This window comes from Papaver somniferum, unplaced genomic scaffold (assembly GCF_003573695.1).
Source record: "Papaver somniferum cultivar HN1 unplaced genomic scaffold, ASM357369v1 unplaced-scaffold_132, whole genome shotgun sequence".
Classification (NCBI taxonomy): Eukaryota; Viridiplantae; Streptophyta; class Magnoliopsida; order Ranunculales; family Papaveraceae; genus Papaver; species Papaver somniferum.
The window spans coordinates 20152905-20217858 of NW_020622381.1; the positions used below are offsets into that span (position 1 = coordinate 20152905).

General features: G+C 37.5%; 2 protein-coding genes across 2 annotated transcripts; both read right to left on the reverse strand.

Moving 5' to 3' along the window:
• Positions 1 to 21642: 21642 nt before the first annotated feature.
• On the reverse strand, positions 21643 to 22209 carry LOC113332892 (protein FAM50A-like). Its single transcript, XM_026579393.1, has one exon. The coding sequence runs from the start codon at positions 22207 to 22209 to the stop codon at positions 21643 to 21645; it is 567 nt and encodes a 188-aa protein (XP_026435178.1).
• Positions 22210 to 29668: 7459 nt separating this feature from the next.
• LOC113332893 (pentatricopeptide repeat-containing protein At3g62890-like) lies at positions 29669 to 45415 on the reverse strand. The gene is made up of 3 exons (XM_026579394.1): positions 45236 to 45415; positions 30798 to 32878; positions 29669 to 30161 (listed from the first exon to the last, which is right to left on the reverse strand). Exons 1-2 carry the CDS (start codon positions 45413 to 45415, stop codon positions 31010 to 31012), a joined length of 2049 nt encoding a protein of 682 aa, XP_026435179.1. The 3' UTR covers positions 29669 to 30161; positions 30798 to 31009.
• Positions 45416 to 64954: the final 19539 nt, after the last annotated feature.

Here is a 64954-nt window from a genome sequence, read left to right on the forward strand (position 1 = left end):
TCTTTGATTTACAGGTTCGAAGTGGAATACTAAGGACTTGGGAACAAAAAGCTTAAAGCTAAAAGCTAAAAGCTAAAAGAGAAGAAAAAAAAGACATAATTTTTTTTTTAGGATTTGTAAATTGGCTTTATTTTTCATAATTTTTGTAATTTTTGGACTTTTTATTTGGACTTTATTCTGGACAATTGGACTTTATTCTTTTTTTTTACCCTACGGAAGGGTATTATTAAAAAAAATAAAAAAATTTATATAAACTGTGTGCAGGGAAGGACGACGATTACTATATCGTCTCGGCCCTCGGGTTCGTACATGACATAGGAGTCGTGGCCCGAGTCGACTTCAACGGTTCATCCCCCGTATGGTACGGGAGGTAAGTCCATCGAAACACTCGCGAATCTCCTGTCAGCGGGTTTACTGTATTCCTTAAGGTGATTCATTGATTGAGGACGAATTTGGACTGTTTTTAAATTCCTAGTAAAGGGCAAGGCCTGGCCAATACAAGATAAGGGTTCGGATTTCATCACCGCTCCCTTCTTGCCCGCCTTAGGAAAACGAAACCTAACGCGAACCCAAGCTTTAAAATTTGGAATAGAACGAGATCGATAGGGTAACGAGCCTAATAGGAAACTCGTTCGAAAAATATTGGTTGCTATTTAAGCACACTTCAAAGTTCATGATGGTTTCTGTGAGTTGAATGCGTGACTGCGCCGCCTTCTAATGCGGTGAGGCCTTGGGTATCAAAGCTCTACTAAGCTTCCCTCGCCTCGATTCAACTTACATTAGCTCGTATTGATTCCAGAGGGGTGTGCTCAAATTGTAACGAATTCCTTTTCGAAGGAATAAAAGCTGGTCTAGAAAACAATCTAAGTGGAGCCATCATGCTTTTTGTTTGCTAGAAATCTTTAGGTTTGTTTTGGTGGAGTCGAGTCGGCCTTGTTTGTGGTTGTGTAGAATTCCCTTGCAATTAAGAATGTCGAGCTGGTATGATAGAAGCCAATACAATGAATATCGACCTGAATTTGAATATGGACATCATCAGTTTTATTACCATGGTGGGAATAGTGGTTGGGAACGCCAAACTTTTCAAGGTTATGGTTCATACCATGATGAGCCCAATCACTATCCTCACAACCATCAGTCATACGAGAAAAATTCTGCTAATTCCTCTTTACTTGAGTCGACACGTAAGTTAGCTGAGACAACACGTAAGTTCGCCGAAATGAATAACTTAGTTATGGACGAAAATAATGCAATGAGTGAACTTTCTTTACCTGATTTCCTAGATTATGTTAGGAATTCATGTGAGTCGGCCCAAAAGATTTTGTTAGAGACCCAGAATAGAACTTCTCAAAAAGATCTAAATTTCCAAAATAATGTTTCCAATTTTACCCTTGATGTAAATAGTGAATATTTGCCTAATCTAGAGGACGAGGTTAGAATAAAAGACACTACTTATTTAGATAAGGTTCAATCATCTTCGTACTATGATGATGAGGATAGCAGTAATGAAGAATCTGAAATATGTAGGCATAGTGATCAGGAGTCTAGTAATCCAATTGAGCTGTATAGTGATTATATTATTTCTAGTTCAAATCCAAATAATTTATATGATTATTCACCTATTCAAAAGGACGAGGATTTGATTAGGGATACCACCGTTTTAGACGATGTAGTTTTTCCTTTTGATTACGAAGCCGATAGTGGTTTAGAGGAACAGGTTCATTTCGAAAATACTGTTTTAGAGTCTAGCGACTTAGAAACAATAGTCTTGGAAGAAGAAGATAGACCCGTAGAGATGAGTAAAGATGCACTACCTGATAATAACTTAGAAGAATCTCTTGAATATTTTAAGGAATCTGAAGATACGGAAATTCAATAAATAATTAGAGGTCTATCTAGAGACACTGAAAACTCTAAGTTTGGGGGTGATTATCACTTTCCTAGTGCCTTACCTTTAACTCTCAGAAAGTCCCCACACTTAGGACATGATATCTCTGCCTCGACCATTTTGCAAGATTACCTTCATACTCGTTTTCCCAAACCTAATGATGTCCAGGAAGAAGTTCAGTCGTTAGAAACCCATCCTCTGGTTGATGTGGTTTTCCCAGGCTATGATACCCAGATTGACTTTGTTTTCCCACCAAATAGTTTTCTTCCAAATGTGGGAACGTTTATATTTCAAATGTGTCGAATATTAAGTTGTGAGACTAAACCTAAATGCTTTAGGAAATTAGAATCGACACATTTGCTTAAGAGTGACCACTACTCTCATTGTGGTAAAATTTGTAAGTCAAATCTTATTGACTTAGAGGATCCTCAGTTATTTAGGTTATTATTGTGCGCTTCTAAGATCATATTTGAGTTTTTCCAGACTCTAGGACCTAATGATTCGGATCCCACCTATGAAGAAACGCAACCAATGAAAATATTTTATTTAGACCCTTTCTTAGAACCTGAACCTGAACCACAATTAGATATAAATATCTTAATCAGGAAACTAGGTAAGGGCATGCTATTCTTGTCCATTTTCTTGGTTCACTGCAGTTTCCTATGGTCAACTCTATTTGGTTTTGAAGACCCACAGTTATTTCGACTGTTACTTTATGGTTCGAGTTGACCAATCCTTTTCTAAGTCTGGCTGAAGACTTTAAACTTAGCACTTCTTGGGAGGTAACCCAATCTCATGCAACACGGTAATATCCTTCTTTAACTCTTTTGCTTCAAATAGTAACCGTTTCTCCTTGTTCATGCTTTTAATTTCATCTTTAGAACATTGAGGACAATGTTAGATTTAAATTTGGGGGTATGGGAGAAACTTTTTAATTGCAATTATTAAACTCCAGAGCCTAGAAATTTATGCCTATTAAGGTTTGCACTAACCAATCTAAGTGGATGGGAACATCTTGGTTGTAGGAGTTGAGGAACCAACCTGATTAGATGGAAACATCTATAGAGTCTATTCATAAAAGCACATAGCTCAGGTGTTAGAAATAACATGATAGTTGCACCATATCTCGTTGAGTCCTTTTCATTTCTTTTTTTTTTATTTTTTTTATTTTATTTTAAACTATGTTTCTCTAAGTGATTAGGTGGGGCACACGATTCAAGTTGTTACCACTGCTAGGATGAATTAGAGTGACTGAGTTACTAAAAAAAAAAAGAAAAAAAAAAGAGACCGGACCAGTTAGACCAATCGGAATAAGTATTAACACTTGGATAGCAATATGCGTGTGTTCTCCCTGTTTCCGTCGCCTAAGCAAGCGTAGAATGCAGGACCCGTGGGAACTTTCGTGTAAACTGCTGACAAGAAGCATGCGCTTGGATAAAAAAGATCTATTCATGTCGTTAAGTTAAAAAAAAATGGTTATTGTTCTGTGTAGTCAACTGCTGGTTCCCTTGTATTTGCCAGTTTGTTGATCTAGATTTAAGTTATTGACCACTGGTTCCCTTGTATATGCCAGTTGTGTTGATATTAGTCAGACCGTTATCTCAGTCCATTAGGATAGGTTCAATCTGGCAGTGGCCTTCAGACAGATATGTGAAACATCTATCATTTGGTTAACATCAAAACCATCTACATTTTTCTATTTCCATCTCCTTTTTCTATCCATATGATTAGTTTGACTCCGAATATGATGTCCATAGTGCAACTATCTGAGTAGAGCTCTGTCACTTTATATGAATTTTAGTATGCTTGAGTGTAAACTCGTGTACAACAATTGGAATTTCGCATCATGGTACTTCCTCTTGTAGTCAGTGATTGTAAGCCAACCAAGGAGATTCTTTAGTGCCTTCCAAGGTTCGTTATAGATAGCTAGGGTCTGGAGTAAAGGTTTTGTGGGTACACCTCTGGTAAACCCTCCCGAGATTAACTCGGTCACTAGGGACACCTAGTGAGTTAGGATTTTATTTTTGCTCGAGGACTAGCAAATAATAAGTTTGGGGGTATTTGATAGACGCATTTATGTGTCTATTTTGTTCTCAATATTCTGTATTGTTAGACTCGATTAAGTACTTATTGTGTTATTTTGTGTTTTTGTAGATGTTTTTAGAGAAATAAGCCTTTGCGGCGAAATGAGCTCGAAAAGTAGTGTTTTACACCCCAGGATAATGTACCGGAGGCACCTCAGAAATGCACCGGAAGTGTCCCAGAAATGTACCGGAGGAACCCAGAAAAATTACTATTTCCACCCCAAAATTACTATTTCCACCCCAATTGCTAAAGGGACACCCGTACAGGATTAGGGGGAGGACACTTTTCTTCTCATAATTCAAATTTTGGAAAAAGGCGGGGAATTTCTAAACAGTTCTGGAAGAATTTCGATCGTCAAAATGAAGGGGTTATGGGTCGATTCAATGGCTGAAATTTGGTATAGAGATGTGATATAGGTTAAGGAACATAGTATGGGTGACATGATCGATCAAATTTGGCTGGAATTTGCGGTATGATTCACACACCCAAAATAGAGCACGTGTACTGTAACACGAGCAAAATTGAAGTTCTTGTGTGCATGGGGGAGTTCGGCTGGCGTTGGAAGAGTGTTGAGGCGTGAATAAGTCGAATGGGAGCGTGCAGGATCAAAGTTAACGCGTGCATGGGATTAAAAATGGAAATTTTCGTTATTATTGGCAGCCGAGAATATTTTGATTAAATGGAGAATATATGCAATCAAAGGTCGGATTTTTGGCTCCAATTCACTATAAATACAAGGAAAAACAGTTTGGGAGAGAGTCTTTGGGAGAGTTTAGGAGCCGAGAAGAATCGAAAGAAAGTCACGCAGAAGAAAAGCTTGCTGCTGGTGCAAGGAAGAACACGAAGAACATAATACCCTCAGGGACAATCGTTGATTAGTGTCTCTTAATTGCGACAATACTCAATTCCTTTCCCCGACTTCGGAACAACAGCACCTATGTTGTATCGTTCTTTTTGAATGCTCTATATGTGTCGCAAACATTGTTGTAAACAGTTTTTCTCCATTTTCTCTTGATTGTAAACAACTTTTGAGTATCAATGAATCAATTTGAGAGGTTTTTCATCATAAGTAGCTAAACCCAATCCCAGGGGTGACGGAGGAAGCCATTCTTCCAAAAGTTATGTGGTAAAATTTATTTAAATTTATTTATGCAACCCTTTTATGATTAATTGCACCGAATAAAAATGGAGTAAATGGTTTTTATTAATAAATTGTGTTTTCTCTTGATGGAGTATGCTTAGTAAATTGCTTTTGATACTTTATGCTCGCGATTAACAGTGGATGTTTTCAAAATCTAATTTAGGCAATGATTAGAATCACAATTTCCTTGGATTGGAGTTATATTGTCTAGAATTGCATGATAAGAATTGTTATTGAATCACATAAATTTTGGTGAATGGTGGAATCCTGATCCCCGGTAAAAATTCTCTCCCATATTTTGTTAATATTGTGCATATAAAATTATTTATTTATTTTTATTAAGTCAAAAAAAAATTTATCCTTCACAAATCCGAGAGTTTGAACCTTCACTACTACAACCACGAAAAATCTCATAATCAGTAGGTGTTTTGTAAATTCATCACAGGAAAGCTCTGAATGATTTAATTTTACTCAATTGAGAGTGATTGCTCAGACGATGAGTTCGTGTAGACGAAAGATTGTCTGTATGAACTTGTCGAGAAATTCTTGTCCTTTTCAATCCTGATTCAGAGGTCTTTTATATTTCTAAATTGAAAACACCATAATCCCATGAAGTGTGACAGTTGCTGGAGTCAGAGAGTGGGGAAGTGGGAAATCATGTCAAAACTAGTTGCTCATCGTGCAGAGACTTGGTTAATTTTCCACCCACTACTTTGCTGACTCTTCCAACTGACTGCACGACTTGCTCACATTCTCGTCGTGTGTTTAGACACACGTGCCGTAGACCGCCAGACCAAAACCCTAGTTAATATCCCCCATGTGACACAATTGATGTCTCGTGATTGTGGAGTCAGTTGCTGACTTTATGGGACGATGAGTCCTTGTATTGTTGAGTTGAACATAATTTGCAAATTTTCTGAGACTCATGGATCGAACATGGATCGAACATGCCTGCTGAGACTCAGAAATCTTTGAAAATATACTCTCGCTTCAAAGACATATTCCCGCGCGAGGGAGCAAATATATATATATATATATATATGTTCAAACTTACGTGAGTTTCACGTTAAATATATATATTTTGTAAAACCAATGTTTTGATTTTGGACAACTGTTGAAAGTAGACAATTATACATGGTGAAATAATGTCTGTATGTAAGTTTTCACAATTGTAGAATGGACGTCTGTCCAATTTTTGAAAAGCCAGTGGATGTTAAAATTCACGTGAGTTTTTCACGGTTTTATGAACATCAAGTCATGATTTTGAATAATGAATTTTGCTCGTCTTTGCAGGTTTGAAGGAACGAGCAAGTTTTCGAAATTCTGACGTTATAAACTACAACTAGTGAAATCGTAAATAGGTAAGAGTTGGATTGTTACCATTTTGTTACGCATTTGTTATTGGTATATCCATGACTCCATGTCTTTCGCCTCAGATATTGGTGACTTCTGGTTACAACCACTCTTCTGGCCCTTCCGGGGAACGCTCCAGAAATATCAAGTCAAAGATGAAGACTTCTGTAGATGTTCATGTCGAGGTGAATCAACCTTTCAGAAACACTGGAAAGATGATGAATTGTATGTCTTTCGATCATCTGGGAGTCGTCCATGGTGGAATCAACGCTTTCTTAGCCTTAGCGGATGCAGAAGAGAAGCAGGGACGAGAAGAGTTATTACTCAAAAGTAAAACTGAAGATGAAAGGCTTCCAGCTTATCAGAAAAACGCCGTCGGCTTCAGCAAATGAGACTAGCGGCTGAAGATGAAGTCTGATCCTGCCAGCAAATGAGGCAAAAATTTCTTTGTCAAATAAATATTGATAACCTGAACAAACCGTGTTGCTGAATTGTTGAATATTGATAGTTGAACCAATATTCTTTAATCTGAGAAAATATTGCTAGTTCGAGCAAATAATATTGTCGGTTTGAGCAAATATTGCTAGTCTGAGCAAATATTACCGGTTTGAGCAAATATTGCTAGTCTGAGCAAATATTGTTCGTTTGATGAAGTGTTGGTAGCAGGACCAAATAAAATACTAATTTAAGATACTGACAGCTGGGTCGAGTATAATAAATAAAAGTGTTGATCACGGGATCAACATAAAATTATCAGTATTTGAATCTGTTTAGAATTATGTTTTGCAGAACTCTGGATTCAAAACCCTAATTTTAATGAATTGATGATTTATTGAAAATCAACCGCGGAGCGAAGCAGGGACCGACTACATGGGATGATGAGTCTACCATGTAACACCGAGATTCTCAAATGAGCAAAATACCAAAGTCTCTTGAGGACCAGTTGGTGAAAGAATGATTAAATGCTGGTTTAATCATTTATTAAAATAATGCTCGTGTGAGCGACATGTGGTGAAACCTGGCCATGAAAATATGAGAAACCGACCAAGAGGTCATGAGACCGACCTTTGGTGATCGTGGGACCAGTTGATGGTCGTTTGAGCAAACCCTCAATTGTTTGAAAAGAGTTTGGACCTAATAGGGTAATTGAGCAAATTAGGTCAAAATAATTAAAATATGTGGGACCGGTTATTTGCAAGCCTCAAGGCCACCCTTGGTCGGTCAAGCGGATGTGCCCGTGCCACTATAATGTCTGTGTCTCAATCCTGAGAGTTTCGATATTTTCCGGTGCGCATTTGAGCAACATTTTGAGAAAATATGAAGGACTTAGGGTTTTGCTGAAAATAGGAAAAATTTCATGAAATGATGAAAATAATTAATAAAATAGGGGATTGCAAAGTGTGGGACCGACCATGGCTAGGGCATGACCGGCCAGCTAGCAATCTCGGTCCCGCAACACTTTTCCCAATTTTATGTATTTTCTTTGAATTGAGGGAAATTCCATGAAACTGAAGAGTTTTATGAAATTAAGGAACTTCCATGGGATTAGAGAAATAAAATAATAATAAAATAGGGAATGATGGAGTGTGGGACCGGCAATGGCCAGGGCGTGGCCGGCCAGCCAACGAGCACGGTCCCAGGGCACTCTTCCCAATTTTATGTGATTTTCATGATTTTAGAGAATTTTCATAAAATCAAAGAGATTTGTTGAAACCAAGGTATTTAGTTGAAATCAGGGAGTTTTCATGGAATGAGGAAAACAAAACAAATAATAATAACAAAATAAGGGGCGTGTGGGACCGGCTAGGGCATGATCGGCCGGCTAGGGCCCGGTCCCACGGTTTCTCCAATTTTATAATATATTTTCATGAGTTTAGGGAAAATCATGAAATCAGGGAATTTTCACGGGATGAGGGAAATAATAAAATAATAAGGAACCATGAGGTGTGGGACCGGCCACGGCCAAGGCATGGCCTGCCGGCTAGTGGGCTTGGTCCCACGACACCTTTTCCTAATTTTTATTATTTCCTTGATGTGTAGAAACACAATGGGACTGGGAGTTTCCTTGAAATGAAGGAGATTTGCTCAAATGAGAGAATTTTCATGAGATCAGAGAAAAATAATAAAATATGATAAAATATAAAATTGGGCGTGGGACTGGTCACGGCGTGACTGGCCGGTTGGTGAGCCCAGTCCCCTGGCGCCTTTGCTAATATTTTTTTTTATTATTTTTCTTCCTATTTTGCCTAGGTTCATCGTTCCTTCGTATTCTGAAATGCTCATGTGTGCATTCAGATGCTGGTTTGTGCATTATTGCTAAGTACACTTGCACCATTTTAGTCAGGGCTTAGTCGACGCTCAGATGCATGTACATTGAATATTTATCACTAACCTGTAGAATTCTGCTGAGAAGAACCATGGATTGAAGTGACGAAATAAAACGAAGAATCGTAGAATATTGCTGGATATTCAGACGATTAGAGATAATTAATTGATGACTCTATACTAGCAGAAATGTTGTCTAGGAGCATTAATTATCTGAGAGTTGAGCAATATGAACTTGTTGGAGTGTCATATTTCTCCCATGTAGTCAGGGAAAACCTGGTTGCATCCTGAAAACGTCGTTGCTCTATGCTAGCAGGCATGTTGTCTAGGAGCCGTCCAATCTTTCAATTCTATACATAATTAATTACTGAAATTGCTCAGTATTCATGAAATGTGCAGTGGCCTCAGCTGGGAGACTACACATCTATATATACTCTGAGAGACAGCCTTCTCAGTCATAAAATTATGGCATGAGCTTTCACGCTTTAATGAGAGACACGAGTCTCAATGTTCGTCCGATTGCCGGATCGGGAGCATGTATAATTAGGGTTTTAAAACTTTAACCCTTGTCGAAAATCCACCATCTACAACATGATACTCAGGAGACCGTGGCTTCATGATAATAAAGTTGTTCCTTCGACGTACCATCAATGTATGAAATCTTTGGTCAACAACAAAATTTTCCACATCCCAGCCTCAGTGTCTCCTTATGCTCCGGTTTATGATGCTGAGTTCTTGGACCTCCAAAGAGCATCCCCGAAACTCCAAGCAAGATCTGCGGTACTCCACTCTCAAGTTGGAAATCTATTGAGAAAGCTGACAACCACCATCAACAGATGCTAAATCCATCAAACCGCCTACCACACCACTCAAGCGTCGTCATGGTCAAGGTACAACTCATAAGAAGTCCAATTTTATTACTGATTATGATGCAGAAGGGAGAGTCATTTATCTCCGTCGAAAAGATTAGCAATTAACAGGGGAGGTCGATGAAAAGTCTCTCCCCCCCTGAAGAATCATGCCAGAGTGGGCAATCACCCGACGAAGAAATTCGAGACTCACCACGACAGCTGCAAGATGGCACAGATTCCACAACTGACGATCTTGAGACTATCAACATCGGAACGGACGAAAACCCAGTGACGATTTTAATCAGTTCTGCTCTCTCATCTGAGGAACGAGAAGGATTGGTAGGTCTGTTGAAAGAGAATCAAGATATCTTCGCCTGTACATACGAAGAGATGCCCGGTCTAGATGACAAAATGGTCACTCATCATCTCCACATCACTCCGGCATCCAAACCTTTCAAGAAACCTCCCAGGAAGTTCAGACACGAGGTTGAGGAACAAATCAAAGTGGAGATCCAGAAATTACTAACAACAGGATTCATCAAACCCATTCAACATCCAACATGGCTGGCGAACATTGTCCTAGTTAAGAATAAGAATGGTCAAATCCGATGATGTGTGGACTTCAGGAACCTGAACAAATGTTGCCCGAAGGGTGATTTTCCTTTACCCAATATTGATATGCTCGTTGATGCAACCAGTGGTCATGACATGTTCTCATTCATGGACGGTTACAACGAATACAACCAAATCAAGATGTATGAACATGATGCTAACAAGACCGCGTTTCGAACTCCCATCGGAAACTTTCATTACACAGTGATGCCTTTCGGCTTAAAGAATGCAGGAGCCACTTATCAATGAGCCATGACCGCGATATTGCATGATATGATGCACAAGCAAGTGGAAGATTATGTCGACGATGTGGTGGTGAAGTCGAAAACTCGGTCATCTCACCTGGAAATTCTGAGACAGGTTTTTGAAAGATGCAGGGAGTATAAGTTAAAGATGAATCCTCTGAAGTGTGCTTTTGGTGTATCATCCGAAAAGTTTCTAGAATTCCTGGTCACTGCAGAAGGAATCTAGGTCGATCCAGACAAGACAAAATCCATTACTACCATGCTTCCTCCACGCACCGTGAAATAACTCCAGAGTTTTATGGGCAAGGTAAATTATATTCGACATTTCATTCGTGGGTTGGCTCAACTCATCGCTTCGTTCACTCCTCTGCTGAAGAAAGGAGCAAGTTTTACATGGACGACTGTTCAACAGGAGGCATTTCAGAAAATACAGGAAATACTATAATCACCTGTTGTCATGAAATCTCCAGTGCAAGGACGGCCATTAATACTTTACACAACATCCAGTGACGTCGCTATCAGAGCACTTCTCGCTCAGGAAGATGAAGAAGGCATTGAACACCCAATATACTACTTCAGTTGTACCATGAGGGATGCTCAACTACGATACCCAAAAGCTGAGTGTGTCTTGCATTGGTTCATGCGATACAGAAGTTCAGGCATTATCTACTATCAAACAGGGTTGCTGGTGGCCAAAGCCGATCCCATAAAAATTTTACTGTCAAAGCCTGCACTGATTGGGAGACCGGCAAAATGGCTACTTCAGATGTCAGATTTTGATATATCATGTGTTCTGCCTCGAGAAATCAAGGGACAAGCAGTTGCAGATCTACTTGCCGCTTTCTCGGGAGAAGACATCACGATGCTGCATGAAGAAGTACCCGGTGAATTTCCAGAGATCTCAATCATTCAGGAGGAAACATGGCTATTGTACTTTGATGGATCCGCCACTCCGTGAAATTTTACTGGCGGTGCAGGCATTGTGCTAGTATCTCCATCTGGTGAAGTATTCTCATATTCATTCAAGCTGGATTTCCATTGCACCAACAATTCGGCAGAATATGAAGCTTTCCTCCAGGGGTTATCTTTGGCCAAGCAAGCAGGAGCAATGCATCTGGAGATAAGAGGAGACTCAAAGTTGCTGGCCAATCAAATGAATGGTGTGTACTCTCTCAAAGAAGTAACACTCGCTCCATTCAGAGCCGAAGCACAAAGACTATTAGCTCATTTCTATGATGTGACAATTGTGCATATTGGCCGCTCCAACAACAGACACGCTGTCTGCTTAGCGACTCTTGCATCTAAGCTGCAGTTTGAAGGGTCAGAGAAATTCATCATTGTGCAAAGACGTTCTGTATCTTCCACCTGGCTCACTCAAGTTGAAGATGCTCAATCGAGCGACTGGCGGGCACTGATAGACACATTTTTGTGTCTAAGTTGTCCTCTATTTTCTATATTGTTAGCACTCAATTTTGTACTAATTTTGGTATTTTATGTGTTTGTAGGCACTTTTGGGAAATAAACATTTTTGAAAAATTCGGCTCGAAAAATTGATTTTGGTACCCGGAGGGCGCATGTTATTCGGACTCTCACTTTTGGATAAGGGCAACTCAATTACTAAGGGGCATCTTAGTTGGGCACCTGCTAATCGCACCCCGTCACTGGTTAAGGGGACTCCATCTTCTTCCTTGATTTGAAAAGAAAACTGGCGGGAAAATCTGGCAGCAACGAACTAGAATTAGGGTTGAGTTTTTAGTCGTGATTTAAAGAGACTCAATCACTGGAATTTACTGTGGTTATTCTATTTGGACAAATAGGGTTGGTAAGAGTGATAGAAACGATTAAAATTGGCTGGATATTCAGATAAATATAAACAGAGGAGTACGAGATATAATGGTTCAAATTTCCGTGATATTCTATGGAAGATTTGTTGGTGATTCCGTGAGAATTTCTCGAGGATTTTAATTGGAGATATCCTGTTATGCTGAAACAGGATCGGTAAGACAGTTGAATTCAAGGAAAGAAGAATATTTTCACGGTTGGAGGAAAACAGGACACGAGGATATCTCGAGTCTTCCATGAGTCAGTTGAGATACGTTTGGAGGATTTTGTGTGCTGAGGAGACTTATACTGGATAAACATACGTGCAAAATCTTGTTTGGAGTGTGCTAAGCTGTAGAAGACGCGTGAAGATCAGAGAAAAAGAAAATTATTCCCATGAAGTAGCATAAAAGGAAAGAAGATCAGATAGAGTTATTACGCGTGATCTCTCAGCCCTGTTGAGTATAAATAAAGTGTTGAGGTTCAGAGGAAGGGGATCGAGAGTTTGGGGCAAAGAATAGAGAGTTGCATAGCAACTTCTCTGCTGCTGCAGAGAAGAAGAAGATGAAGAACACAAACGACTCAGTAGGTCTGTCGTTTTAGAACTGTCACATTTTCTGGTCTTAGTGACAGTTTTTCTACGACAGTTTCCGAATATTGTTTACTGTAACAAGTGCTTAAGTTGTGACGGGGCTTTTGTAACGGCTGACGACCGTTGCAAACTCCCTATTTATAGTCTTTTCTATTCTTTTCTTCATTGTAAGCACCAATTGAGCTATAACAATATCTTTTGAGAGTGTCTACAATATGAGGAGTTAAACCCCTACACTGGGTCGACGGAGGAATCCGAATTTCATACATGGGTGAATTTATTTTATTCTCTATATGACTTTTGCACTAATTAAAATAGAATTATGATTTTGATTAATTAGTTATCATTTTATTAGATGGGTCATGCTTGCTTAAATGTTTGATGTCCCATGCTTACGATTTATAACTAATGTTTTGACGATCTACTTTGGCAAAACAAGAGTCGATGTTTTATTTATTTATTGAGCGATAATTGTTGAGAATGAATAATTGAGCCCTATAATATGAATGCGGTGGAATCCTAGACCCAGTAACTCTCCCTTTATTATTAAATCTTTAAATTCAGTCTTCACAAGTCTTAGAGTTCGAATCTTAATTACTACGACAACAAATTAAAAATCACATCAATTTTTGGCGCCGCCGACGCGGACTTGTGTATAGATTTGTTTTTAGGTTTTATTTTTATTTTTATTTATTTTTGTTCTTTTTTACGCGTTTCGGCATTTCTGTTTGCTTTCAGATTTGGAGCGGAGCGAAGGAAAAAGAGAAAGTGCTGAAAAGAAAAGCAAAGCCAAAATAGGAAAGAAAAGAGAGATCCGAACGGAGTGAAGAAGAAAATTTTGTATATAGTGTTATTTATTTTTATTCTTTTAGAAACTGTAATTGGGATTTTATTTGTTGTAATTTTTCTTTTTATTTTTGGACACTTTTTGGACTTCATTTTTGGACATTGGACATTATTATTTTTAAAACCCTGAGGAAGGGTTCGTTTAAATAAAACTGCTGCAGGGAAGGACGACGGTTACGATACCGTCTCGGCCCCTCGGTTTCGTACATGACATTGGAGTCGTGGCCCGAGTCGACTTCAACGGTTCATCCCCCGTCTGGAACGGGAGGTAAGTTTTTCTGAACACCCGCGAATCCCCTGTCAGTGGGTTTATTTTGTGTTGAGAATGTCGAACTGGTATTACAATAGCCCATACAACGAATATAAGATTGATTTTCAAAATGGACATTACTTTGACCATAGTGTGGATAGTGGTTGGGAACGCCAATCTTTTGAAGGTTATGGTCCATACCAGGGTGAGCCCAATTACTATCCACACGCCAACCGGTCATACGAGGAAATTTCCTCTCTACTAGAGTCAACTCGTAAGTTAGCTGAGTCGACACGTAAGTTAGCAGAAATGAATAACTTAGTTATGGACAAAAGCAATGCAACGAGTGAACTTTCTTTCCTAGATTCAATCAGGAAGTCATGTGAGTCGACTCAAAAACTTTTGTTAGAGGCCTAGAACAGAACTGCTCGAAATAATCTTAATTTCCAATATAGTGTTTCCAATAATACCTTTGAAAATGAGGATAGTTATTTGCATAATCAAGATGACGAGGTTAGAATTGGTAACACTACTTTTTAGATGAGGTTCGACCATTTTCATGTTATTATAATGATTATGATGAGGACAGTGTTGATGAAGAATCAGACACATATAGGCATAGTGATTAGGAATTTGTTACTCCAATTGAGTTGTACAATGATAATATTATTTCTAGTTCAAATCCAAATAATTTTAATAATTATTCACCTATTCAAAAGGACGAGGATTTGACTAGAGATACCACCGTTTTAGACGATGTAGTAGTCCCTTATGATTACGAAGCCGATGATAGTTTTGAGGAACGAGTTTCTTTTGAGAATAGTGTTTTAGAGTCTAGAGATTTAGAAACATTAGTCTTAGACAAAGAATACAGGCTCATAGAGAGTTCAAATATGAGTGAGGATGTACCTCTCGATTATAACTTAGAAGAATCAATTGACCATTTTCAGGAATCTGATGACCTAGAAATTAGGGAAATTGTGACTAGTCTATCTAGAGACACTGAACACTCTAAGTTTGGGGGTGATTATCATTCTCCATTTTCTTCACCTTTGACTCTTGTAGAGATCCCTTACTTGGGACTTGATATATGTGCCTCAACCATTGTGCCAGATTACCTTCATACTAGTTCTCCAGAACCTAGTGATGTCCATAAGGAAGTTCAGTTATTAGAAACCCATCCTAGTGATGTGGTTAACCCAGGCTATGATACCAAGATTGACTTTGTATTCCCACCAAATATTTTTCAACCAAATGTGGGAACATATGGGTTACAGATGTGTCAGATATTGAGTTTTGATACTAAACCTAATTACTTTAGGAGATTAGGGTCGACACATTTGCTTAAGGAAGACCACCACGTTCATTATGGTCAGCTGTGTAAGTCAAATTTGATTGACTTAGAGTATCCCCAGTTATTCAGGTTACTTTTATGTGCTTCTAAATTCTTAGTTGAGTATTTCCAGACTCTACAACCTGACCTTCAGGATCCTGCCTTTGAGGAAGTCCACCCGATGAAAACCTTTTATCTAGACCCAGTTATAGAACCTGAACCTGAACCACAACTAGATATTGTTGTCTTAAAGTTAAATAATGGTATGTTCGGTATCTTCATGGTCTGTTGTGATTATCTCTTCTTTTGGGTAACACTTTTTGATTCAGATGACCCGCAATTATTCCGGCTGTTACTATATGATTCTTCGTGGTGACTAATCCTTGCTTAGTCTGGCTGAAGAATTTAAACTTAGCACTTCGTGGGAGGTAACCCAATATTCATGTGACACGGTAATATCTTTCCTTATCTCTTTTGCTTCAATTGGTAACAGTTTCTCCTTGTTCATGCTTTTAATTTCATCTTTAGAACATTGAGGACAATGTTAGATTTAAGTTTGGGGGTATGGGAGAAACTTCTTAGTTGCAATAAATAAACTCCAGAGACTAGAAATTTATGCTTATTAAGGTTGGCACTAACTAATCTAAGTGGATGGGAACATCTTGGTTGTAGGAGTTGAGGAACCAATATGATTAGATGGAAACATCTAGAAGAGTCTATTCATAAAAGCACAGAGCTCGGGTGTTAGAAAAGAAAACATGGTAGTTTCGCCATATCCTCGTGATGGAAATATCGAAAGAATCCTGATCACTTATTTATTTTTCTTTTTACTATTGCTAGGGTGAAATAGGGTGAACGAGATAAAAAAAAATTTGAGACCAGACCAACCGGAATAAATACAATAAAGTCGACCACTGGTACCCTTGTATATGCCAGCTGAGTTGACCTAGAGTTAGGATTATCGACCACTGGTTCCCTTGTATATGCCAGTGTGTTGATATTAGTCCAGACCAGTATCTCAGTCCATTAGGATAGGTTCACCTTAGTCAACATCATCTACGTTTTTTCTCTACATCCATCTTCTTAATCTATCCATGTGATTGGTTGACTCCGGTTTATGATGTCCAGAAACTATCTGAGTAGAGCTCTGTCACTTTATATGAATATTAGTATGCTTGAGAGAAAACTCGTGTACAACAATTGGAATTTCGCATTAGGGTACTTCCTCCTGTAGTCAATGAGAGTATGTCAACCAAGGAGATTCTTTAGTGCCGTCCAAGGTTCTGCGTAGATAGCTAGGGTATGCAGTAAAGGTTTTGTGGGCATACCTATGGTAAACCCTCTGGAGACAACACTCCGCCACTAGGGCCACCTAGGGGTTCAAATGATTTTTATTTTCTAGAATAAATTTGCTCGAGGACTAGCAAATAATAAGTTTGGGGGTATTTGATAGACACATTTTTGTGTCTAAGTTGTCCTCAATTTTCTATATTGTTAGCACTCAATTTTGTACTAATTTTGGTATTTTATGTGTTTGTAGGCATTTTTGGGAAATAAACATTTTTCGAAAATTCGGCTTGAAAAGTTGATTTTGGCACCCGGAGGGCGCATGTTATTCGGACTCTCACTTTTGGATAAGGGCAACTCAATTACTAAGGGGCACCTTAGTTGGGCACCTGCTAATCGCACCCCGTCACTGGTTAAGGGGACTCCATCTTCTTCCTTGATTTGAAAAGAAAACTGGCGGGAAAATCTGGCAGTAACGAACCAGAATTAGGGTTGAGTTTTTAGTCGTGATTTAAAGAGATTCAATCACTGGAATTTACTGTGGTTATTCTATTCGGACAAACAAGGTTGGTAAGAGTGATAAAAACGGTTAAAATTGGCTGGATATTCAGATAAATATAAACAGAGGAGTACGAGATATAATGGTTCAAATTTCCGTGATTTTCTATAGAAGATTTGTTGGTGATTCTGTGAGATTTTCTCGAGGATTTTAATTGGAGATATCCTGTTATGCTGAAACAGGATCGGTAAGTCAGCTGGATTCAAGGAAAGAAGAATATTTCCACGGTTGGAGAAAACATGACACGAGGATATCTCGAGTCTTCCATGAGTCGTTTGAGATATGTTTGGAGGATTTTGTGTGCTGAGGCGACTTATACTGGATAAACATACGTGCAGAATCTTGTTTGGAGTGTGCTGAGCTGTAGAAGACGCGTGAAGATCAAAGAAAAAGAAAATTATTCCCATGCAGCAGCAGAAAAGGAAAGAAGATCAGATAGAGTTATTACGCGTGATCTCTCAGCCCTGTTGAGTATAAACAAAGTGTTGTGGTTCAGAGGAAGGGGATCGAGAGTTTGGGGCGAAGAATAGAGAGTTGCAGAGAAACTTCTCTGCTGCTGCAGAGAAGAAGAAGACGAAGAACACAAACGACTCAGTAGGTCTGTCGTTTTAGAACTGTCACATTTTCTGGTCTTAGTGACAGTTTTTCTACGACAATTTCCGAATATTGTTTACTGTAACAAGTGCTTAAGTTGTGACGGGGCTTTTGTAACGGCTGACGACCGTTGCAAACTCCCTATTTATAGTCTTTTCTATTCTTTTCTTCATTGTAAGCACCAATTGAGCTATAAATATATCTTTTGAGAGTGTCTACAATATGAGGAGTTAAACCCCTACACTGGGTTGACGGAGGAATCTGAATTTCATACATGGGTGAATTTATTTTATTCTCTATATGACTTTTGCACTAATTAAAATAGAATTATGATTTTGATTAATTAGTTATCATTTTATTAGATGAGTCATGCTTGCTTAAATGTTTGATGTCCCATGCTTACGATTTATAACTAATCTTTTGACGATCTACTTTGGCAAAACAAGAGTCGATGTTTTATTTATTTATTGAGCAATAATTGTTGAGAATGAATAATTGAGCCATATAATATGAATGCGGTGGAATCCTAGACCCAGTAACTCTCCCTTTATTATTAAATCTTTAAATTCAGTATTCACAAGTCTTAGAGTTCGAATCTTAATTACTACGACAACAAATTAAAAATCACATCAGGCACCCATTATTCATGAATTGAGCAGTTCTTTTACAGAACGGAAAATCAGCCTCAAGGAATTAAAGAACTTCTTTCTGCTGCATGGAGCATTGTATTATCGCAATCCTGATGGAACCTTGTCACGATGCCTTAGAGATGAGGAAGAAAGCGAACAACTCAAACGCATACATGAGAAAATATGCGGACAAACCCTGGTAGCCACACTTTACAGAAGGCTTCAAAGACTCGGATACTATTGGCCCTCCATGGAGGCTCAGTCAAGGATGCTACAAGGGTCGTGTCCCAATTGCCAGACACCACCTCATCATTTAGAGGTTCTAACGATCCTTCACACTGGGGACTGGAGAGAACCTTACATAAAGTATCTTCGTGACAACGATCTGCCATCAGAGAAGAAAGGAGCGATCAAACTCGTTCAGAGGGCCAAGCGTTTTGTCTATTTGGAAGGGATTTTGTATCGCAAAAGCTTTGGTGGGAATCTCCTGAGATGCTTGGCTGAATGCAAAATTCCTACAATCTTGAAAGAGATGCACAAAGGATAACACCAAGGAAAGAAGAAATTATTTTTTCCAAATTCATGAGAAATACTATTGGCCAACCATGGAAGATGATGTAGCTGCCTATGTTCGGAGATGTCACCAATGCCAAGTTCATGGTAACCTCATTCACACTCATTGCCTTTCATTACATTTTGTGAGCAGTCCATGGCCCTTCTATAGCTGGGGACTGGATATCATTGGAAAAATCAATCCAGCATCTTCGAAGCAGCATGAATACATCATCACAGCAACGGAGTACTTCACCAAATGAGTTGAGGCTATTCCTCTTCGAAGCACCACTGGATCACAATTGCAACTTTCATAAAAGAGCACATCATATGTAGATTCGGCGTTCCTAAACATATCATCACGAATAATGGAACTCCTTTTGCCAACAAACATGTTGCAGAATTGCTCGATGAATATGGAATCAAACAGATTTTCTCCACACCATACTATCCCCAAGGAAACGGACAAGCGGAGAGCACCAACAAAACCTTGATCCGGATTCTTAGTCGAACAGTTCATAACAATCCACGAACGTGGCATGAGGAATTGCCAATGGCTTTGTGGGCCTACCGCACCGCACCAATAAGCTCAATTGGGACTTCACCGTATTCTCTTGTCTATGGAGCCGATGCCATTCTCCCAGATGAAATCAAGATTCTTTCTGCAAGGATTGCAGTGGCCAGTGGAGTGCAATGGGATGAAGCTGAAGTGTCTAATTCAAGGATTGCTGAATTGGACATGCTCGATTCAAGAAGGGCCAAGGTGGAGAAATACGTAGAAACCTACAGACAAATGGTTTCCAAGGCATACAACAAAATTGTAAGACATCGAACATTTCAAGTAGGAGATTTGGTTTTGAAAACAACAAAGCATATTCAACAAGACATGTCCGCTCCCAAGTTCTCTCCGAAATGGGAAGGGCCTTCTGTAATCATCAAGGCAGTATCCAGTGGATATTACAAAATCTTAGCTGTTAATGGAGGAGTGGAAGGGAACATCATCAATGGCAAGTGTCTCAAGGCATATTATGCCTAAGTAATCAATGAACAATTATATATTAATTTTCAAAATGTAATTTATATTCCTTCAAAAAGTATGCAATATGCTCATTCATTCAAAGTTCAAGATTTTCATGAATCTCACAAAATTCTTCCAATCATCTACTTTATTCAAAACAAAGTCTCAACCCACATAAAAATAAAATATCCCCCTCTAACGCTCCCTCAGAGAAAACCACCCAATAACAAATAATCCTTGCTGAAGGTTGTGTCAAGCATCTTTTGAAAGTTTTCATTCTTCACTCTCAAATCCTGGACAACTTTCTCAACTCTTGCCGATTCCAGAGCAAGTGCCTTCTCCTATTCTATGATAGCAGATGTAGTAGAAATCATGTTTGCAGCAGCTGCCGCCCTGTCAACCTTGATGATCTCGAGTCGATGACGAAGCCGACTTATGTTGAATTGCAAGACCTCACAATTTGAGATCATATCATCCCATCTGTGCAACTCTTCATTCTTGACATCTCGCAAGTTTATCTTGTTCATTTCATCGATAACATGCAATAATCCAGCAATTGTGGTTAATAAAGTTGGTAGAAAACCTCTCCATACTTCGGTAGTAGAAATATGCCCGTACCTCTTCCAGATCTTGGTGTAAAGAGATGCATAACATTTAGGGACGATGAAACCACCAACCATTTGATTGTCTGGGCAAACATTAACCACGTGAGTATCGAACGGGAGTCCGGCCGCTGGATACTCACGAACATAGACCCTGGAATCGGCGGCTACATAATCCTCTGAGTTCTCACGGTTACCACGGACTTCCCATCTTTCCTATTCCTAGCTTCGACAACAACATGCACGTCGACCTGGAACTATGAAATATTCAACTTCAGAAAATTTATATAAACACTCGATCAGAGGGAAGTTTCGGTCCGTGACTTATCGATGTCCCAGCTTCGGCACGAGCAGGCATATAACGAGCGGGAGCTCTAACGGTCCGCTTAGGTCTTGAACATATTTGATTCCCGTGATTGTCCTCCAACAAATCACTTTATCTGATTAAAATTTCTGATTACATGGAAATAAGGAAAGCATGTTACCTACCAAGATGGACGTCCCAACTCCGTGCTTCGCCAAGGATTCATTTCGAGAAGAAGCACTGCTACCAGACATGATGATGAGAGGTATGATTATGATCAAAATTTCTTCTAATAATGTACAACCGAAGAATATGTGTTGTATAAGTATGAAACCCTAAGTTTTCGAAGTCAAAACTTAAGACGATGGATATTTATCTTCTACGAATGGTCAAATCAGTTGCGGTTTCTACTGAGAGGATCTCAAATGGGATTATGTGATAAACTAGAAGAACGACAATACTGGGGACTAACAGTTCAACTAGTCGATACTTTGACTAAGAACTGGTTTTTTGAAAATCACGTTTCCTTAATTTGCTCGTACAATCATACTTCCGAAGATCACGACTAATTTTCATACACGAGGATATGGATTCGTTCAATTGAAGGCATGAAGAGAACTGGATAGAGAATGTGATAAGGGATTGTTCAACAAATAAATAAATAATATTCTCCAAATATCTCGACGGTCAAACTATTCAATTAAGGAGATAATGTCAACTTCAACATAAAATAAATAATCTCAGAAAATTCGCGACTAATCGTCGGATTCGTCATCACCATCATCATCTTCCGTGGAATCCTCTTCAAGCTCTTCCTCAGAATCACTGCTAGAATCGTCACTGAAGTCCTCTCTTTCATCAGGGTCGCTGTACATTGCATCCCAGTACTCTTCTTTTTTGCGTTCAGCTTCAAGATCAGCCTCAACTAATCGCTCAATCTCCCTGGTGAGACGGTGTAGCTTAATTTTGCGTTCCCTTGGCTTCCATACGGGTTCTTCTTCTCCAACGTCTGAATTCGAGGCTACACCATCAGGACGAGAGCGAAGCTTCTCCTCGACAACTAACCGTCTGCGCTGAATTCGAAGCCTCTTCTCCCGGTACTCAGCTAGAATCTCATCCTCGACTATCCTCTTCGAGAATCTATCACGGGCAGTCTTCAGCTGATCAAGAGACATGTCGTTTATGGCTTCCTTAGCCTTCTTCAATGATTGGTCCATCTTGGCGCGAGATTCTTCTACAGAAATCTTCGTCTCTGAAACCTTGGAATCCTCGTCAGAAGATATAGAGGAATAATCATAATCACTGCTGCTGGAAGTCACCATTATCTGGAACCGAAAGCACACAGTTACAGATATATCGAATTCATAACAAAAAAGGTAATCATTGACTCTTACCTTTTTACAGTTTCACGAACTTAGTGAATAACAATGCAAAACTTCGAAAACTTGCTCGTCCTTTCAAACCTGCAAAGCCGAGCAAAACTCGTCATTTAAAAGTCAACACTTGACTTTTCACGAAACTATGAACAAATCACATAAACTCTTCATGTCAACGTTCCATGATTCTATGCCACAAACACATATCATAAAATCATAAAATACAATTATTTATCCTTAACAATTACTTGAAAATTGTTGTTTGATTTTTTATTAAAAAAAAAACTCAAAAAACTCATGTACGTTTTCAAAAAAAAAAAATTACGCGAGTTAATAACAAAAAACTTATTTTGCTCAAACAAGCATTCGTCTTCGAAACGAGGGTCTTTTCTATTTTTGCAAGGGTCCACATATTCCAAATAAAATTTTGAAAGTTCACAAATAAATTTTGTCATGGACTACAGGTCTTTTCAAAAATTCCTCTAACTCTAAGGATCATTATTTATTACTTCTATTACGAACGAGCCTACGTTCCTAAAAGTATTTGCGAAAGTTCATGCTTTGAAAATAAATTTTGGTTTTCATGAAATCTTATAAATAAAATTTTCTCTACTGCAACTAAATCGTGTCTATTCAAGGATTCATGTATCTTTTTCATGTTAGGGATTATTGCTTGTTTCTTAAACTAACGAACAAACGAGCATACGTTTTCTAAAATAATTTCTTCATGAAACCTACACATGCATGCATACATAATTTTTTTTTTGAACAACTCATGGAAAACTCATGAACTCACAACAAAAACAAAAAAAAAATAATCTGGGCGTACCTGTTGGTGTTGGCCGGAATTTGGCCGGACGGTTGTCGTCGGCGACTGTTTTCCCGGCGTGAAATTTTTCTCCTCCTGCTGCTCGGACGTGCGAGTGTTGAAGAGAGTTGGTCGATCAAATCAAAGAGAATTAAAATTTTTAGGGTTACTTACCTTTTATATCAATTTTATTTCCAAAACCTAATAAAACATGGATTTCCTTTTTGGGCCTTGGGCCCGCGAACGCTAAACCGACCGAAACTGGACTTTTAACCGACCAAATCAGCAGTGCCTCATCTCTCCATGTTCACGAGATGACACTCTATCATACTATCAGGGTCTTCACCTGAACATTTTCTCGTACATGATACCGTTGGAGCAAATCGGGATTCTGAAAATACCTTTGTACAATTGAGTTCAACCACTAATCTCGTCGACTGAAAATCACCATTTAATGCTTACTGCGGAACATGATTGTCCCTCACTAAGCAGGGGACTTAATGTAGATGGTGGATTTTCAACAAAGGTCAAAACCGTAAAATCATGATACTGCATGTTTCTGACACGGCTTTCAGGCATGTGACGATTCATATTTTACGAGCCATGATGAATATGTTTTTCGAAAAGCCTCCACTAGTTGAGCGTTCGATACCTTGCACTTCATCATGACCTCTATGTAGAATAACATAATTGGGTGGTTCTCCATATGATTGAGGACTTAACGCCTTCAGGACGTCGGTGATACTCACTGTTCCCTGACTACATGAGAGAGACCCCCCTCTACATAGAAGAACAATTGGGCGGTTCTCCATAAGATTCAGAGCAATAACGCCTTCAGGACGTCGGTGATACTCATTGTTCCCTGACTTTGTAGAGAGACCGTGTATAGATCCAGGCGGTTCTCCGTAAGATTGAGAGCATTAACGTCTTCAGGACTTCGGCAACACTCGCTGTTTCCTGACTATGCACCTTCAGAACGTGTATGACGCTTTAACTGGCTAATATCCCTTCTGCAATAGATTAATTCTACCATGACATTCACCACTGAATTCCTAGAAGATAATCTATTTTATCTCAATACTCCGATTTCATGATCGAATCCACACTGATCTCATGGAATGGTAATAGATAATCTCATTACTCTGATTTCATGATCGAATCCACGACTGATCTCATGGAATGGTAATAGTTAATTACTCTGATTCTATGGTCGAATCCACGATCCCATAGGATGGTAATGCTCATTTTATTATTCTGAATCCATGGTCGAAGTCACGACTGGTCCTATGGATTGATAATAAACAACTACTCATTTTTATTACTCAGTTTCATGAATCATTCTCCACTGAATTTCATAAATTAGTAATAAATAATCAACAATCGGGCATCTGTAATAAATTAGTAAGCCCCATAAAATGGTGCAAGTGTACTCAAGAATGATGCACGAACGAGCACCCAAATGTATGAACGAGCATTCGAAAATATGGACAAACGATGAAATCCTACACAAAACATGAGAGAGAAAATAATAACATTAAAATAATAAAGAGGCGCCCATGGCCGGTCCCACCGGCTGGACGGCCGTGCCCTAGTTGTGGCCGGTCCCATGCCTCTTCCATTATTTTTCCTTATTTTTTTATTTTCATGAACTCATGAAAAACTCCTTCATTCTAGCAACTTTCCTTGTTTGAGCAAAACTCACGGTTTCTCTATTTTCATAGTTTCATGAAAAATAATAATATAAAATAGGGAAAGGTGTTGCAGGACCGGACAACCTAGCCGTCCAGCCATGCCCTAGCCGTGGCCGGTCCCACACCTTACAATCCCTAATTTTTCATAATTATTATTTCTCTCATCTCATGAAACTCCTCAGTTTGAGCAAAAATCATGGTTTCCTCATATTTTCTCAAATATTGCTCAAACCATGAAAAAGAAAAAAAATCAAATGGTCACATGAATGACTAGGTTACTCACGCCAAATATTAAAATATTATTATTTTAATATTTTCCGAATTTTTGATCAAACGAGCGAAGTTCTACTTGCTCATTCGAGCAAAATCAAGAATTTCAGTCAAAGATCGAACTCTTCTGAAAATCCGAGTTATTGCTCAAACGTACATCAGAAAATGCCGAAACTATCAAGACTGAGACATGTACATTATGGTGACACGGGTATGTTTCCTTGACCGACCAAGGCCGGCCCTAAGGCTTGCAAGGAGCCGGTCCCACACTTTTTCATAATTTTGGCTTAAGTTGCTCAATTGCTCATATTGGGTCCAAACTCTTTCCAACCGACTTGGAATTTGCTCAAACGACCATCTGCTGGTCCCACGACCACCAAGGGCCGGTTTTATGTCCTCTTGGTCGGTCCTCACTTTTCCATAATTAGGTTTTATCACCTAATGCTCAATCGAGCACTATTTCAATAAATGATGAAACTGGCATTTAATCATCATTCTTTCACCAACTGGTCAACTCAGGACCCTGGTGCATGCTCACTTGAGCACTTGGACACCACATGGACGTCCATCATCCCATGTGGTCTGTCCCTCTATCACTCATGAACTGTTTTCAGCAATTCATCAATTGACGAACAATTGATCAAAAATTAGGGTTTCGAACAAACTCTCAACAAATCATCATTCTGAACAAGTTCAAACACTAAATAAATTTATGTTGATCCAGTAAACAACACGCGGATTAATCATATAATATTTGGTAATCTACTAATACTTTAATTAATATTTTGTTGGGTCACGCCACCAATAAATAATTCGTCGAATTGAGCAATACTTTCTCAGTTGCTCGAATATTATCCAACTATCAATATTTAGTAATTTATTCGTCGAATTGAGCAATATTTGATCAATTGCTCGAATATTGATCCATATCAATATCCAGTAATTCGTCGAGCAATGCTCAGTTGCTCGAATTTACAATATTCTATCATTGTTTAACATGTTTCATTGAGCATTCGCTCACTCATGCTCGATTCAACAAAACCTAGACTCATTTTCTAAACACTCAACAACTGACTAATTAAATACATGTCTGTCACACAGACTCCACGATTCGTGAGACCTCAATCACGTCTCATGGGGGATATCAATTAGGGTTTTGGTTCAGTGGCCTATGGCACGTTGATTCATCCACGATGAGAAATGTGATTAAGTCGTGCAACGGTTGAAGGAGTTAGCAAAGTAGTGGGTGGACGATCAACCAAGTCTCCGCACGAGACGGAATTGGTTTTACCATGATCTCCCACTTTCCCACTCTTCCACTCATGAAACCGTCGCACTTACTGGGACCAATGTGTTCGCTATTCTGACAATATAAATAAGTCTCTGGATCCACGATTGAAAACAACAATTTTTTCGAGCAATCACTCTCAAAAATTCCATCAATCGCCCAGAACTTATTCGAACTTCACAGTTCATCAATTTGCAGAAACCTTCAACACATCCACAATCCTTGATCATCATTGATCCTACACAATTCTCAGCTTCCTACTACAGATCAACCCATCTTCCTCTTTGTTACCGAATTGACTCTGGAACGGCCATTGACTTGGTTTAGGACGGAGCCCTACAGATTGATCTATCGAATATAAGCACTCCCTTTGCAGCGCATCTGTGTGAGGTTAAGTAGTTTGCTCGGTTGAGGAGTCTCGTCTGCACGTTTGACTCTCCACTTTCCTAAAAAATCAGCAAATCGTTTTTCCCCATCTACAAGAACGCGTTACCATCGCGAACCTAAGCCTAAAACTTTGGTTAGAAAGAGATTGATAGTATAATGAGCTTATAGGAAAGTCGTTCAAAAATATTGTACTGGGTACTTTGTTAGCTTAATTCAAGGTTTAGGAAGATTATTTTAAGTCGATTAGAGCCGCATTTTAACCCAAGGAAACGTTGCCACAAAGGTAGGGTTAATTAAGCTCCTTAGAGATTATCCTGCTGTTTAAGGGTGAAAACTATTTCTGCCGGTATTGGTAATTTGGGGTGTGTGGATGGGAAATGAATCTAAACCCTAAACAAATGCACTGCACGGGAGTGCTTTTGATTCGAGAAATCAATCTGTACAATTCTGGCCTAAACCAAGAAATGGCCGTTCCAGACTTGCTTCGGTCACAAAGTGAAGGAGATGGGGTTGATCTTAGGGAGGGAAGCGAAGAAGGTGTTGAGATTGTGAAGTGTTGGCTGTGTATGACTTGTATCAGAAAGCTTAACTGGCTTGCAGAGTGTAAGCTATCAGTTCTGGTGTTTGAATACGATTGTATCAACACTAGGTTTTTTGGAAATAGGGAGGAGAACCTATTTATACAAGTCATTGAGTCTAACCCACGTCTCTCATGGGAAGTGGAGGAAGTGGAGTGATGGAGTAGTGGAGTTGTGTGTTAGTGTCACACGACCAGTCTTGCCCACTTCTCCCATCATCACTAACCGTCCATGTCTTCCTGACACGTTCTTGTGATGGCGCGTTACACGCTGCACGCTGTAAACCGTCAGACCAATACCCCAGTATGTATCCCCCAGTCTGTGACATGCTTGATGTCTCGAATGTGTGGATGTGGGACCCACAGAAAGTAGCATGTGATGCTAGATTAAATAACTAAGTTATTTAGGAAGTCGATATTTATGAAATATCGTGTGTATTCTATGCAGGTAATGCATCGAATATATTCAGCTTGGAGGCTATAAAGGCAAGCCCTGATTTGGCCGATCACCCCATGTGGAAGAGTGGTGGACGGTGATCGCGGTGATGCCTCACTGGTTGCCTAACTCCTGTCTTAGGCTGTCCGTCCAAGCTAGCGAAGTTGGACGGACGAGATGACTTGCGACCCACATTTGCGATCGTCAGATTAGGGTTTAGGAGGTGCGCAAGTACCTTCTTTCAGCTTGGTCGAATCCATGCATGGGAGATGTTTTTGGATAGACCGACCGGGCATGCGTGTAGACGGCTTGCCGGTGTACACGTCCGTGCCTCACGGTCCCATGGAGATGTGATCTAAGCCACTCGATTTTTCCGACAAAGTTGAGTGGTCGAGATCGGTTTGCAATTAGAACCGTGCGAACATGCCTAGTTTGGGCGCACAAATCGAGGCATCTAGCCATGGTCGGCCTTGGCCGATTAGTCACGCATGTAGACGGGCCCACGATGATTGTGTTGACATGCTTGGGACCCTTTGAGTCTATATCTACACCCTCCATCTATGCCTGCGAAGATGGATGGTCGCGACTGATTTGCGACACATGTGATATGCCACGAACCCTAATTAGGGTTTCATGTCCACGCTACTTTGGATGGACGAATTGGCAAGCTACGCTCCTCTTTTGGGGAGGCCGACCATGTGGGGTCCACATTGGGCCAGTGGTGAACATGCCAATACCTGCCTGACGACTATGGGTATGATCTAAGCCATCCAAACATGCTGGTGAGATTGGATGGTCGTGATCAATTTAAGACCTTTAGTGAAATTTCCTGCGACCCTTAAAGCATCACGTCGGCCGAACTTTGGGCGAGCGTTTGCTTCTCCCTGGATAGGTCATGAGGTGGTCGATTATGCAGGCGTGAAGGGGCCCGCCGGTGTGCAGGACAACGCTTGTCCAACCGGCCATGGGACGATCTATGCCGTCCAACCATGCCGGTGTAGTTGGACGGCCGCGATCTGTTTGAGACCGACATTGGTAGTCTTGTGCGTACATGTTTTCCAAGCTGCTCCATACCAGCCCAACCATCCTACTCTAGCTGGTGTTCGGTGGTTGTTTGGGAGGCGTGGTATGTATTCGACCGACCAGGGCATAAACGGGCCCGCTGGTGGTCATTAAGATGGTAGCCTGCTCCTGCTGAGGATCGTCTAGGCTGGTTAAATCATGCGGCCAACTTGCGTGGTCGTGATTGTTTCTGAGACTGTTAGTCCAGATTCAAATATGCTCAATCGGGCTAGTATAACACAGCGAGAAATGTATGCTCAATCGGACTAGTATAACACACCGAGAGAGGTGGGCTCAATCAAGCCTTGAGACACTCTCTCGAAAGTATGTTCATGAGGACATCTCACTCTCGAAAGAGTGTTCCTGAATCGATAACTAGTCCCCGGCTAGATGCCTGAAAACTTATGGTGTTTATGCTAAAGATTGAAATTGTAATAGATATTGAAGCTTATTTGGTAATTTCTAATCCTAAGAAAGCCAAAAGGGAGTTGATTCATAAACAGTTGACTAGCAGTTGCGCAAGTAGGATTTACCAGTTGCTTATAAAATGACCTATGAACCCACATATAAATTGTTTTCTACTCTCTTCTTTATATCCAAAAAGCCATAGAAATAGGTTTTGATCAGAGAATATTGAATTTAAGAAAAGTATACTGTATTATATAAGATTGAGCAAATCATTCCCTTTACTAACAAACAAACAAATTTGATCTACAATAACTACCAGAATTTTCAGCTTTCAAAGTTGTGTGTCAAAACTGCAGTCTTTCAAAGTTTTGGAAAGTTCAGTGAATATTAGCAATGAAGGAATGGAACACCTTTTTATGTATTATTATAACCTTAGATCACATCATCACAATACTTCAAAACAAGCAAAGGGCCACTCTAGTCTAGTGATCTAGTGCCTGCGCATATGAGACTTCAAAATTCAATTTTAAATGTGAAGTAGGTCATGAAGATCATTACATAAACACAAGTTGGGCACTTGCTCTTCACATGTTGGCTTTAGCATTTGAAAATTATTATCTGGCTAAAACTTAATTGCATATCAAGTAAAACCCAACCCTGTCTAAGCTCCAATACATTGTCATAGGTATGCACCATTGCTTTTGTACTGTTAATGGAGACCGAGCATGTTCCTGATATTTTGAGTAGACACCCAGAAAAAATTGGCCGGTAGGTGACAAGTTAGGGTAAACAAATTCTACAAATTGCTGAAACTTTGGACAAAATCTGGACAGGTTTCAGGAGCTTTTAATCCATATAAGGTGCAGGTTTTGAAAAGTTCCGCTAGTGCCCATGACATCTTCAAAGTAACTATCAATAATCCAACAGTCTGTTTAAATTTGAAGTTGTGTAGAGAATAAGCATGCAGTGACCTTGCAAAATTAAAGGCAGTATGAGAATAATTTAAAGCCTCTATACGTCACCAAAGACCAGTTTTGAATGTTAAAGCCTACATGTTAGAGTGAAGACTTATGATATGAAGGAAATTTTAATTTCATGGAGTAAACTGAAGAGTTAGGAAACATATATGAGAGCGAATCATAGTAACACAACTTGAGCACTATACGAACCAAAGCATCCGGAGATCAATCTAACTGAAGTAGTATGGATCTAAAAAGGCAAACTGATAGAAAAATTACACTTGAGCGATCTGCGTATCACTCATTCAAATGCCCTACTGTTTGTAAATGCAATATGTATGACTTTCATTTACTTGTTTGTTTCTATAAGTAGACTCTAAGAAAATAATTAGGAAATAGGTGCAAAGAATGACATGAACAGAGCACGTAAGGCCAAGACTGTACGACAAAGATAAACTCTGTTCGTCTTAGCCAAAGATATGAGATGATGACAGTTCAATGATAGCCAGCTAAAATACTTCGATGAAGTGTATATGATGATAGTGGTGAGCCCATGTTTTGTGCAATGCTAAGCCAGTGCAATAGGATGGCGTCAACCGCATTGAGAAATCAAAAACCCAATGAAGACAGAGGTGGGTAGGTGATTACCTGTTGTTGTGCTTGGAGGAGGATGCTGTCCATATGATGATGAAGATAAGTTGCCAGTTCTTTCTGATAGGTAACACAAGTTTAACTTAAAGTTGAACACTTCAACAGCAGGAGACCATAATATCCTATAAATGCCTATACTCCATCTCAAATAGTCAAACCCAAGAAATAAGTGTTAAAACTAAAATTGAATCCATTTTACAACAGATTCATTACCAATAGTCATGGCAAGAACAATTACCCACTTTAAAATGATGAAATCGGCTTCCATCCCTTACAATAATCTCCCGCTCAAAAACCTTCGAGATCATCTTGCAAACCAAATGACAATCCTCACAAACTCTCAAGTTTTTCACAATTCGAATACAATCACCAACTTGTGTTACCAACAAACCAAAAGCAATAGCTAACCTCTCACTGTGCACTCTAATTGCATTCTCTTTCTCCTCCTTTCCTATATCATGTAAAACAGGTGAAACATCTGGGGAGTATCCGGCTTCTGCCAGATGCCTATCAATCACATTGAGCATTTTGTATATCTCCAAAGAGTGTTTATGCTCTCTATCCCCTACGATAAACCGATGAACCTCTCCCTGTGCTTCAATCAAGCTCCATCCAGCAATTTTATTATTTCCTCGATCAACCATTAGTCTTCTTACTCTGACCACATCTTCCCATTTTCTAGCTTTCGCATAAATATTGGCAAGCAATACATAATGGCCGTCATGTTTAGGATCCATTTCAATTAGTTTCCTGCCGAGTTTTTCACCTAATTCAACTTGCCCATGAACCTTACATGCCCCTAATAATGTTCCCCACAATACGGGATCTGGTTGAATTGTCATATTCTCGACCAATTGCAAAGCTTCTTCCACAAATCCAGCTCTGCCCAAGAGATCAACAATGCACCCATAATGCTCCATCTCCGGCTCAATCCCATAAACCTCTGTCATCAACTTGAAATATCGCCGGCCTTCATTGACAAGACCTGCTCGACCGCAGGCGTTCAATACCCCGACAAAGGTCACATTAATTGGTCTCCGCCCTTCTTTCGTGAACCTTTCAAAAAGTTCAAGAGCTTCCTTTCCTAGGCCATGAGTTGCTAAACCGCAAATCATGACATTCCAAGACCAAACATCTCTTCGACGCATTTCATCAAAAAGTTGCCTTGACATCTCAATACAACCACATTTTGCATACATATCGATAAGAGCAGTTTTTAGTGGAACAGTCATTCGACGGTTGGACGCTTTTATAGTGGAATGAACTAGTTTCCCATGCTGAAGCAAAGCCATTTGAGCTGAAGCCGAGAGAACAGTAACAAAAATTGCCTCATTTGGAATTAGTCCTTTCTCTTTCATTTCTCTAAAACAGTCCAACCCCTTTTCTAATTTCCCTCCTTGAACATAACCCACAATCAATGTACTCCAAGAAATCACATCTTTCTCAGGCATTTCATCAAACAACTGTTCCGAGGTATCTAACTGCTCATCTCTAGCATAACTAGCTAAAATTGCATTCCAAGTAACAGTATCACTACACTGAGGATTTTCATCAAACACTTGACGGGAACTTTGTATTTGACCACACATACTATAAAAATTGATTAAAGAGTTTTTGATGTAAACATCTTTAGTAAACCCGAGTTTAACAATATGATTATGAATCTGGAGTCCTTCACGAGTACCTAAAAGCTTACTGCAAGCTTGAAGAACAAATGGAAAAGTATAATTATTAGGCTGACAGTAAACATTCTGATGCATGGATTTATACAGTAGAAAGGAATTTTGAGGAGTTTGGGATTTAGCCAAACATCTAATCATACTATTTGAAGCGAAAATGTTTGGGTTTTCGAAACGTTGAAATATCGAGAGTGAATATTGTGAGGTTGATGGCGATGAATCTGGTGGAGAGATAGCTAATGCGGAGAGAAGGTGAGCCATGATTGTGTTGTTGGTGGAGAGACCCACTGCTATGATTAGACCATGAGCTTGCTTGATATGGTGGATGGATGGACATGGCGGGAGATGAGAGAGTGGGGAGTAGAAGGTAGCCGTTGGGGACTTTGATAAATTTGACTTCTACTAGTTTCAGAGAGAGAGAGTAGAGTTCAGGGTTTAGACAGAGAGAAATAGTTGAAGTATAAATTGAAATGAGCAGCGGACCAGATCAATTGTTCCCATGACTCATATCCACATTCATTTTGCAATCTGCCGGACCACAACCCTCCATCCCGTGGCTTGGATCAGGCGGATTGAGCAACAGGTAAGAAAAACTGCCAAGAAGCTATTTACACAGATCCATTGATGACTCAGTGACGGATCCCGGATCAGCAAGTTAATAATGAAAGGCAATTACCTTACGGCCTTGCACATCCCTAGTCACTACAGCCGGCACATATACTTTTACATTTGGGGTATAAGCCAAGCCTGCTCACTTTAGGTATGCCATCTTAGGTACCATTGCAGAAGTCAAGTTAAGGTGCCAACTGGCAAGGTTCAATGCCATGACTCGACTCTTTTCTACTGTTGGATCCCATCTACGCCTAGGGGAATTTTCCAACTATTGAGGTGGTCGAGAGCATCCCATTTATCTTATAGTTGTGATTTCTACGAACTTGGCACCTCAATGGCATCTCCATCAAACTCACCTCTTTCGGCCATGCCAAATTTACATAATGTTTTGGGTTATTTAAATTAAAAAGATTACGTGTTCAAATATTAGTCTAGCACGATTTTTTACCCCAAAAATAATGAATGAAAAAAGAAATAAATTTACTTTATGTTATGAAACTGGAAAGACTTGGTGACCAAGATATATAGACCCTAATTAATGTTAGACATAAGGACATCTTAGTAATTAGACTTTGGGTTTATAACACTCCTCTGATGACCACTATGGCTAAGTCACTGCAAATGTACCAGGAAAACTCAAAAGAGAAAAATGTTAAATTGGATAAGCATGTAAAGACTCGAACGGTGTTGAGCATGCATATGTTGTCTCGTTAAAACCTTGAAAAGGAAAACCCAAGGGGACGAAACATGGACGAAGGAAAAAGAGTACAACGTGATAATCCCAGTAAATACACCTTTAATGATGGCGCTCCCCCTGATGAGTAATTCAATTTGTTAGAGCATTGCTCGGTTGAACCCACCAAGCATTGGTATGTTAAGTTTGGTTGTCATATTATCTTAGCTCCAAAACTCAAAGCTGCTTGATTAGGTTACTATAATCAACTTCGTTAGGTTAGACTAGGAACATTAGAAATGTTGAGACAAACTCGTGTTACTCTGAAGAATCTGAAGACCTATCGACATCAACGTACACATAATCCTTCTGTTCGACGTTAGTAACTTGACTTGTTTCCGTTTCTATCTTTGTTTCTTTCAAATCTTTTATATAAACATAACATACAAAGTTATTATATTTATATATATCTAATATCGATGACTTGATCATTCTATTATGATCAAAGTGTCAAGGAAGTATATACTATGTTAGAGCATTGCTCGTTCGAACTCGCATGCGTTGCTATCTCAAGCATGTTTGTCAATGTTAGTGATCAAAACTATAAGTCTTGATTTCTAGTCTATATACCTAAAGGTCTCAGACTAGGATAGAAAGTGTAGTTGAGCTCAAGACTCTATGGAAATCATCATACAAGACGAAGGACTACTCAAGGAACTGGTGGATCTTCATCGACTAAAAGGTATGTGGAGACTTGAACTTATCTGTCATTCAAAAGTCTATCTACTCTATCTCCTATTCTTGAGACAAAAGTCGTTTTGATATATAGACTTTCATTATACACATTTGCTATTTCGAGCCGAGTGTAACTCGCCTATCTATTTCTCGAAATATGTGTTGGTAAGCTTTCGCTTTAGCCAAATTCATCTTTACCTAGTGACGAATGTCATGTTATGTTTCAATCACTTTGGAAATTGGTCTGACGAAAAATGGTATGTGAATAACGGCTATATAACGTTCTCTGAGAATGTTTTAATGATTGAAATGAGAGTTTAGATTACATAACCATTGGTAGGATATAAGCATTGTTGTGGAAACACATATATGTATAAGTCCTTATTCCTTGAACCAAAGTTTGCGAACTTTGTTGATCAAGAGAAACAGAATGTGGCGTGAGACAAGTCCGCGAACTCAGTCCGCGAACTGGCGGAAGTTCTCGACCCGAGAATTTCTGCTGAAGTTTGTGAACTCCTTCTATGAGCTTAAGTTCGCGAACCCAGTCCGCGAACTTGAGCAGGTTATATCTAAAATCGGTTGTTCTTGAACTCATGTTTATATAAACTAAGGAATGCTTTTGCAAACCGTGGCTATAAAGTTCATGAACCGATTCGAGTGAATCAAACCGTTTTTGCTTCGATTGTGTCTTGTGTAGTTACATAAGATCTAAGCAATTGAACAACTCTCTAACTAGTTCATTTGAGTCATTTGAACTAGTTATGGTGAAGAAGAATATGGTGGTACAACACGGTATCAACACAAACTAAGAAACCATTCTTATTTTCCTCGTGCATACTCTTCGAAAATCCAGCTATAATTACAAACGTATAATGAGTGAGCTTGCACCGGACAACAACATAATAGAATCACATTTCTAGGAATGACGCATGGGAGATCTTGATTCCACCTGGTAGCACCCTTATTACAACACACTCGAAGGCATACAAAATGCTAATTCTAACCGTTTATATTTATTAATAAAACACCAATAATCCTTGTATCGGACAACGAGGTTATAAAATAAAATGTATGAATGGGTGTTACACCAAAACTCTTGTGCTAAAGCATGATCTACTAGATCAATTTGATTTGCTCGTAAGGAAATTCATGTGTCCTGTCCACTAATGAATGTTGATTATCCACTACAACTGTTCATACTAAAACCCTCTTAAAAGATAGCTTCTTAATTTTGGAATTGGTTAGAATGGATTTCTAGCTCATAACCTTGCATAAAATGTGTTAGTAAACTACTGTATCATGTTGACGGGATTAATCGACCAACCAAATCAAGCAGTTGCAATCAAATTAAAAGATTTGGTATAACAAAAGTATTACATGAAGATATTCATGCACAATGACAGTATTAACTTGAGCCAACAACAATAACTAAGAACCAACTATTGACGTCACCAATTCAACTAACCATTTCCATACCGGCAACTTAAATTAGAAGTACATATTAATATACCATAGCCAACAAGACCAGTATACATCAAACGAGTACATTTATAGATTATGTATAAGAACCAAGAAAAGTATCACAATAGCAAGTCTAAAGTATTGTATGGAGGGACTGAAACATTTAGCTACAGTAGTGTTTAAATGAAACTGAATTCCTACTAGTAAAACTGTAGAAAAATCCTATATTTGGGTACTTATCACAATCCATTTGTTTTGAAACTTTTACAAATTAAACATCATAAAAATGGGTTGCTCATATCAAAAAATTAGAGAAATCCAAGTAGTCTAAGTACCTCATTCGAATATCACAAACTCTGTCGCGTTGTATAAATTCTGCAGTATGGATCCCTGTAATACAACAGTTTCACCCACTTTCCCAAGTCCAATCATCCTGAAATTTTAGTCAAACTTTCCTTACATATCAAAGAATAACATATCCAAAAATCACTGCGTTCTAACGGTTAGATTTGGATTCATAGTTCCGGCAGTGCACATATTCTAGATATCAAAAGAAACAGATTTGTAGTTGGTGTCAAAGTTTCATCATCTAGACTAAGTTTCCAGCAGTTATAACATTGAAACTCCAGTACCAACAACCCTAAATGATGGAGTAAGAATAATTTGTATTCTATGATGCTTCACTCATTCATAGATCATAATAGTAATAGATAGCTACCATCAGCAGCTTCGAACAATTAACTTTATCTTGAACTTCCGAATCATAGATTCAAAAAAATACATAATTATATCACCAACAAATTGGTTTCGTCGGAAAAAATTAGATGAAGCATTTATCTCAAACATCATCTCCTGTAAGTGCTTGATCCAAAATTATCATTAAACACAATAAATGAATCAAACTGAAACAATCATGACTTCAAATTCAAATCTAAAATTCGTTGGAATATAAAATCAATTGAACCCAAAAATCCAAAATTGGGTCCAAACCATCACTAAAACATAAACCCAATGACAGATTCAACATAAGTGAAAATTTTATCTCAATTGAAAATAAAAAATCAAACATATAGACTCAACAGCAACTCATATAAAATTATAATTTAACAACCACTCGTATGAAATCAAGTAGAAAATAAGTACCCAAATCTTGGTTTGTGGTTGTACAACCACTATTGAAGAAGTGAATCAATGGACGAAGAGATGGGCACCAAAATTCCCAATTCGCCAAACAATAATTAAATTTTTTGTTGGTTTGTTGTTATTTTACTGACATCCAATTCCTCTTTTTCTTCTTCTATTTCTAAGTGATTTGAAACCCTAAGTTCTACAGTGAAATGGTGTTGACGGAGGAACAAATAAACCCTAAATTCTCAATGTAAATTTACAAAGATAAGGATGAGGTGTTGGTGGTCTTGGTTTTGTTGGGGGGGGGGGGGGGGGGGGGGGGAGATGGTGTTGACGGAGGACTAGGAAATGGTCGTCGATTTGGTGGTGGTGCGGAACGAGGAAGAAGAGGTTCTCCTTATGGTGGTGGTCGGACAAGACGAGTCGGTGGAGAAAAGAAATGAAATAAGAGTCGGACGTGACGATAAAAAAGAAGAGGAGATAAGTCTCGTATACAAAGAAGCAACAAAATGTGAGGGTAGGTTAGGTATATTTTAAAAATAAAATGGATCTAATTTATCTATTTTAAAGTATTTGGGGTTTTTGTATCACTTTTCGTGAAAAATTGAGTTCTTATAATTCTCAACATATGGTTGGAATTTTTGTCAATAATATATGGTCATCTTGGTGTTTTATAACTAGTTATTAATGCGACCATATACTCATCTATGACTATACGGGTGGTGGGTTTAGATTAAAACCCACGATCAAAAGGTGTCTTATTACTACAGATGATCGGTTTAGGTTTAAACCCATGGCCAAATGGTGCACTATGGCTACAAGGTAAAATGATACCATAGACTTAATTTTTGACATATAAATCTAAAGTTCATTCTATTTTCCATCATTATTTGCATAATGACATGATAGACTTAGCTTTTGACATGTATGGGACAATCATAGTTCACGGACGTAAACACACATATCTCATAACATTATTTGCGATATATGAAATCAATAAAGATTAATACTGCAAAATCATCTTCCAAATAACTTAGAATTTAAATAAATAAATCTAAAAACATTGCAAAATGAGAATCGTTGGTAATAGCTATGTGTAGTCACAATATATGTTATTCCAAACCCTAGTTATCCTTCTTAAAACACAAGTATAAATTCTCATTAGAAGTTTCCTTAAAAAAAAGACTCCTAAGAAGAACAAAACTGAAGGACTTTAAACATAATAAGAAACCAGAGATCGAACATAAACAAGATCATCAGTTGCTTTCTTCAGTTCGGTTTTCAGAAAAATTCAAGATTCTTTGTTGCAATTTCAAGTTGTTCACGTACAACCCCAAAATCTCGAAGAACATTTCCCACCAATTGAGATGACATCTGAACCAGAAGTTTGTTTTCATGATCAACTGCATGATAGCAGTTTATGATAACAGGGTTCTCATGAAACTCGAGAACATTGCCTTCTCCAACTCTGTCTTCCTTTTTGCATCCATCCATTGTACACAACATAATATCTCAAGAGAAATTTTGAAGTTACGGAACGAGTATATATCATAAGAAGGAACCCGTGATATATATATATATATATATATATATATATATATATATATACTAGGCCTACGACGGGGCTCAACCTTTTTCGAATTTTATTTGTTGTTTAGTCGGTCGACAAGTATCTTGCCACAAAATTTTAGCCTACATGAAATGGTCGAGAGTGTGTTTACTTGGATGGATCGTAGCAGTCGGGTCCTACGACACCGACCATTAGGGACGTGCCTAGTATTTAGTCAGTCGTGTCATAGTATAGTTTGTTAGATCATAGTACTTGGGCCTGTCGCGGGATTGAGTACATCGGTTGGCTGGGGCCAACGAACACGATGTTTAGTTAGTTGTGTCATATCCGTAGACGCCGTAAGAACCTGATTTTGGGAGTTTCTTTTTATGTTGTTTAGTAGTCTGGTTTTTATCCTCATAAAATATTTTAGTCCACATGTAAGTAGTCAGGTTATGATCTGGTGTTTATAATTATCCAGGTCATAGTAGTCGAGACGTATGGATCATGTCATTAAAACTGGCTAGTTCTTAGCTGGGCCTGAGGATATGGTGTTTTACCCGACCGTGCAAGTAGTCAGGTTATGATATTGTGTTTAGTTAGCTGGGTTTTTAGTTCATATGGTAATAGACATGTTATGTTATCGTGTTTAGTTATCCGGGTCATAGTAGTCGAGACGTGTGGATCATGCCATTAAAAACTGCCTAGTTCTTAGCTAAGGCCTGAGATTCTGGTTATTATCTGGTAAAGCCTAGTCGTGGATTAGAAAATATAAAGTTTAACGTATTGCTTACCAACAGAAGAAAAAAAAAGTCCAACCAATTTTCCATATTAGAATTGGCTACGCTTTGGTTGAGATATAGAGGTCGAGTATACTGATCCCTGGCTCGACCTCTGTCCATTAGAAGAAGAAAAAACAGAATTGAATAGAAGAGAGACTAAGGCCGATTTAAAACCACATTTTGTTCGTCGGTATAAAAATAAGGATATTTCCGTCATTCGGGCTAATATTTTCTTTATTCAAGATTTCCAAAAATAATTTCTACTATCACGATCTTTCCCGAATTCTTAGAAATGAATTTTACAGTAACATCTCTATATACACAGTGGAGAGGTCGATTATCCTGTCAAATGAAGCTTTCAATTTATTTACTTACATCATCTTTCTCATCTCCCTCATTCTCTTTTATAATTTTCTCCAAATCTGAAACCTCCACATTTTTTTACATGCAAAACCAAAATCATTTTCTTCTCAATTTGTCAGAAAAATTAATCACCCATATTGCATGTTAGATATTTGGAATTAAGCTTTACCCTATTGAATATAGGAATTCTATCAACTACTTGTTTGTCAGGTGTGTCGATTTTTGATATTGGTCAATTTTTTTGTTTTTTAAATTTTTATTAATTCATTATATGAATCAACAAATTTGACCTAGATTAATGCATTTCTAACATTTGCATGAAGAAAATCTTCAGAGAATATTAAATGCAGTTTGAGGTTGTTTAAATTGAGTTTTTATACTTTTATAGGTGGTGTGATTTTTAAGTTTATCTTCATGTATGGTATCTGAACATTTGGCTAGTATATTGGATGTTGGTTGACAGGTAGTGCGGTTTCATCATTTTAATTAGCTCAAAACAACAGTTCATACAGTTAATTGGTCGATCTAGATTATTAATTTTATGGTCGAAATGTCGACATTGGTGTTGATTGTTGGGATTATTTGTTGAGATCAAATGGGTACCGTGTACCAAATTTATGTTACATTTTTTGTGCTATGGAGCGGTTAGAATTGGGGGACCATGGAGATATACACCTTACTTCCTATCTACCATTCATTTCGCTGTTACGAATCATATATAGTATCTTGAAGATACTAACACAATGCAAATGTGAAAATGACTTGAGTTTTGACGCCAGTAAATGTTAGATAACTATCTAATCCAAATGCAGATGCATATTTAACATTTGCATTATGAAAACCTTCGGAGGATTCTAAGTGAAGTCTATGAGTATTCAACTTGCGTGGGTGGTGTGATTTTAAGTTTATGTTTCTGTATCCCTGGCTCATTTGGGTTGCTGGACATCTGTAGTTAAATTTAGTTTTCTAAATTCTTTTGATTTTGTCATCTCACTCAAAAAGTTCCTTTAACGGTTGAGGAGGTTCAAGGAGCGGTGGTAGATTAACTTTTCTCTTGTGGCATCATTTACTGACTTCGGGATTCCTGAGCGATGGAGCAGATGTTTTACCATAACAAGGGGTAAGTCCATTTTACCAGCGTAATTTTTTCCAGACACAACCCAACCTGTACGTTTATTCCTACAGTTGTGCATATATTTCCAACATTTAGATGTACGTTATTTTTGAAAAAGCGCGGGTCTAACAACATCACCCAATATTTCGCTTAGCAATCTGTATGGACCAACTCCGAAATACTTTCTAGAGAATCAACTAGACAGTCAGACTCAATCTAAGTAGAAGTATCTCAAGGAGTTAATATCTCTCTCTTGTTTTGATTTACTCAAGCTAAAAGAAATCAGCGATTCAATAATCAAACACAAGGAATAACTTGGACGGTACCAAAGACCAATGTCCAAGGATCAATCAATGACAATTAAACAACCAAAGGTTGGATTATACCAATTGATGATCACAATGCACAACCTGTATTATTTCAATTATAAAGATAAACAATATAATGCGGAAAATAAAATAACACAGACACCAGAAATTTTGTTAACGAGGAAACCGAAAATGCAGAAAAACCCAGGGACCTAGTCCAGATTGAATACACACTGTATTAAGACGCTACAAACACTATCCTACTCCAAGCTAACTTCGGACTGGACTGTAGTTGAACCCCAATCAGTCTCCCAATGATCCAAGATACAGTTGCACTCCCTACGCCTATGATCCCAGCATGATACTGCACACTTGATTACCTTAGTTGATCTCACCCACAACTAAGAGGTGCTACGACCCAAAATCGCAGGCTTTAACAATAAACAAATCTGTCTCACACAGACAAGTCTATCAAAGGATCAATCTGTCTCCCACAGAAAAACCCTAAAGTTTTTGTTCCGTCTTTTGATATATAATTAAGGCGAACAGAAACCAATTGATAATCCGGTCTTATATTCCCGAAGAACAACCTAAATTAAACAATCACCTCACAATAATCTTAATCGTATGGTAGCAAAACAAGATGTTGAGGAATCACAAACAATGAGACGAAGATGTTTGTGATTACTTTTTATACCTATCGGAGATATCAATCTCAAGCCAATCAATCTGATTGTACTTGTACGATAGAATATGCAAGATCAGATCACACAACTACGATAAAAGTAGTATCGGTCTGGCTTCACAATCCCAATGAAGTCTTCAAGTCGTTAACCTGGTTTTAGAAGAAGAAAACCAAAGGTTAAAGGAGAAACGACTCTAGCACACAAACTAGTATCACATGTAAGGTGTGGGGATTAGTTTTGCACAATAATAGATATCTCCTTTATATAGTCTTTCAAATCAGGGTTTTTCCTTGGTTACAAAGCAATCAATATCCACCGTTAGATGAAAACCTGATTTAGATTCAAGCTAATATTTCTCAACCGTTAGATCGAAAACTTAGATTGTTACACACAATTGATATGCACGTTTCTAGGTTTGTTAACCGTACCCAAACGTATGCACTTGTTGGTTCAACAATAGTTAACCAAAGGTTAGCCATATGAGCATTTCATATCAACCATGTTCTTCTTCACAATAACTAGTTCAAATGACTCAAATGAACTAGTTAGAGAGTTGTTCAATTGCAAAGAAATCTTATGTAACTACACAAGACACAATTGAAGCAAAGATGATTTGATTCACTTGAATCAGTTCATGAACTTTATAGCCACGGTTTGCATACTGCATTCCTTAGTCTTTATAAGTTTAAGTTCAGAAATCATCTTCAGATATATAACCTTCTTATGTTCGCAGACTAGGTTCGCGGACTTAAGCAACCAGGCAGAGTTCACAAACTCCAGCAGAAAATCTCGGCAGAGACTTTCCGCCGGTTCGCGGACGCAGCTAGCTTGTCAACTCCAGCAGAATTTCTCGGGATGAGAAGTTCGGCAGTTCGCAGACTGGGTTCGCGGACTTGGCTCACGGTTTCTCTTGATCAACAAAGTTCGCAAACTTTGGTTCAAGGAATAAGACTTATGCACATATGTGTTTCCACAAAAATACTAATGTCCATAATTTGTAATCTAAACTCTCATTCCAATCATTAAAATATTCTTAGAGGACTTTATACAGTTGTTACACCATTTCTCGTCAAAGAAATTTTCAAGACGATTGAAACATACTAGGTAAAGATAAACTTGGTCGAAGCGAAAATCTTACCAACACATATTTCGAGATATAGATAGGCAAGGTAAACTCAGCTCGAAATACCAAGTATGTATAATCTAAGTCTATATGTAGCATACGACTTTTTGTCTCAAGAAGTATTAGATAGAATAGATAGACTTTTGAGTGACAGATAAGTTCAAGTCTTCACATACCTTTTTGTCGAGAAGTTCCACCGGTTCCTTGAGTATTTCTTTTACTTGTATGATGAATCGCCATGAAGTCCTTGAGCTCAACTACACTTTCTATCCTAGTCCGAGACTTAGCTATAGTAGACTAGAAATCAAGACTTATAGTTTTGATCACTAACATTGACAAACATGCTTGAGATAGCAACGCATGCGAGGTCGACCGAGCAGTGCTCTAACAATCTCCTCCTTTGTCAATTTTAGTGACAAAGATACCAATACATATGGAATACAAAAAGATAAAGAAAATTTAATGGCTCCTATTCCACATGTCTAATTCTTCAACATTCCTCGAAATCTTCGTCATTTCCAAGTACTCCAATGATCCCAAAGGTTGTAAGTTTAGCATCACCGTTGTTGAAGATCCGTAGCTATAACAATTAGAAAGCATCGGTCTCGATCATTGTTATACAGTGTCATAGTATTATTACACAGTGTCAAAGTCCAATTGTATCACAACTTCAAAAATAATACTATGGTGATATGTATCACTCCCCCTTAGTCAATACTCCATCTCACATGGAAACCACTCCCCCTTACACAATGATCCGAAAACCATATGTATTTGTAGTGTGAACTACACATTAATTCTCCCCCTTTTTGTCAATAAAATTGACAAAGGTACAAGAACGAGATCATAATTGAATTTCCTTAAGAGACATTTCATGACTAAAAATAAAAAATACACATCAACTTATTTAGATGCAATCATATAGCCGAAGCTAATAGCATTCATCAAGGAGTTTAAAGATACAAGATAACCCCTCTAAAATTCCACAGCTGCACACCCCACAAGATATTACCATTGAGCACAAGTTCAAAAGAACTCTCCCCCATTTGATGTCATTCCCGAAAGAACAACAAGAGCGACCTTAATTTCGAAAGAAAAGAATGATTTTTATTGGACACCAAAAACCATAGGAATGATTTTCTATATCCAAAAACTCAACCAAATTAATCACAAGTAAACCCATGATTAATTTAATCGGAATACGCAACCAAAATAAACACAAAAAGTGATCAATTTAATTGATTATGCTCGACATAAGTAAATTTACGGAACATACGACTAATTTAACCATTAGAAAACGATTAGCATAGCCGTTCATATACTCAACATAAGAGGGATCTTACGGAGTCATAACTAAATAACCAAACAAGATGATTAATTTAGTTCACGGTGCTCAACATATAACATCTTACGGAACAACCAACAAAGTCAATTAAAGAATAACCGACTTAGTTGTATCGTGCTCAACATAAGACACATTAAGGAGCCTCACGGTAATACAAAAAGAATGGATCAATGAAGATCAATACCGTGGAATACACAAGGATTCATTCTATCTTCAACCATTATATGCATAACAATCATTAATAGACATAATCCTTACACACAAAAGATTTTAACCTATCTTCCATCAAAGAATTGATAATATAGGCTTAACTTTTGTATTTGTCAAAAGTCTATTCATCCTTAAATCAATACATGAATACCGATCATGAACGACTTTACTTTTGAAAATATATGGGACAACACAAGTTCACGGGCGTAAACGCCAATCATCCCATAACAAATTGCAATATGACAAATCATAAAGATTAAATACTGCAAACCATCATCCTCCAAATATTTTTAGAATTTTTTAAACCAAAACCTAAAAAATAAACACAAGAAGATGAAGAATACTAGCTATGTGTAGTCACAATCATTACTATTCAAGGCACTAGTTATTCTTCCAACTAAATCAAAAAGAAGACACACTAGGCAACATGAAGCTTTCCCAAGACAACTTCAGAGAAATCCTTCTCATTGTTGAAAAACCCATTGATAATGGGATCATTCAATTCCTCCAACTCTTTGGAGATAACTGTCAACTTACTGAGTTCACTTTTCAGTTTACGTATGGTATTTGTTGTTAGGGATAACATCCGTTCATAGTGAATTAGTTCTTCCAAAGACAAAGCGATTTTAGATTTTAAATCGTTTCTTTTGCTGATGAATTCTTTTACCAGGTTCCTGAAGTTAACATCACTTTGATAAAAGGACAAGAACCAGTTTGAGGAAGAGCCTTTACCATTAATTGCAGCCTTCACTTTCTTCACCCTTATGGAGGAAATTCCTGTACATCGACGTACGTTAGCTGCTTTAACTGCATCCTTGCTTGTTGATCCTCTAGTCACAGGTGCCATGAACCCGTATCTTCCTTGGGAATGAAAAGAATACAACAAATAAACAACTCGTGAACGACTAAAACCCTAGAAGAACAGGTCTTCTGCAGTTTAAAGAACCAATATTTATATTGTTAGAGGGAAACTTTCTTAACAAAAATAAGTACAATACTTGAGCCTCAAAAACGCAAAACCCCACTTTCTCAAGTTAAATATGAGGATGTGAACGTCTCTGAAGTTAAATAGAGACATTGTGAGCCAAAGGCTCCCCTTATTTATCTCATTGTGAGTTTTCAAGGTTTGTTGTGTGAGCAGAAATCCCTCTCCTTTTGATTCTGAAAATACTCGTCTCATAGAACTTATGATGGTTATCTATTCTAAGCATCTTGTTCTTAAGAAAACAAGCACGGTCTAACAAAAGTCATGTGGTCTCAGGGAATCCCATAGAAACAAGGGTTTCGTCAAACTCAAATCTTTCACTCCGTGAATATCCTTGAGTGACTAGTCTAGTATTGTTTCTGACAGATGTGCCTACTTGATATGATATTTTTCAATGATGTTGTAGTAAAAAGTTCGTTGAGACTTGTGAAAGCAAATTTTAGACTTAATTTTAAATTAAAAATATAGCAAACTTAAATAAAAGTGATATGAAGAATATGGAGAATACTAGGGCTATGGATTCCACTAATTACTAATATCAAAGTGATTTATATTCTCTAATTATAATCATGCAAATCCTTCATTCAAATTGATTCTTAATATTGCAAAAGTTGATTTTTTTTAGAAATAACAATTGTAGATCGAAAGTATGGGACATCAAAACCCTAAGATAGCATGCTCTATCAATTGAAATAACAATTGTTTAACAAAAACCATTTTATCTATTTATTTATCAAGGAAAATAATCATATAATAATTGCGCAAATTAAATAAAATAGAGATTACCACTTTTCATTGGAGAAATAGCTTCCCCCGTCGCCCCATAGGATGGGTTTAGCTCATCATCTTGGAAACACGCTCAAAATTCATTTTTATTGCTCAAAGGAGGTGTACAAATGATGAAATGGAGAAAAACTATTAACAACAGGGTTTGTAACAGTTATATTTCTTACAAACCGAACTGTTACAAAGTACGATATAAATGAACTGTTGTTGTCACTGTAGCAAATACGACTGTCCTTTGTGCGTCTTATGTTCTTCACGGCAGCAGAAAATGGCGATTCTCTGCAGCTTGATTTTCTGACCCTGTAATGCTCTAAAATCTCCCTAATCACTCCGTAACCATTCTATGTGATGCTAGCAACCTATATATACCCACACAGGCCTTCGAATATCACCTCATTACTCCAAATAATCTTCATAACTCCGGCAGTAAAGAAATATATTCTCGAAATATTTTCTTTCCCTTCTCGTATTCTGAAGCTGTCAAACTCTGCACATTTGTCTCATCCACGTTCCTATTTGCAGTATATTCACTCCAATATAATTCCACATGATGTTCTAAACACAGCATCCACATGCCAACAACCGTGATCCTGTGTTATTATGCTTTTCATTCTTTTCGTGTGTTTGCACGTACCATTCCTTGTTTATCTCACTGCGTGTATCGAATCTATCAATCACTATAGAATACAATCCCATGATCTCCAAACCATCACGTATCTTGCAAAAATAACACCAACAGAATCTCAAAATATCTTCGGCCCCTGTTTTTTTCCAATCGGAGAGTCAATCTATCTTTAACGAATCTAATCCCATTACAAAGCCTGTATTGGTAAAACAGGGTGTTATCAAACCATCTGCACGTGCAAACTCGAGTAAATGTCGTCCAAATACAGATTGTTAGATCTTTTCGTGTTTGCCTGTTCAGATACCAATTGAAAAGGCGAGGGTACCCAAATATACCTCAAGCAAAAACTTTTCCTACCTATAAGTCCTTTCTCCGAAAGTGATTGTCTATGGACTGAGTCGAAAAAATACAACTAATCGGTTCACACTTCGTATGATCGTCTATGGATACGAGATCGAGACAATACAACAACGAAGTGTGTTTCCTTGATACAAAGGTTCGGACTTAACCAAACACAATAGGATTGCTTATCAAGTAAATAGGAATTGACGTTTGTGTAATTTACTTTAATTATAATAAGACAATTATAATGCGGAAAATAAAAGTAAATGACACAACAAGATTTTGTTAACGAGGAAACCGCAAATGCAGAAAAACCCCGGGACCTAGTCCAGAATTGAATACTCTCAGGATTAAGCCGCTACACAAAATTACACTTAACTTCGTATAGTTGAGACCAAGTAACTAACCCTATAGTTCACCTAGTTCCGTCTGTATTCTCACGCCTCCAACTTATTAATAAGTCACGTACTTGGAACAATCCCTTTGGTTCGTATTCCAAATAGTAAAGGAACAACAAATATGTTTGGTATCAACTCTGTTCAACCAAGTGATATGAGTCAGACAAAGGCTCTTCCGCTTATCTTAACATAAACTCCTTCGTCATGTCCTTAGATCTATCTTATATTCAATTACCGAAGTAATCATTTAAGATTAAGCCAACAACACCTTTAATCCGAAGAATCGTGTTGACGTCGATCTACTCAATTAATCAATCCAATCTACCACAAGGATAAACCGATTATTAATTGGATCCTCTTTTACCCAAACAAGTATTGTGCACACCAAAAATTATAAAACCCAATTCAGATCTTCAACATCTTCTTTGTCTTCAAATCTTATTAAATCTTCAGTAAAAACCTGCACACAATCACTTGAATCTCTTGTGATCAATCATGCACAGAATGGAGTCTGTTAACAATGGATTATCACAAGATCGTCTTTAGAACTCACAACAGTCTAAAGATCCCTGTCGAAACTATGAACTAGTTTGAGTGAATCTTATATCAGAAGAGAAGATTCTCAAGAATAAACAAACTAGGTGCAATCAGATTTCAACCACTGTTAGTCAATCAAATCAATCGAAAACAAAAGATAAACCGCAATTATCTAGTTTCCTACCAATGGTACACGCTAGAGATTATCAATCCCAAAGAATACTTTAAACTGAGCGGTCGTAAGAGATTTTTCCTAATTAGGTTACTCTTCTCTCCGAATAGGCGGCTACACTAGTAACAACAACAAAAGAGGAAGTATGTTGTTACGAAAGATTAGTTTCTGGAAAGGAAAACTTCGAGTATTTATAGACAAGGAAGTTTGGACACCAAGGAATTTCCAAAACCGAAAATATTCTCAAGATACTCATTAAAGAACAGATTCGGTTTTCATAATTCCTGGAAATGCTCTGTCCAAAAATAATGATCGAAATCTCACGGAAAATCTAATTAGTAAATGCACATTACTAATTCTGGAATTTCCCTACAAAATAAAATTAATAACCTTAATTAAAAGATTCTTAACTTACTTATGTTTCGATCCTGGGATTCTCTTCCCTTAGCCATTAAGGAATATCTTTGAACAATTAAAGAAATAAACATTCATAACACGTGTTCAAAGTTTGTCGACATCTTTACTTTGTAAGTTCTATTTCACACTTACAACCTTGAAACCGATTTTCCACACTTCCAAACAAGTTTAGAATTGGTTCATCTGACTTTCAAGAACTATGTGATTGATCAAACAAACATTCAATCACAATCATGGGTTTAACGGTTCTACCAAAATAAGTTTCGGTTCTACCTCCATGTGAGTACTGTGCATAGTCACACTAGCTTTCCAAAATTCGGTTGACTAGGTACTAGGATCGGTTCCCCACATATGTATGGTATCTAACTTATGTGTGTTGCACATGTCCATAGGATAGGTTCCCCTTTGCCTAAAAACGTGTTGCACATGTCCATAGGATCGGTTCCCCTTTGCCTAAAAACGTGTTGCACACGTCCATAGGATCAGTTCCCCTTTCTTCTATAAACCTTGTTGCATCCTATACATGGATCGGTTCCCCTTGATGTACTACACCCCTTACAAGAATCGATTCCCCTTTCCCTTTAATTGGTCAGACAACAAACCCGATCATACCACAGGTGATTACTCAAGATCGGTTTTACTAATAAAAGTTATACCAATACATAAATCAGGCCTTTGTGAATAGTTATACCAAGAACACAACAAGTTGTGAGCGATTATACTCTATCACACATATTGGTTGTTCATAAGATATGCAATGAATAACAAAACCAATAACACCTGGCAATTTTCTTTTCGGTCCTCAAACAAGTTTATGAACTTACTTCCTTAGAAAACATGTAAACATTGTTCCCTAGGATGAAATCCTCACCTCATACCCATACATAGTCATAATAGCATTCAAATGATTATGGAGATGTCTTATCTACAAAGTTTAATGGTTAAGCAATAAACCTCATATTGTATTCCATAATACTATGTCTATCTGGAGTTCAAATATGCTTCGCAGTTATGTTTTCAATATGCACGACTTGAAAGATACGTTAGGGAATGAAGCATTTCAAGTCAAATATCACTACCTCAAGTGGAAGGATGATTGTTGTTTTTGTAGCTCCTTGCTTCTTCACATCTTCAAGTCTTCGCAATACTTGTAATGTCTCATATCCTAATACTTTCAAGCTAACCTATATGAAGTTGACTCTAGTACATAATCAAGCGACTCTTAACATGAGTTTTGATTCACTAAAATATGACAACCAAACTTGACATACCAATGCTTGGTGGGTTCAACCGAGCAATGCTCTAACATTATGAATTGAAAGGGAAATCGTTAGGCTTATTGGTATTGTTATTCATTGCATATCTTTGGATTACCAATATGTGTGAGTTAGTAGAACCGATTGTTATTCATTTACTTTTATTTTCCGCATTATAATTGTTTTATTATAGTTAAAATAAATCACACAAACGTTAATATCCTATTACTTGATAAGTGAATCCTATTGTGTTTGGTTAAGTCCGAACCTTTTTATCAAGTAACATACTTTGTCGTTATATTGTCTCGATCTCGTATCCATAGACGATGACGCAGAGTGTGAACTGATTTGTTGTATTGTCTCGATTCCATATCCATAGATAATCACTTTCGGAGAAAGGACTTATAGGTAGGAAAAGTTTTAGATTGAGGTATATTTGGGTACCCTCTCCTTTTCAATTGGTATCAGAGCAGGAAAACACGAAAAGATCTAACAATCTGTGTTTGGTGCGATCCAACCTATAAGAATGAACTCGAGTTCTCACGAATCGACTTCAGTTAACGTGCCGCAAAGATTTGACGGAACAAACTATCTATGATGGAAATCTTCTATGGGATCTTTTCTTCAATCACGATACTTTAATACTTGGCTATTAGTCGTCGATGGTTATACTCTTCCAAAGAGAGAAAACTCAGAAACCGAACTTAAACGTCTAGCAGGTTTTCGAGCGAAGAAAAGACATTGGCAAAGAAGAATTCGGATGGTTTGAATGCTATTATTCATGCTGTAAGTCGTGACCTACAACATTATGTGTCTACATGTCAAACTTCGAAAGAAGTTTGGGATAATCTGCAGATTGTATTCGAAGGTAATACTTATGAGAAAGAAGCTAGATTTCAGACACTCACCTCAGAGTGGGAAAACCTTCGGATGGATGACAACGACACTTTTGAAGAGTTTCACGTTAAACTCTCTGAGAAAATTAATGTTTTTTTCTCGTTAGGAAAGACTATTTCTGAAAAGGATATAGAATGCAAGATTCTTAGATCGTTGCCATCTAGATACGATTCTAAGAAGCATGCAATCATAGAATCAAATGATCTTTCAACTCTCTCACGAAGTACACTTGTTGGTAAGTTAAACATCTTTGATCACGAATCACAGTCTATTCAGAATAAAGGAATCGCTTTCAAAGCAAAAATTTCAAATGCTCCAACAGAAAGGAATAGACAGCTGGACGATTCGAATGATGAGATTGCAGGAAATTCTGATGATGAGATTGAACAATATTTGTCATTAATTACTAGACAGTTTCGAGATTTGTTAAAGAAAATAAATAAGAGATTCGTTAAGGATACTTATCAATCTTATCGGCCACATGATCGATTTCCTGTCAAGAAGGATCAGGAAGAAGATGATGAATATCAGCCGTAGTGCTTCAAGTGTAAAGGGTTTGTGAAAAAGCGGGGTCTAACAACAACACCCAATATTTCGATTAGCAATCTGTATGGATAAACTCGAATAGACTTTTAAGAGAATCAATAAGACTCAATCAATTAAAAGTATATCAACGAGTTAATATCTCAATCTCTCAATTTGATTGTTACTCAAGCAAATAGAAATCTGCGAATTAAATCAAAGAGAGATAACTTGGATGGTATCAAAAACCAATATCCAAGTGTTAATCAATGAAATCAACCATCACAAGATTGGATCTCCAATTGATTAAGCTTTAACGCACAACCTGTATTATTTCAATTATATAAAATATAATGTGGAAAAGAAATAACACAGACACCAGAAATTTTGTTAACAAGGAAACCGCAAATGCAGAAAAACCCCGTGACCTAGTCCAGATTAGATACACATTGTATTAATACGCTACAGACACTAACCTACTACCAATTAACTTTGGACTGGACTATATTTGAACCCCTATCAGTCTCCCACTGATACAAGGTACAATTGCACCCCTACGCCTCTGATCCCAGCAGGATACTACGCACTTGATTCCCTTTGCTGATCTCACCCACAACAAAGAGTTGCTACGACCAAAAATCGCAGGCTTTGATAATAAACAAATCTGTATCACCCAGAAAAGTCTATCAAAGGATAAATCTTTCTCCCACAGATATACCCTAGATTTGTTCTGTTTTTTGATATGATCAAGGTAGCACAGGAACCAATTGATTAATCTGGTCTTATATTCTCGAAGAACAGCCTAGATAAATCAATCACCTCTCAATACTCAATTCCTGAATACACAAGAAGAATATCGAGATTCACGAACGGTGAGACGAAGAACGTTCGTGACTTATTTATCTTACCTATCGGAGAACTCAAATGTTCTCAAGCCAATCAATCGATTGTACTCGTACGATAGAAAATTAAGATCAGATCACACAACTACGATAAAAGTAGTATCGGTCTGGCTTCACAATCCCAATGAAGTCTTTAAGTCGTTAGAGAAGAAACTCAAGGGTTAATGGAGATCGACTCTAGCGAGCGCACTAGTATCACACAAGAAAGGTGTGTGGGGATTGAGTATTGCTCTAGCTAGATGTCTCCTTTATATAGCCTTTCAAATCAGGGTTTTTGCTTAGATATTAAACAACCTATTTTCACCGTTAGATGAAACCTGATTTAGATTCAAGCTAATATTTCTCAACCGTTAGATCGAAAAACAAATCTTGTCAAACACACATGGTAAACATGAACTAGGTGTGTGAAACACAAGCTCAAACGTGTACGTGTACGTTGGTTCAATAAAGTCACCAAAAAGCAAACCATATGAGCTTCCCATATTGACCTGGTTCCTCATTCATCATAACTAGTTCACTTGGCTTCAAACAAACTAGTTAGAGAGTCATTCAATTGTTATGAGATCTTATGCAACTACACAAGACACAATTGAACTTAAGATGATTTCGATTCGATTGAATCAGCTCAATGAACATTATAGCCACGGTTTGCATTAAGCATTCCTTAGTAATTTAATGTTTATGTTCAGAGCACATCTTTGGATCAGAACCTCTTAAGCACACCAACAAGTTCGCGGACTTAAGCATCGTTTTGAGTTTTCCAAAACTCAGCGGAAAATCTCGGGTCGAGAACTTCTGCCATTTCGTGGACTGGGTTCGCGAACTGAGTTCGCGGACTTGGTCACACAAACGAATTTAAGAAATCCCAGCAGAAATTGTCGGTCGAGAACTTCCATCAGTTCGCGGACTGGGTTCACGGACTTGGCAAGCCAATTCCACAATCATACCGATTTCTCTTGCTCAACAAAGTTCAAAGAACTTCGGATCAAGGAATACATGGTTATGTAATCTAACTCTCATTCCAATCATTGAGACATTCTCAGAGGGCGCTATCCCAACCGTTATTCACAGATTGTCTTGACGTCAGAGCAATTCTCAACTTAATGATTGAAAGATGAAGATAAACCTGATCAAAGAAAAAAGCTTTACCAACACATGAATTTCGATAAAAAGATAAGCATTGAATACTCAGCTCGAAATATCAAGTGTGTTTGATCTAGTCTATATAGCATACGACTTTTGTCTCATAAGAAGTAGGAGATAGAATAGATAGACTTTTGAGTGATAGATAAGCTCAAGTCTTCACATACCTTTTTGTTGATAAAGTTCCACGGTTCCTTGTGTAGATCTTCGTCGTTGTCGTTGAATCGCCATGAAGTCCTTGAGCTCTACTACACTTTTCCTATCCTAGTCCGAGACTTAGCTGATAGGCTAGAATCAAGACTTTATAGTTTTGATCACTAACATTGAAAAACATGCTTGATATAGCAATGCATGCGAGTTTGACCGAGCTATGCTCTAACAATCTCCCCCTTTGTCAATTTTAGTGACAAAACTATTAATACATATGGAATACAAAAAAGATAAACTTTAGTGGCTCCTATTCCATAGTCTAATCTTCAACGTTCCTTGAAATCTTCGTCCTTCCAAGTACTCCAATGATCCCAAAGGTTGTAAGTTTAGCATCACCGTTGTTGAAGATCCATAGCATAAATAATGAGAGAAATCGAGATTCTCGATCATTATTAACAGTGTCATAGTACTATTATGAAACATCAAAGTCCAATTGCATCACGACTTTAACAATAATACTATGGTGATATGTATCACTCCCCCTTAGTCAATACTCTATCTCGATCATGGAAACCACTCCCCCTTACACAATGATCCGAAAACCATATGTATTATGTAGTGTGAACTACAATATTTCTCCCCCTTTTTGTCAATAAAATTGGCAAAGGTAAAAGAATGGGTTCATAATGAAATGTCCACAAGAGACATTTCATGACCAAAAGAAAAGACACACATCATCTTAAATTTAGATGCAATCTTATAGCCGAAGCTAACATCATTCATGAAGGAGTTTAAAGATACAAGATAACCCCTAAAAAATTCCACAGTCGCACTCCCCGCAAGGTATTACCATTAAGCACAAGTTCAAAAGAACTCTCCCCCATTTGATGTCATTCCCAAGAGAACAACATGAGCGACCTTAATTTCGAAGGAAAAGAAGGATTTTATTTGGACACCAAAAACCACGCGAATGATTTTCTATATCCAATACTCAACCAAAATACTCACAAGTAAACCCATGAATATCTTAATTGAATTAGCAATTAAATCAAAACCACAAAAAGTGATCAATTTAATTGAAAAGTGCTCAACATAAGTAAACTCACGGAGCAACGAGTTACGACTAAGTTAATCATACGGAGATAACCAACTTAACCGTTCAAATACTCAACATAAGGAGAACCTTACGGAATATTAGGATACTCAACATAAGGAAAACCTTACGGAATATATGAGGATACTCGATATAAGGAAAACCTTACGGAATATATGACTACATTAACCAATAGAACATGATAGTGTAGCCGTTCATATACTCAACACAAGAACTTGTGGAATATATGAAAACTCAACTAGATTAATTACAAGAGAACCTATAATTAATCTAATTGGCATACAAAGAAACCAATAACCAAATTAATCACCGAAGTAATCAATTTAATTATTTTGGGCTCAACACAAGAGAACTTATGGAACCACGATTAAGGTATCAAAGGATTGACACACCTAATCGTACGTGTACTCAACATAAGTAAGAAGAGAAGAAGACTTATGGAGTACAAAACTAAATAAACAAACTAGTCGATTAATATAGTTTCATATGCTCAACATATAGCATCTTATGGAATAACCAACAAAGCCAACATAATCGACTTTGTTGTAAGGTACTCGATATAAGACACATAATGGAGCCTTCACGGTTTTTCATAAGATAGATCAATGAAGACCAAAACCGTGGATACACAAGGATCAATTCTATCTTTGCATCACAAAGTGACATAATAGACTTTATCCTTGTAAAACAAACGATCACATCCTATTTTCCATCAAATACATGATTGCATAGGCTTAACGTTTGTGATTTTCAAAAGTCGATTCGTCCTTGAACCAATACGAATACCGATCATAAACGACTTTACTTTTGACAACATATGAGACCTTCAAGTTCACGGACGCAAACAATACATATCCCATAAACAATATTGCAATATATGAAACCAATAAAATATTACAATAACAATCATCCTCAAAATATTTTTAGAATTTTAATACCAAAAAACTAAAAAATAACAAAAGAGAATGAATCAAAAGATAGTTATGTGTAGTCACAATCGTGGCTATCAAAATGCTAGTTATTCTTCCATCTAAACCAAAAAGAAGACTTCCTAGGTTTCTAAAAGATCGTCAGATAGACGATTCTGGAGATTCATGAATCTCGTGGTTATTAGACTTAAGAGCGACATCAACCTCTGTAACCTTTGAGGGTATATTCTTTTTGATGTTCCCTTCAACATGGTTCTTCAAGAGATCAAGATAACAATCAACCTTTTCCAGCTTGGCTCTCATAGCATCAAGACACTTAATAGTCCCAACAAGTTGTTGAGAATCAATAACCACCTTAGTTGGAATCTTCTCCCCAAAATCTGAGTGGAAAACAGGAGATTTAGGAAAGGATATTTCAACTTCAACAAGAGTTCCCTTCTCTTTATCAAACTCAAAGTATATACCATTATCAACGAAGTTGTCAGGAAAATCCCACGAAGAAGAGGCCATTGAAGAGAAAACCTAGAGTGAAATCCACAACACAATAGGGATGGTATATACACGCTTTGAGAGAATTAGGGTTTTATAGGTACATATATGAGTCAACGCCGTACACGAACCCTTATGGGTAAAACAAAAAAACCCGTAAAAGAACTCAAGAAAAAGAAGGCAAGACAGACTAAAACAGCAAAATACTCATGTAGTTGACTGATTATCCGACTAAGGACGATAAGAAATTAGTTTGATAATCATTGCAACAATTCAAGAGTATACCTATTCAATTCTCACACCACTAGGTTTTTGATGGGTGAGAGATCAACCTTGTGACTAATTAGCACAAGTATGAGCATTAAGCTCATTAAATGACCATGGATTTTGTTTAGCCTTCCTTCTCAGGTTATTCCTCAGTCCAGAAAAATAGGACATATATCCTTCTGAAGACTTCCTCTTAGGACTAAGTCTAGGACCTCTTGAAACAGGTTCAAGTGGATCAGGATGGATGGGAATCCACTTTCTAGACTTGGGTTTATCAGAATCCTTTTTATAAACACAGGGAATACTTTTTCCAGAAGTATTAGAATATATTCGTTTAGAATGTACCTTTGCCCTGGGATGACTTATAAGAAGGATGTCATGTTTATAAGATTCATGATTTTCTGTGGGTATATGATTCACTGCAGTGGTTGACAAACTATTTACTCCATTGACAGTAGAAAGAAGCAATTTGTGAAGTCTAGAAACTTGTTTCTTTCTAGCAAAGCAATGGATTGCATAGTGATTTCTTTTACCACAGAAGATACAGGTTCGTGGTGGTGAATAAACAATAAGCACTTGTTTAAACTTCATAGCCACCGGAGAAGATTGTAAGTTATAAAAACTTTTCTTGATACAATCTTCATCATAGGAAACTTTCATTCTGTACAGTAACTCATGAGAATTAGAATGTGCAGAAGAAATTTTCTTTAAAATAGAGTTTTCCTTTTCCAAGGATTTGCACTGTTCATGGGATATGACAAGAGATGCTTCAATCTCCTTTTCTCAACACGATGACTGTGAAGATCAGATGAATGAGTCTTGATCAAACATTTTTCTCTAATTGAGCCTTCTTTTACCAGCTTTTCAAGATTACCGATCTGACAACGCTGTAAATTGTTTTCTTAAAGAAGTTTCTCAATTTCCTTAAAGAATGACCCTATAATGTCATAGAGAACTTGTTCACGATCAAATTACTTGCCAAATTCATCAATGAGTTTTCCATGATCCCGTAGATCAATACACTCAGTAGAATTTCTTGCAATTCTGGTGAGCTCCTTTTCAGCCTTAGCCGTTATGTCCAATGTCACAATGGGGAATAACTGATCAACACAAGAGGGAACAATTTTCCTACCTCGGAATTCGGAAGAATCAACTAAAGAGTTATTCTTTGAGGTATTTCCAGGACATCTGACAATGTTGACGGCTTTAGGAGGCATATTAATATGTGTATGAGATTCTGTCCACAGAGTCAGATCGCTACAAACACGGACGTGTTAGGTCTTTAATGTGTTTGTTTGCTTTGATACCAATTGAAAAAGCAGGGGTCTAACAACACCACCCAATATTTCGATTAGCAATCTGTAGGGACAAACTCGAATAGACTTTTAAGAGAATCAATAAGAATCAATTAATTAAAAGTATATCAACGAGTTAATATGTCAATCTCTCAATTTGATCGTTACTCAAGCAAATAGAAATCTGTGAATCAAATTAAAGAGAGATAACTTGGACGGTATCAAAAACCAATATCCAAGTGTTAATCAATAAAATCAACAATCACAAGATTGGATCTCCAATTGATTAAACTTTAACGCACAACCTGTATTATTTCAATTATATAAAATATAATGCGGAAAAGAAATAACACAGACACCAGAAATTTTGTTAACGAGGAAACCGTAAATGCAGAAAAACCCCGGGACGTAGTCCAGATTAGATACACACTGTATTAAGCCGCTACAGACACTAGCCTACTACCAATTAACTTTGGACTGGACTATAGTTGAACCCCTATCAGTCTCCCACTGATACAAGTTACAGTTGCACCCCCTACGCCTCTGATCCCAGCAGGATACTACGCACTTGATTCCCTTTGCTGATCTCACCCACAACAAAGAGTTGCTACGACCCAAAATCGCAGTCTTTGATAATAAACAAATATGTATCACACAGAAAAGTCTATCAAAGGATAAATTTGTCTCCCACAGATAAACCCTAATTTTGTTCCGTTTTTTGATATGCTAAAGGTAGCACAGGAACCAATTGATTAATCCGGTTTTATATTCCCGAAGAACAACCTAGATAAATCAATCACCTCTCAATACTCAATTCCTGAATGCACAAGAAGAATATCGAGGATTCAAGAACGGTGAGACGAAGAACGTTCGTGACTTCTTTATCTTACCTATCGGAGAACTCAAACGTTCTCAATCCAATCAATCGATTGTACTCGTACGATAGAAAAGTAAGATCAGATCACACAACTATGATAAAAGTAGTATCGTTCTGGCTTCACAAACCCAATGAAGTCTTTAAGTCGTTAACCCGAATTTAGAGAAGAAACTCAAGAGTTAATGGAGATCGACTCTAGCGAGCGCACTAGTATCATACAAGAAAGGTGTGTAGGGATTAAGTTTTTCTCTAGCTAGATGTGTCCTTTATATAGCCTTTCAAATCAGGGTTTTTGCTTAGATATTAAGCAATATCTATTCACTGTTACATGAAACCTGATTTAGATTCAAGCTAATATTTCTCAACTGTTAGATCGAAAAACAAAGCTTGTCAAACACACATGGTAAACGTGAAATAGGTGTGTGAAATACAGCTCAAACGTGTAGGTGTACGTTAGTTCAATACAGTCACAAAAAGGCAAACCATATGAGCGTCTCATATTGACCTGGTTCCTCATTCATCATAACTAGTTCACTTGGCTTCAAACAAACTAGTTACAGAGTCATTCAATTGCTATGAGATCTTATGTAACTACACAAGACACAATTGAACTCAAGATGATTTCGATTCGATTGAATCGGCTCAATGAACATTATAACAACGGTTTGCATTAAGCATTCCTTAGTAATTTAATGTTTATGTTCAGAGCACATCTTTAGATCATAACCTCTTAATCACACCAATAAGTTCGCGGACTTAAGCATTGGTTTGAGTTTTCAAGAACTCAGCAGAAATTCTCGGGTCGAGAACTTCCGCCAGTTCGCGGACTTGGTCACACAAACGAGTTTAGAAAATCCAGCAGAAATTCTCGGTCGAGAACTTCCATCAGTTCGCGGACTTGGCAAGCCAATTCCACAATCCTACCGATTTCTCTTGCTCAACAAAGTTCAAAGAACTTCGGATCAAGGAATATATGGTTATGTAATCTAACTCTCATTCCAATCATTGAGACATTCTCAGAGGGCGTTATCCTAACCGTTATTCACAGATTGTATTCACGTCAGAGCAATTCTCAACTTAATGATTGAAAGATGAAGATAAACCTGATCAAAGCAAAAATCTTTACCAACACATGAATTTCGAGAAAAAGATAAGCATTGAATACTCAGCTCGAAATCTCAAGTGTGTTTGATCTAGTCTATATAGCATACAACTTTTGTCTCATAAGAAGTAGGAGATAGAATAGATAGACTTTTGAGTGATAGATAATTTCAAGTCTTCACATACCTTTTTGTTGATGAAGTTCCACGGTTCCTTGTGTAGATCTTCGTTGTTGTCGTTGAATCGCCATGAAGTCCTTGAGCTCAACTACACTTTTCCTATCTTAGTCCGAGACTTAGATAATAGGCTAGAAATCAAGACTTTATAGTTTTGATCACTAACATTGACAAACATGCTTGATATAACAATGCATGCGAGTTCGACCGAGCTATGCTCTAATAGTTTGGTCATATTGCTAAAGACTGTCCCAATCTTAAGAAATACACTGGAAGCAAGGAATTGGTTGTAACTCTAGATGAGTCCTCTGAGGCTTATGATTCTGAAAGAGAAGAAACAGCTAATATTGCATTGATTGTCAGTATTGTTCCTTCGACCATTAGTGATTTACCCATCTTAAAAATGGACATGTGTTCCGATGTTATTAAATCATCTAATGGTAAAAGGAAAAAGAAGACAAGATGCAAAAATTGTCTTAAACATAGAATTGCTAAAAGTTGTTTGTGCAATTCCGATCTTTCTCAAGATATTTTGTTATTTCGTGGTAACAAAGGAAGATCTTTTCATACTTTGCTAGATCAAGAACACTATGGTGGTTCGAAATTCCATAATGAGAGAAAATCTCATACTAATGCCACTTGATTGGTGTTAGAATTCTTTTCGCATCTTGTGTGCCGTATTTGAATGAGGAAGAAGAAATATCAAGGCACTTCTATGTAGATTGTGGAAATAATATCTAGTATTTGAAGATATTTGATATATTCGTATTTATAGGAATATTATATTTTCGGTAGTATGAAAAATATTTAAAAAAAAAAAAAACCTCTTCTCCTTGTTTGATCATTCCTTGTCCGAAATATGGGTCTGGATCAAATGGTTTCTCTGGAGAAGATGCATGATCAGACTGATCATCTTAAGGCTAACTCAAGTTCATCTCTCGACGTCAAGGGTAAAATCAAAAAGGGAGATTGGCTTAGCAAGAAGGAAAGAGAGAATACCCTGAAGAAAGATCAGTGTATCGAAGCATTGACACACTTTTGTGTTCAATCAAAGACAGAATTACATGCTCTTGCAGAATCCTTCACAAAGATTTCTCATTTGCAAGAAATTCTGGTCAAGCAACAAGGCTATCTACTTGAGGAAATTCAAAAGTTGAAAAGTAGTAATGCACCTTCATTCGGTTCTGATATGAAGGATTAGGTTGCAAGTTTAATAGACATCAATTTTTGATTTCTTTCATTGATTGTACTAGTCTATTATGAAATAAAACTATTATGAATAAAATTATTTGTTTTGAGTAATTTTTCTTGTGATAGTTTTTGGTTTACATAGCTTGTGCTTTATTGCTTTTAGCTATTGCTATGTAGGATTATGAGATGTATGTTTTCGGTTTTATTACCTTAATGTTCCCTCTCATATGTGTGAACCCTCATGGTTTGGGTAAATTTTTGATTTAGCAGGATTGAGTTCCAACCCAAGTAGGTAGGCTTTATCAAAGGATTATGAGGGGTTCTGATAGAAACAGTATGTGAAAAAGTCACAATATGTTGAATCGGTTTTGGTTTAGCATAAAAGCATATGTGTTTGGACGGTTTTTCAACTTTTGCTTGCAATAGTTAAAACCGATTTTCAACCTTTCTCTGGAAAAGGTTGAGGGATGTTGTTATTCTTTTTGTTTACGCATAAGGATGACAACGAGAGGAGATATTTCGTTATCGATCCTCCCTGGACGAAGATGCTATCATATTGGAGGAATGGATGAGAAATTTAGGTAACAATCTTGTTAGTTAATTGTTTTCCTGTTTAAGCAAAGCCTGAGTTTATATTATATATATGTATTGCTTTTGCTTAACGAAATTTAGGTGCAATTGTTTTTTATTCCATTATGTGTGGATGTGTGTTTCAATTGATTCCTGTCAAGAAAAACTATTGTTATCTTACTTTATTGTGTGGTATCAATCATTTAGGCTTACAAAATTGTGGTACAATTGATGTATGTGTTGATTCAATTGGTTCTAGTTAAGAAAAACTATTATCATCTTGCTTTGGTATGGTTACAATGGTTTAGGCTTACAAAAGTGCGGTACAATTGATGTGTGTGTAATTCAATTGGTTCTGGTTAAGAAAAACCTTTGGTATTTTGCTTTGGCATTGTATCACTGGTTTAGGCTTACAAAATTACGGTGCAATTGCGGTGCTTATAACGTCTTATGTTGATTCAATTGCTTCCGATTGAGGTAAATAATTTTGCAAGTTGATTTATATTGGTTTGTATGAATTATTTATGGCTTAACGAAATAATGTGTATACGGGATGATTTGTTTAGTCCAATTCAATTCCGGATAAGAAACTAAGTTAACTCTGATCTTAGTTTGTCTTATCAAAGTGAGGTTTCGGTTATTCAAGTCTGATCGAATGCCTAAACAAAGAAATACTAGTTAACTAACCTAGTATTTGGTTTGTTTGAAATTGAAAGGTCTAAGTATATGGATAATTAGAACCTGATGAGAAAAATGGAGTTTACACTTTATTTTGGTCTTATCAAATTAAGCGGTTGTTCTTGAACAATCGGTTTAGCAAAGGAACTAATGTGATTAGTCGTTTTTGGTTTGCTAAACTATATGGGGAAATTTTTTCAGGCAATTGTTTCCTTGGTAACACTTAAAAATAAAACTACTTGTAGTTTCGGTTTTGATGATGGTTATCAGAACCTGATGTGTGAAACCCTCGTTCCTAACTCTACATGTTTGCAAGTCTATCTCTGAGATTTGTAAGATTCTTTTCGTGTTGTCCTTTATTTTTTCGTTTCTTTATCATTTTTGTGACAAAAAGGGGGAGAAATATATGGAGTAAACAAGTGATACTGGCATTGATTTTATCTTACTTGGTATATATCAATTGGTATCGCTAGGGAAAAGAACATTGGTGCTTGAATGTTATATCTAATGAAAGAGTGAAAGCACAGACTAAGAGGAGTAACATGTCATATTGTGGTATAACAAAGCCGTGCAGATTGATTATCTACCTATCTTCCTTAGGGGGAGTATGTTGCTTTGTTAATTTGATGTCAACAACGACATTTTCAAGGATTGAATGTAAGCAGGTTTACTGTGCTGTTGAATCGGGAATCAAGCGGTGTAATGAATTCTTGTTATTTGTTTATCCATATGATGTAAGAGTTTTGTCACTAAAATTGACAAAGGGGGAGATTGTTAGAGCATTGCTCGGTTGAACCCACCAAGCATTGGTATGTCAAGTTTGGTTGTCATATTTTAGTGAACCAAAACTCATGTTAAGAGTCGTTTGATTATGTACTAGATTTATACTTCGTATAGGTTAGCTTGAAAGCTTTAGGATATGAGACATTACAAGTATTGCGAAGTCTTGAAGATGTGAAGAAGCGAGGAGCTACAACAACAATCATCTCTCCACTTGAGGTTAGTGATATTTGACTTGAACTGTTTCATTCCCTATCGTATCTTTCAAGTCGTGCATATTGAAAACATAACTGCGAAGCATGTTTGAACTCTAGATAGACATAGTATTAAGGAATACAATACGAGGTTTATTGCTTAACCATTAAAATTTGTAGATAAGACATCGCCATAATCACTTGAATGCTATTGTGATTATGTATGGGTATAAGGTGAGGATTTCATCCTAGGGAACAATGTTTACACGTGTTCTAAGGAAGTAAGTTCATAAACTTGTTTTGTGAACCGAAAAGGAAATTTCCAAGAGTTATTGGTTTTGTTATTCATGCTTATCTTATGAACAACCAATATGTGTGATAAAGTAGAACCGCTCACAACTTGTTGTGTTCTTGGTAGAACTGTTCACAAAGTCCTGACTTTTATATTGGTAGAACTTTTATTAGTAAAACCAATCTTAAGTAATCACCTTGGTATGATCGGATGCAACTGCCAAATGGAAGAGGGTAACCGATCCTTGTAAGGGGTGAAGGGAACCGATCCTAGTAAGGGGTGTAAGGGGAACCAATCCTTGTAAGGGGTGAAGAGAACCGATCCTAGTAAGGGGTGCAGTGCAAGAGGGAACCGATCCTTGTATGGGGTGCAACACATTTCCAGTAGAAAGGGGAACCGATCCTGTGAAGGGGTGCAACACATATAAGTTAGATACCATATATATGTGGGGAACCGATCCTAGTATCTAGTCAACCATATCTTTGGTAAGCTAGTGTGACTATGCGTAGTACTCACATGGAGGTAGAACCGAAACTTGTTTTGGTAGAACCGCAAACCCATGACTGTGATTGAATGTTGGTTTTATCAATCACATAGTTCTTGAAAGTCAGATGAACCAATTCTAAACTTGTTTCGAAGTGTGGCAAATCGGTTTCAAGATTGTAGGTGTGAAAGAGAACTTACAAAGTAAAGATGCCGTCAAACTTTGAACACGTGCTGAGAATGTTTATTTCTATAATTGTTCAAAGATATTCCTTAAAGACTAAATGGAAGAGAATCCCAGAATCGAAACATAAGCAAGTTAAGAATCTTTTAATTAAAGTTATTAATTTATCTTGGATGGAAAGTATTGAGAATTAGTAATGTGCATTTACTAATTAGATTTTCCAAGAGATTTCGATTATATTTTTGGACAGAGAATTTCCAGGAATTATGAAAACCGAATCTGTGCATTTATGAATATCTTGAGAATATTTTTGGTTTTGGAAATTCCTTGGTGTCAAAATTTCCTTGTCTATAAATACACGAAGTTTGCCCTTCTAGCAAACTAATCCATCGTAACAATTTGACTTCCTCTTTTGTCATTGTTACTGGTGTAGCCGCCTATCGGAGAGGAGAGTGATCTAATTAGGTGAAATCTCTTACGGTCGCTCGTTTTAAAGTCTTCTTTGGGATTGAGAAGCTCTAGCGCGACCCGTTGGTGGGAAACTAGATAATTGCGGTTATCTTTGTTTTCGATTGATTTGATTGACTAACGGAGGTTGAAATCTGATTGCACCTAGTTTGTTTATTCTTGAGAA

What these genes read in the sequence shown, in the direction of transcription:
- LOC113332892 (XM_026579393.1), bottom strand. Translation starts at nt 22,209, where the DNA reads ATGGTGACTTCCAGCAGCAGTGATTATGATTATTCCTCTATATCTTCT.
- LOC113332893 (XM_026579394.1), bottom strand. Translation starts at nt 45,415, where the DNA reads ATGGCACCTGTGACTAGAGGATCAACAAGCAAGGATGCAGTTAAAGCA. An exon ending in ATGTTAACTTCAGGAACCTG is followed by an intron (nt 32,879 to 45,235) that starts GTAAAAGAATTC and finishes TGAAACTAGTAG; the next exon opens with AAGTCAAATTTATCAAAGTC.